General features: G+C 40.0%; 5 protein-coding genes and 1 non-coding gene across 12 annotated transcripts; 3 read left to right on the forward strand and 3 right to left on the reverse strand.

Moving 5' to 3' along the window:
- Window positions 1–598: 598 nt before the first annotated feature.
- myom1b (myomesin 1b) lies at window positions 599–30,524 on the reverse strand. 5 transcript variants are annotated; one of them, XM_006795020.3, is made up of 41 exons: window positions 30,361–30,524; window positions 29,784–29,997; window positions 27,939–28,073; window positions 27,646–27,820; window positions 25,894–26,051; window positions 25,651–25,743; window positions 23,957–24,045; window positions 23,678–23,719; window positions 22,464–22,478; window positions 21,829–21,990; window positions 21,538–21,699; window positions 20,013–20,154; window positions 19,583–19,782; window positions 19,143–19,196; window positions 18,691–18,815; window positions 18,383–18,566; window positions 17,993–18,167; window positions 17,794–17,915; window positions 14,362–14,379; window positions 12,618–12,814; window positions 12,402–12,528; window positions 11,703–11,887; window positions 11,492–11,606; window positions 11,255–11,411; window positions 11,064–11,170; window positions 10,921–10,965; window positions 10,689–10,825; window positions 10,455–10,599; window positions 9,052–9,111; window positions 8,711–8,778; window positions 8,507–8,620; window positions 7,660–7,747; window positions 7,533–7,571; window positions 7,338–7,443; window positions 6,985–7,148; window positions 6,711–6,747; window positions 6,520–6,542; window positions 4,271–4,326; window positions 3,915–4,130; window positions 1,123–1,264; window positions 599–1,020 (listed from the first exon to the last, which is right to left on the reverse strand). In XM_006795020.3, the coding sequence occupies exons 2-41, from the start codon at window positions 29,933–29,935 to the stop codon at window positions 788–790; spliced, it is 4,764 nt and encodes a 1,587-aa protein (XP_006795083.2). In that variant the 5' UTR covers window positions 29,936–29,997; window positions 30,361–30,524; the 3' UTR covers window positions 599–787. The 5 variants fall into 5 exon arrangements, with proteins under 5 accessions (XP_006795083.2, XP_006795084.2, XP_087702341.1 ...); XM_006795021.3 differs by having other exon boundaries at window positions 30,342–30,524; XM_087846215.1 differs by lacking the exon at window positions 29,784–29,997.
- trnar-ccg (transfer RNA arginine (anticodon CCG)) lies at window positions 28,493–28,565 on the forward strand. Its single transcript has one exon. It is a non-coding gene; the product is annotated as a tRNA-Arg (tRNA).
- Window positions 30,525–37,541: 7,017 nt separating the features above from the next.
- Window positions 37,542–41,000, forward strand: myl12.1 (myosin, light chain 12, genome duplicate 1). Its single transcript, XM_006795019.3, has 4 exons — window positions 37,542–37,647; window positions 39,173–39,372; window positions 40,165–40,326; window positions 40,455–41,000. Exons 2-4 carry the CDS (start codon window positions 39,189–39,191, stop codon window positions 40,625–40,627), a joined length of 519 nt encoding a protein of 172 aa, XP_006795082.1. The 5' UTR covers window positions 37,542–37,647; window positions 39,173–39,188; the 3' UTR covers window positions 40,628–41,000.
- A 1,207-nt stretch (window positions 41,001–42,207) lies between these two features.
- On the forward strand, window positions 42,208–46,061 carry fastkd3 (FASTK mitochondrial RNA regulator 3). 2 transcript variants are annotated; one of them, XM_006795017.3, is made up of 7 exons: window positions 42,208–42,299; window positions 42,800–44,268; window positions 44,365–44,450; window positions 45,183–45,357; window positions 45,451–45,520; window positions 45,599–45,713; window positions 45,802–46,061. In XM_006795017.3, the coding sequence occupies exons 2-7, from the start codon at window positions 42,834–42,836 to the stop codon at window positions 45,898–45,900; spliced, it is 1,980 nt and encodes a 659-aa protein (XP_006795080.2). In that variant the 5' UTR covers window positions 42,208–42,299; window positions 42,800–42,833; the 3' UTR covers window positions 45,901–46,061. The 2 variants fall into 2 exon arrangements, with proteins under 2 accessions (XP_006795080.2, XP_006795081.2); XM_006795018.3 differs by having other exon boundaries at window positions 42,255–42,299; window positions 42,808–44,268.
- Window positions 46,062–46,100: 39 nt separating this feature from the next.
- On the reverse strand, window positions 46,101–49,123 carry chmp5b (charged multivesicular body protein 5b). Its single transcript, XM_006795016.3, has 8 exons — window positions 48,940–49,123; window positions 47,978–48,082; window positions 47,773–47,819; window positions 47,590–47,683; window positions 47,434–47,505; window positions 46,920–47,028; window positions 46,540–46,652; window positions 46,101–46,430 (listed from the first exon to the last, which is right to left on the reverse strand). Exons 1-8 carry the CDS (start codon window positions 49,006–49,008, stop codon window positions 46,380–46,382), a joined length of 660 nt encoding a protein of 219 aa, XP_006795079.1. The 5' UTR covers window positions 49,009–49,123; the 3' UTR covers window positions 46,101–46,379.
- Window positions 49,124–50,694: 1,571 nt separating this feature from the next.
- Window positions 50,695–58,237, reverse strand: LOC102792686 (delta-type opioid receptor-like). Of its 2 annotated transcripts, XM_006795014.2 has the most exons (4): window positions 58,046–58,237; window positions 57,421–57,691; window positions 53,676–54,028; window positions 50,695–53,138 (listed from the first exon to the last, which is right to left on the reverse strand). In XM_006795014.2, the coding sequence occupies exons 2-4, from the start codon at window positions 57,666–57,668 to the stop codon at window positions 52,609–52,611; spliced, it is 1,131 nt and encodes a 376-aa protein (XP_006795077.1). In that variant the 5' UTR covers window positions 57,669–57,691; window positions 58,046–58,237; the 3' UTR covers window positions 50,695–52,608. The 2 variants fall into 2 exon arrangements, with proteins under 2 accessions (XP_006795077.1, XP_087702342.1); XM_087846216.1 differs by having other exon boundaries at window positions 57,421–58,237.
- Window positions 58,238–69,992: the final 11,755 nt, after the last annotated feature.

Raw genomic sequence — 69,992 nt, forward strand, 5'->3', positions numbered from 1 at the left:
CAATTTTCCATGATTTATGTTCTGGGGTCAGAGGTCACAACAGAGCAAAGATTTGCTCCAGGACACATCAGCAGGATACATGTCAAGCAACAAAAGTTGGACTGAATGTGAAGACTCATTTCAATGGCCCTGTGCCATCAGACTGTTCTATAAATGAATTTTAAGGAGGAACAAATTAAGTCTGGCATCCACTGGCTCGAGAAAAGGAAGTGGCAAGTTCCACTTCCCCATAAAACACCAGGCAGTTTACTTCACTTTTTACACAAGGATTTCCAGAACTGATGTGTCTGTTATGTAAAAGAGCTGCTTTACATTACCTGAAGGAAATTTGAATAAATAAGCCAAGTTAATTCCAACCTCAGTAAAAGTCCAGTTTTTAGAACATACATTTATAGTAGTGTCGTTCTGTTTGCGTTGTCATCATTAATCGACCTCTGCAAATTTTACTCTTGTTCATCTGGATCATTTCTGCTCTGTTTCACAACAAGAATTTCTCATGTTTGCTTTATTTGTCCGTACAAACTAGAGAGGCGGCTCTTTAAGCTGGAAAGCCTGCATCACTCTGTATATTCATAAGAGTACAATATGGAGTACAAAGAAGTATAACAGCTCCTTTATTCAGGCAGATACAGCAAAAAGATACACACAACATACTGAAAAACAGCATGTGGTTATTAAAATACTACCATCCCATTTCATTTAGTGTAAAGTGGAATATTGTTATTATTAATATGTTATGATAAGCCCACAGCAAAGTATATAATGGGTTTATATTCATTCAGTGATTTCAGGTTGTCTCAGCCACTGCTTCAGGCTTCTCTGCACTGTCTGCAGGTTGCTCAGAAGCTTCTGATTGGCCAACAGGCAGCGTTTGGTTGATCAAATCTACTTTTGCCTCTTTAGTTTGATCTGAATCTAAAGCAGGAACTTCAGCGGGGTCCCCCTCATTTTGTGCCTCGCTTTTTTTGCCCTGCTCTCTGTCTTCCACATTTTTCACAGTCGATGCCTTTGAAACAGATTCTGTAAGGAAATATTTATTAGTAAGCATTTCAGCCCGTCATGGGAAAATTGCACCATTCTGTCATTTTGCCAGCGTTTAAACAACAAACGAAAACTCCTCACCCTTTCGCTTCTGCATTTTAGTTCCAGTAAGTGTGGTTTTCATCTTTTCCTTTGGTGTGTTTGAGCCAAACACTACATTTCCCTCTTCATCAGTCCAATATGAAGTCACCCCCAAGTCAGGTGTCCCCTCTGTGACCTCCACCTGAGTTCATCCACAGTGAAGGGAGACATCGCAGTGTGGTAAAGCTCTACAATCATGAACTAATCACCATACAGTCATTCAGAAAGTGAAATCAACTACTTACCGATGAAGCTCAATGAGATCACACCTACCGCTGAAGGCTAAAACAGTATCATCTCATAGAGAAAATGATAAAAACTGTCATAACTAAGCTATTTAGGCTACTAACGTTTTTGCAAAATGTTAAATTTCAGCTTCACCTCAGTTTAATTTACATTAACACAAACGTATTTGTATTATTGCAACTTTCTAAAAGAAGAAAGAAGAGATTGTAATGAGAGATTCGCTGATGTATTGCAAAGAATTGTGACTTTAATTTGAAAAAATATTATTTAATCTTTTCTCTTTAAAATGCTCTCAAGCTGAAACGTTCAATGAGTCCAACTCTGATGCAAGTTGAACTGTGATCTCTTAGGATTTCTTAGTTATACAGTTACCCTTTGTTAAGTTTTTTATGGTTATGTGATATGATATGCACTCACTGGACGCTTCATTAGGTACGCTTGTTCAAATGTTCATCATCAAACTAAAGCTGTAGTTCACATGGGTTCACCAAAATTGACAGAACATTGAAAAAATGTTACCTCCATTTCTGCAGTAACATTTGGCTGGTAGGATCTGAATTTGATGTAAATAACATTAAACCATGCATTAATCCTTGATTGTATAGACAGTTCAGGCTGCTGCTACTGTTTCTGTAATGATGTGGGGGATATTTTTCTGGCACACTTTGATTTAGCACTAAATAAATTAGGCCCACACAGCCGACCCACGTATTGTTGCTGACCATTTCCATCCCTTTAGGACCACAATGTAACATCTTTGATGGTTCCTTGTAGCAGGATAACACGCCATATCACAAAGTTCAAATAGGTTTCTCAAACTGGTTTATTCATCATGACGATGACTTCACTGTAATCAAAGGACCTCTACAGTCACCAGATCTTAATCTAATAAGCGTCGTTGGGATGTGGTGGAACCGGAGATTCCTTCATAAATGTGCAGCTGACAAATCTGCAGCAGCTGTGTACCTAAAAAATTGACTGGTGAGTGCATATTAATGATTGTTAAACATACTTAACCATTTGGCATACAGCTCGTGACTTAATAGTGCCTATGTATATATATGGTAGAAATAGACTTGATTTAAACTTGTATAACTAATAGTTTTGTCACTTCAGGTGAGTATAAACGAGACGTGAAGCAAGAAGGATCTCATTACCAACTTAATAATGAGCTAACTTACTAAAAGTTATGTATTTATACATGCAGCAACTGATGCATAAGAAAAATATCTGGCCCCTAGGCTCTGAAATACACCATTATGTTCTGTTATTACATTACAGACTGAAGAACATAATAGTAAAAATGGCTTTTATCTAATTAGAAATGTTCTGGATATTTGTGCTCTATGACAAAAAGACAATACTTTTTCGTGTCCCTCTTTTGTGCTCATTGTAAAGAGAGTGTCACGTTATCCTGAGGACACAGCAGATGTCCTCAGGATAACAACAAATACAACAAATATCAGGATTACAGTGAAGGGGGTGAGTTGTGTCCATGCTGGTGGTGGATCTTCAGGTTGTCCAACTTCTACAGAAATAGTGATCGGGAGTGAAAACGGTACAACTCGACTGAAACAAGAGAGTTAAACGTAAAAGGTGAAGAATTGAAATCAAAGTGACACGACTCAGAAAGGAAAGACAGAAGGTGGAGGAGGTGGGGAAATACATGCTTTTTTATTAGTCTCATCAAAAAATGGGAAAAGGAAGAGAAACAATAACCACTATTGTTGGTATTAACAGTGACCTCACAGTTTTCACTGCATCAACATCCAGGATAATTACTAATTATGGGCTGGGGAAAATGGTGTGTTATATAAATAATAGTGAGTAGACAGTGAGCTGACTTGTACTGTTTCCTGCAGAAGATAACATTTAGAGTGAATGTGAATAAAGTGGAACACACATAAGTTTAAAATCTCACTGTAGTGCACATTTTTAACTGTTTTGCTACAAATTATATTTACTTCCAAAGCACACCATCGGAATAAACCCCGGCACGTCTGTCTTAAGTAGTTTATTTCTTGCAGGTTGAGCAAGATAGAATTGAAATTTGTGCTGTCTCTGTGAGATTTTTCCCACAATTTAATGACACGGTTTCAGTAAATCTGACAGCTGCACGCAGTCTGAAGTACTTGTCTTGTCAGGTTTGCTGGGAAATCCACATAATTTGTAGCAAATGTAAAAACATTTATGTTTTTACTAGACATTCCACACTAACCGTGACATTTTTTCATAGTGGCAGCCACAAATAAGCTTCAGATTTTCAGTGAGATTTGTAATTATTGGACCAAATGTTCACATACAGTATTAATCATAATCTTAAGCAACTCTTTTCTTTGTACTTTTTTTTTCGTGTTCAGTTTCATCACCTCGGGAGTTTATTTGACTGATTTCTACACAAACCATCAAACACCACCTCTTTTTTTAAAATCGTTTTTTCTTTTTAACTTTTTTCCAGTACGCATGATTTTTACATATTTACGACAAGATTTGGACCGCTTTTATTTTTTCTTGCCGCCCGCCTCTTCAGGGATGAACACACTTACGGTGAAGTCCCCGCTCTCTGTGCCGTACTTGTTCTTCACCAGGATGCTGTACTTGCCCGAGTCTGACGTGTTCACGCCGGTGATGGTGAAACTGGCGAACTTGCCCGACTCGAACTTCAGGATGCAGTGCTCATCAGACGTGATCTCTTTGTCGTTCTTCAGCCAGGTGACCTCTGGCACGGGGTTGCCCGAAATGTTGCAGGTGAGATTGAGAGCCTGAATGGAAAATAAGCCACAACTCAGTTACACTCAGGCCAGTCACTGTAAAGGTTAAGACTCTTAGTTGAAGACAGTGGGCCATGTCAAAGTTTGCTATATGATGTGCAAACCACATGAATTCAGCTAAAACTGTTTACCTTGCCCTCTTGTATGGTGACCACATCAGGGAGGCCTCCTGCTACTCGAGCACGATCTGAAAAGTAACCATATTAACTAATGAAAAATGATTTTCAAAAACAAAGCATGTTGCACACAGTGCACGCAAACTGTGTTTTTATCTAACATGAAAGACTTTATGTGGCTCAGAACAGTCTTCGGGTTAGTATTCATGTTCAGGGCTGTTGCTTGTTGTTTTTAACATATTCCAATTTTATTGCAATGGACTTAAATTTGCAATAAATATGGTAAACTGGCTTTTTAAATTATAATCTCTGATTTTTATTTTTTTTTTAAGTTTTTCTTAATGTTTTTAGAATAAACTATAGTACTAACTGGAGTTAATTTAAACTTCACAGAATAGAGCTCACTTTGACCCACTGAGGTTTATAGTCATGGTAAAAAGATAGTAGCTACACCCTCTCACCCACTCTCAGGTTTTATGTATCAGGACATAATAAAAACAGTCTGGTTCTTAGCAGGTCTTAAAATCCAACCTCAGATGAACACATGGTATATTCTACAGTGAGACTGTCAGGGACCCTGGATCTGAGCGATCCAGGGTCCCTGAGCATTTATGGACTTGTATTACATTATATGTGTTTTTGGTGTTGCTGTCCTTCGTTCTCCCTGCTTGCAGGTATGTGTTTGTGTGTGTGTGCGTGCCTGGGAGCACCTGTTTACAGGCGCCTTCAGGCCTGGTAGGTGTGGCCCTGCCACACCTGAAAACAATCACACAGCTGATGAAGCCCCGTCGGAGGAGCTACTTAAGAGTGTGGTGGAGCTCTCTCCGACGCTGGATCATTGCGTGACTTCACGTTAGTCTCTCGTCCAGTCAGTAAGGTTAGTCTGCCTGTTATTTCCCCAGGAGAAGCGTGGAGACGAGAGGGCAGTGAGCACGGGGTGCTCAGACACTGAGAAGCGGAGACAGGAACACTGGCACTGGGAAGAGGACATGTCACGGGAGTCGGTAACGCACTGAGTATTTATTGTTGTGTTTTCCATTTTCGCTGTAAATAAACGCACTGTTTGCATTCAAAGCTCTGTGCCTGGGTCCTCCTTTCTCACATCCCCACAGTTGGCCAGCGGCAACTGTGACAGAGACAGGTTATTCCCAAGCAGAAAACATTCAAGATTATTGCCAAATTCATTGTAAGGTCAGACCGTGCAATGCTCAGAGATATTCCAGAAAACTCAAGAGCTGCATCTCAGACTCTATAGGCTAAGACTATGGGTTGTTTTGAAGAGTTGCCAAGAGGAACATGGCACCACAGCTGAGCAAGTTTGATCTGAACAAATCACAAGACTTCCTTGGATAGACAAGACCGAAGTAGAATTGTTTGGTCATAATGCAAAGAGCCACATTTAGCAATAATCAAACACCTCATACCGACTGTCGGCACAGTGGTGGAGGGGTGATGATTTGAGTTTGCTTTCCACCCACAGGAACCAGGCATCTTGCAGTCAGTGAGTCCACCACTAACTCTTTGTATACCGAAGTATTCTAGAGTCAAATGTGAGGTCATCTGTCTGACAGCTAAAGTTTGGCTGAAATTGAATCGTGCAACACTACAATGATCCCAAGCACAGCAGCAAATCTACAACAGATCAGCTGAATAAGAAAAAAAATCAGTGTGCTGCAGTGGTCCAGTCCAAGTCCAACCTTAAGAGAGTTGTGCATATACTAGTATATAACCACAGCGATGTGATGCACTGATAAAGTCATAGACAAAAGAATTACTTTAATGGCATTAAGTAATATGTCATGTGTTGTTGTTCATCTAAAGTTGCATTTAACTCATTTTTAGACTTTTCTAAGGATTAGATGAGTTTTTAAAATTGACAGAGGGTGTTTCTTTGTATCATGTCAGCACGTGACTTATCCTTTGTTACTTCTATAACTCAGTTTAAGTAGTTGACACAACTCAAATACACAAATGACTCTAACTAGGAATGTAAAAATTGTTTGCTTTCTACAACATGTTATACTTTAAGTCAACGGAAGTGGAGGAAGAAAATAAATTGAGGAACTGAAATCATATTAATAGTCAAGTTACTGAGCCCTGGTTGTACTTTTAGTCACAGTAAAGTTATAGCTACACAATTTGAAACTCATTTAAAAGCAATATATTTGCAACCCGTCTTCATGAAGATTCAGCATCTTCATTATCAGATCTGAAAAGACAAAATATTAAAGAAGTGGAGCTATTGTAAACAGAGTACTACTTACTTCTCTCTGCAATAGCAGCAGCTCTGAGGAGAGAATGACAAATTAGGTCAAAGTTGAGAATGACAAGTGACAATTAAGACTTCTACTTCAACTTTTCTTTACATCATTTTTCCTTATATGAGAAAAGCTTTGCTGGGACTGTGGCTACACACAGAAAATAAATGTTAGTTATAGGCTGGTTAATGACTTACTTGAGTCTCTGGAATTCTGCAAAAGCATCATCAAATGCTGTAAAACAAAAGTTGTAAGAATCAGTTTTACAGGCCAAGACACATCTTTGTGTCGCACAGCATACAATAACTGCAAAACATCACGTTAAAGAAATCTAACTGATAACTGAGGTGATAATTCCTACAAAAGAAAAGCAAACTTTTCACATCATGTAAACATGTTGGAAGCTGGCAAGATGAAAAAAGTTTAAGATGTGAAATCAGCCCAGTTATAAAGTCACTTAGACACTCCCACCTTGACCAGAGAGGTCAACGGTCCTCCTGAGGCCACCTTTTCCATCGTAGAACTCGATGGCATATTTGCCCATGTCTTTCTCTGTGGGCTCTGTGATCTGAAGCCACAGCTGCTCCCCGACCACGCCGCTCTTTATGCGGTCAGAAAAGGCAATTGCTGAATCCCTGTCAGAGAGATAATATGAAAAACGTATATTTTAAAGGCCACTTTGTGACACAAAAGCACAGAAGCGTCTGATAAGATGAACACTTGGTTTAATCCTGACAACTCACAACTGAAAATTAAATATACATCAGGTATAGATTTGATTAAAAGTTGCTTGTTTTGTTCATGTCAACCAACCAAGAACCTACTTGTAGTGCCATGTGACTTGGAGCAAGTCGTTATAGTAGCTGACAAAGGTGTAGAGTCTAATGCCCTCATCTGTGCTTGTGATCTTCAGTGGAGTGGAGGAATTGGCTGCAAAGATAAACATCCTTATTTAATGTGTGTTGGGTTAAATATGTACTACATATGACATCATCTGTGGACTAAATATTTCTTCTTACCGATAACACTGAAAACTTCATTCATCAAGTCTTTGAAACCTTAAAAAAAGACACATTTCATCACCCTAAGTGGTTCGTTTGCTGCATTTGTTTCTGATTTCATTGTTGTACGGCCGTACAAAGTTACCTTGGTCTGTCAGATTCAGTGTGGAGGTGTCCTGTCCTCTGTCATCCTTCAGAATCACCTCATACACACCAGCGTCCTTCTTGGAAATCTGACAGCAAAAATGCAACAGCAAATTAACTCAGGAAGGTTTTGCAAAAGGAAATTAAGCGTATTCGTCTGAAAAAGGCAAGCGCTTCTCTTCAGCTAGGGGCGCTGCAGTGCACACGTATATGACGCAAAAGCAAAAATAAGAGGCGAACATCAGCTACGAAAAAAAAGAAAAGCATTCTCAGGCAAAAACGGGAAAACCAGAGGTGGCCGTTGGCCCACGGTCACAACAGATAAGTGATCCCAACTTTAAGTCTTCTCCAGATCGGGCTGTCGACAATGTCTGCTGTGTCTGCGGGGAGGTCGCGCTGCAATGGGACACATGTGACATCATGTTTATATGCTGAATTACCTGTGAGGAAAGCATGTCATAATTGGACAGACGTTTACAGACAAGACGACACGATGGGATGTGAGGGGTTCGTGAGTTATACAGTAGATAAGGGACAGAGATGGGTTAGATGAAAAGAGAAGACAGAGATTGTGACAGAGCAGTTCAAATGTCTGGCTTGTTTCCTGTTTTATTTTGAAAATATTTATTTTCTCTTGACTTTTTTTCACCTGTGCCCAGTCAGCCCTCCATGTATATAGTACATATTCCTGTCTCTGTTGGAAGGTAAGGACAGAAAGATCCACACAGAGGGAAACAGAGCAGCACATTTACAGCCATATATGCAAATGAATTCAAAGGTGGTTATACAGTACAGAAATATACACACATATATACGGATATTCACATTTCACTTTCTCACACTCTCACCTGAGCAATTTCCAGTTTCAGCACTCCCTCTGCAAAGCCGAGGTGCTCGTCCACTTTGATCTGTTGTCTGTCTTTTTGCCACAGTGCAGAGGTCTCCTTCTTCATGTTGCCCACCTGAAATCCAGCACAGCAGGATGATGTTTTCAGAGCTCAGTTACATTAAAAAAAAAATGTACAAGTAAAATCTCTAAAACACAGGCTCACCTTGCATTTGAGTACAACGCAGCATTCTGGTGTCACTTCCCAACTCAAGTACTCGATAAAGTGAGGGCCTGGAACAAACATCGCAGGTAAAATGATGACAATCGGGCAAATAATTCAAACTCAATTTTGTGAAAATTTTCATAGAGCTGTTAATCTGATTAATAAATCTTCATCACTTTTAAGCAAAAATTCCAAATTTGCTGGTTTCAGCATCTTCTGTGTGAGTTACTGTCAGCTTTTATATGTTTTGTTCTGTTTTAAATGTTGAAGAAAAAGATTCAGCCTCTGAGAATAACACAGATCCATCAGTCATAAAAATGCTCTTGTGCTCAGGCGTTTACCTTGTTTTCGGAAATACTCCTTTCTCTGGAACTCTGATTCCTTCTGCAGCTGCTTGAACACTGAAAAATACACGAATGACAGTTTTCATAAATTGTGGTTTAAAACAACACAGATACCATTAAGTGCAATTAAATGAAATTAGAATTTAGCTGGAGCTATTACAACATGATTTCTAAAATGTTTCAGTGCCCTCTAGTGTTCATATGTTGCAGATGTTGAGTTCTCACCAGACACTTTATGAGCTAAACCTGTTAAACTGCTCTATCAAAATATCAAATAATTGCAGCAACTCAATGGATTTAGGCATGCAGACATGGTTAAGAAAAACTCTTGTTCAAATCAAGCATCAGAATGGGAAATGATTTAAGTGACTTTGAATGTGGGGCTCAGTATTTTCAGAAGCTGGTGGGATTTTACCCAAACAACCATCTCTAGGATTTACAGAGAAACTGTCCAGTCAGCAGCATTTCTGTGAGATAATGCCACTTTGATTTCAGAGGTCGGAGGAGAAAAGCCACCCTGTAGCTCAGGAAGTAGAGCAGGTCATCTGCTAATCAGAAGATTGTGTGTTTGATCCCTGGCTCGTCTTCTGAACCTTGAGTTGCTCTCCGATGCATTTATTGGAGTGTGAATGTTAATTAGAAAACACTAGAAAAAAGTGCTTGCCTCAATGGACGAATAAGTATGTTATATAAATGTTTTTATATAGCACTTTTAATCCTCAACTATAATAGAAAAACACTATATAAGTCCTTTTACCAATAACTATTTGTTATGACCAAGGTACGCAAAAGAGCATCTCAGAACACACAACGCGTCCAGTCTTGAAGCAGATGGGCTACAGTAGAAGATGTGCCACTCCTCTCTGCTAAGAACAAGAAGCTAAGGCTACAGTTTGCACGGCCTCACCAAATCTGGACAACAGAAGATTGGAAAAACACTGTTGGTTTGTTATGTATCAATTTCTGGTGCAACATTCTGATGGTAGGGTCAGAATTTGGCAAGTGCTTCCTACTAAAAGCCACTTTAACCATATTTAAGTGATCATGCCAATGAGAAACATGAAGAGGACTAATTGGGATTCAATATCTGGCCAGTCGCAGACAGACTGGAAGGAGCAGGTATCAAACCATCCACCACCTGAGCCATAATGGCCTCTGGTACAGTCTGCTTTACTGCTGAAGGTAAAATCATTTTGGTTGTTTCACATGAGAGATATTATTTAATTTAATTTGTGGCATTGCCACTTTCTATCAAACCTAATCAAAATATACCCAGCGTGGCAGAGTATTAAATTATTTTAAATGGATAACGTTCTGAGCTTTTTATCCTTGACTGTACACATTCATTCACAATTAAAAGTCATGTTTTCTTTTTTCTTTTTTTTTTAAAATAAACATACCATCCCCTATCAGTACCAAGCTGGACTGGTTGGTAGCTTTTCCATCCTGCAGCTGGAAGGTGTACGTGCCCTCATCCGCCGGGGTCAGAGACTCCAAGGTCATCTCAATCACACCGGTGTTCTTGTCAAAGTTCATCTTATATTTCTACCACCCCAAATAAAGCAGCAAATATTTTACTTTAAAACACAGGTAGAGCACACAAGTAAAATATCTGAACGCAGATTCTCACTGACCTCCCCCTGAGAGACAACATTATTATTGAAAACATAATCGACTTTGCCGTTATTGGACATCTTCTCCGCCTGCAGCCAAAAGCGAACGCGGCCCTTTTCCAGCAGCTCCACAGCTAGATCTGACTTCAGAGGAATAACTGGTGTAAAGAAAGTGATGAAGAAATGGTTAGAAAATCAGTCCAGTTCATGACAAACCACTAAATAAAGCAGAAATACCATGTGAAGCACTCACTGGGGAATTTGTGGTCATGACTGACCTCCAGCAGCCTCTTTAACTCTGAAAAGAAAACAAGAAGAGATTCAGGATTCAAGATGAGAAAAGCAACACATCATGTAATATGAAAAATCTTCTTTTCTCTCAATTTTCAAACCCACCTTCCTCAGAGAGAGTGTAGCTGGATGACGCACCGTCAGTGTGAGTGACAAGACATGAGTAAACTCCAATGTCCTCCTCCCCGGGACGATTGAAAACAACTTTAGACCTGCAGAGGAAACACAGCATTCGTGACATGAGAAGTGAGAGGGACGCTCAAATAGTCTTAATGTTAAAAATGTTGCCATCTCACTTGGTTCCCTTGGTCTCTGTGGTCAGGCGGGAGGTGTCTGTGATGTCCTCGTAGTTTTTGGACCACACAAATTTGGAGTCGGGGGTCATGTTGCCACATTCAAAGTTCAGGGAGATGACGCCGTCGTCGTCGACATCTACGACTATCTCTTTCGTGCCTAAAAACACAAGAAGGTAAAAATCTCATCTGCTCAAATTTTGTAGTATCACCTTCACTTGTTCCATCATTTCATCCCACCTGGTTTGGTCAGAGCGGGAACCGGCTCTGTCACGTCCGAGACTTTTCCTACTCCAGCTTTATTCTGAGCACGCACACGGAACACATACTTCTCTCCCTCCTTAAGATCCTTAATCTGCAAAAAAAAAGAAAGAAAGAAATGTTGAAATATATTTGTGATATCCTGCTAAAACTTGGGAATCTCTCAGATAAATGCACTCCTGATTAGCACCTTTGTATATGTTTTTTCTAAGGCTTTGGTGTTGACTCCTCTCCACGCCTCTTCTGGTGCATCTGCTTCCTTGATGTCAACATAGAACCCGTTGACAGGATCGCGGCCCTGGTACACAGGTGGTTTCCATAGCAATACCAGAGAGTCGTTCCGCGCCTCTCTAATCTGCAGATCATGTGGAGGTCCTGCAGCCCAGAAAGATGACTGAGGCTAAATAACAAATCCTTTTTACTCAGTCACTTTCAAGGTTCTGTAAATCCCTAAAGTGATACTGTTGTCAGAAACCGTGTCTATAACATGTAAATATTCAGTTCACAATTCCAATAGAATAGAATAGAATAGCACTTTATTGTAATTATACATGTACAACAAAAATGTGGGTACAGCAGGAATAAATGGCAAACAGGAGAAATATGTACAATTAAGACATTTTCATGGATGATGAACATTTGTTTTGGTATTTTTCTTATATTTATAACATAAAGTGACTTTCTTCAATATTAAAAGTTACCAAATTATCTAATAATTCGTTTTTTTGTGTCATTTACCATATTTCTCTGATATAGTTGTATTTATGTGCAACATAGGTAGAAAAATAAAGCAGTGTGCATTGGAAGGTTTTTTTGTTTGTTTGTTGTTGTTCATCAAATGGTTCATTAAAATATTCTCTCAGTTGGTAAAACATGTGGCCCAACCAACCTGGGACAGCAATGGTCCATTCTTCACACAGGAAGGTATTACTGGGCAACGACGGGATGCCGACACCAGCCATGTTGGCTGCTCGCACCTGAAACTGGTACTTCTTATTCTCCTTCAGATCAGACACCTGGAAACAAAGACACAAAGACACTCGCCCCTTGCACATTCAGCAGATATAACTTCAGGCTCGGATCGTGTTTTTTCATATCAACCCACCCTGTAGGCCCTCTCGCTGACAGCCTTGATGTTGGCCTCGTGCCACTTTCCCGGCACGCCATCAATGACCTCACGGTAATCCACAAAGTAACCGGTGATGTCAGCGCCTCCGATGAAAGTTGGCTGCTTCCAGGCCAGCACCATGGAGTCGCGCACGCACTCCAGGACGGTGATGCCATAGGGTGGAGTGGGAGAGGCTGAGACGCAAATCGCAAATTAATATGGCAAAACCTCGGCGTGAAAACTGACGTAATGGGAAACTGAGGCGCCACAAAAGATTTGATACTTTTTAATTCCCACACCTCTTTTTTTACTGTGAAGAGCTTCAGTGTCCCATTATTGGAAACAGTTTACAGCAGGAACTGACCAGCAGTTACTCTCCTTACAATGTTAAAGATTACTGGATAGTGGGTTTAGAGACAGTTGTAGGTTAATACCTGCTGTAACAACATCTCGTCCAAACCAACACATTTGTAACCTTAATGCTCAGTGACATTGAGATTTTGGGAGTTAATTGTTATGTCTGCACTCTAACTATGAAGTCAGCAGCCGTAAGATTATTAAATTGTTTTTCTCTAGTTCCAGATTCAAAAGACAAATAAAGATTAGTATAATTTAGAAACCACTGTTTTATACATTGAGTGAGAAAGTGTGCAGTTACATGTTGCTTGTTACACTGTATTCCTGGTAACAAAGGGCACAGCGATTTCAGAGACCAGGTTAAAGGAATGACTGGGAGCCAAAGGTCTCCACAAAAGCAGGATCAAGTAACACTGTGATAATAAAGCAGCCTGTCGAGTACAAATAGTCACATGAACTTTATACCCTCTCCTGATTAGGAGTGAGAAGGTGGTCAAAGCATCTGGGAGGTGGGTGTCTGATTAAGTCCAGAGTGCACTCCCAAAAAGGTCTCAGGTCACAAGTGTTCTCTTGGTTGGATGACCCACTTTTCAAGTACAGGGTGTGATTAAGGGGCTCCTGCCATGAATTGCTTTGGTGTCTTTGTGTGTTAAAGTGCTCTGGGTAATCAGAGGAGTGGCAGGTCCTGAGGTGATTGACACTACACATATAAGTTAGGGTTTTGGTGGCGGCCAGAAAGCATGAGTTAAACCCAGGTTTGGTGGTGAATTGCATTGACTTACCTTCAAAAAGAGCCAAGTTACTATTTGTACCTACAAAACTGATGTGAAGTCAAGGCAGAATATATTTTTATGGCTCTTAAGTGGGTAAAAACTGTACTTTTCTTTGTGGTTTTATTTGGATTTGACAAAAGGTTTTCCTCGGTGCTCACCTGCTGACTCTCTCTGGGGCTTCGCTTTCTCCCGATTACCATCTACTGAGAACTTACATGCCTGCGAGGCATCAGGCTCATCAGCTGTCTCCACAGCCTGATCCTGAGCCTCAGCAGTTACTGGGTCACAGTGTGCAGCTGTGATTGTGTCAATGTGTGATTCAGAAATTGGGCCTGACACAGGCTCTGAGTGCATGTCTTTTGCCAGCTCAGGGGCCCGGGACCCATCGCCTCTCTTGCCCCACTTGTTTTTAGTCTCCCTGGGTTCAGGGTCTGTGAGGTCTGAGCTAGCAGCCCTGGCCCCTTCCCTGGCTTCACTGTCAGCTTGAGCTTTATTACGCTTTTGCATAGTGTTGGGAGGGAACTGGACAGTGTCATGCGTTCCCGTCCAGCGTGGCCTGTGCTCAATTAGTTGTCCCACGTTACCCCCCGGCCCCATCTTCGGCAACACACCGTGTAGGATGCCGCCCCCTACGGGTGTTAGCAGAGAAAAGCAGAAGAAGCTTTTTTAAAAACAGGCACAAATCCATCCACAGCTCATTTCTCAATCACACCACATTAAGAGAACAAAATAAGAAGAAACAAGCACAAAACATTAAAAATCAATATTTGCTGAACTGGCAGTCAAATACAGAACAATGTCTTCATCTGACTGGGAGTGGAAATGAAGACAAGATGACCAGCAGGTGACATCCATGTTAGCAGGCTTCAATTGGGATTATGAGAGCACGCAGGCACGTAACACAGAACAGCCGGCCAATAACGTGGGTGTGCGGCTTTGCTCTGGCCCTTAATGAAAAAACTCATGACTTTAGAAACAATGCCAACAGATTCCATCATCTCTTAGATTACAGCTCCAAAAGTGACGTAAGTTGTATATCGAGACCAAATGTAACAGCACACCATGATCTAATTCACAGGTGGTAGTGCTGTGTTTTAATTACTCTGAGTTTTCCTTCAGTTGCAAGTGAACTCAAAGGTTATTTCAGTGTTTTGGTGGCACATTGTAAAATTCCAGTACCAAAAAATGTAAATTAAAAGCAGAATGCAATGATTTACAAATCCCATAAATTTGTATTTTATACACAGTAGATCATAGAAAACATGTTCTACTGTGTGTCTTTATCCCGTCTTCCTTCTCTCACCCCAACCGGTCGTAGCAGACGGCCCCGCCCCTCCCTGAGCCTGGTTCTGCCGGAGGTTTCTTCCTGTTAAAAGGAAGTTTTTCCTTCCCATTGTCGCAAAGTACTTGCTCATAGGGGATCATATGATTGTTGGGTTTTTCTCTGTATGCATCATTGCAGGGTCTACCGCCTTGAGGCGACTGTTGTTGTGATTTGGCGCTATAAAAATAAAACTGAATTGGATTGAACTGAATTGAATGTCAAGTGTTTAAACTGAGAAAAAGCACCTTTTTAAGAAGAAATAAGGTCAATTTGAATTTGATTGTTGCAACACATCTCAAAAAATTGGAACAGGGCCATGCTGTCCCATTGATGTCTGATAAAGAACACTAGCTGATCAACAGTCCTGGGGCTTCTTTGCTGTATTTTTCATTTCATGATGTGTTGAAAATGTTTTGACTTGGTGAAAGGTCTGAACTGCAGCAGCACCTCGACCCTTCTCCTATGAAGCCATGCTGTTGTTCAGTAGATGCAGTGTGGGGTTTAGCATTGTCTTGCTGAAATACATGAGGGCTTCCCTGAAAAAGAATCTTGTTGGGAATACATGTTGCTCTACAACCTGTATATACCTTTCAACATCTATAGTGTCTTCCCAGATGGGCAAGCCGCTAATTCCATAGGCACTAATGGACCTCCATACCTTCACAGATGCAGGCTTTTGAACTGAGCACTGATAACAAGCTCGCTCTGCTTAGTGACCTGTATAACAGACGGTGATTTCAGTGAGGCCAACCCGCGACAGAATTATGTCTGTTTTTAATGCAGTGCCACTTGAGGGCCTGAAGATCGCACACATCCAGATTTCGCCACACATCTTTTGACTTCAAGTTGTACACCGATTTATCTTACAGATCTGACTGACTGAACCATCTCTATTTTTGAGAACCTCTAACTCTTTAAGATGATCTTTTTATACAGTCATACTACTTACCTGTTACCATCAAACTCAAAATGAACTAATATTTTTCATGAAATTAAATGTCTCACTTTAAACACTCATTTTTTATGTTCTATTGTGAATAAAATATGGTTTTATCAGATTTTAAAATCATTGCACCCTGTTTTTAATGGAAGTTTTACACAGCATTCCAGCTTTTTGGGAACTCGGGCTGTATAAATTTATAGGTTTGTCATATAAAAAACTGCTGATTGTTGTGCTGAAACAATCTATTTGCATTTGCTGCATCGGTCTGTGTGGTTTCAGTAACAGTTGTAAAATATCCCCCAAAAAGAATTTCCTTTGGAATCTCATCTTAGTTTTTTTGTTCTAAGAAAGTAAAACTATTCTGATTGGGAAAATGCCCAAATCTGATGTTTGTGCAAAAGTTCATGGTTTCCTTCAAAAACCAGCATAATCCTCCTCTTATGGGCACAATTTCATTAAGCAGCAAAGTCTCAGGCACTGTAAGGCATTTATTTGTTAAACTAAAGACTCTGTCTCCTTGCACATATGAGCATCACTACTCTTTCTGTTCTGGTTAGAGTGACTTTGTGCTGTTTTTTTGGCCATTTTAAGACTATAATCCAGTAACTCATCTAGCAAATTTATTGGTTTTTTAATCCGCACAACAATTTTCAGCTGTGTTAATATAATTGGAATCAGGTTTTTCCAATGATGAATCAGCCTTGAAGACTGTGTTGAAGTAACACATTATCCCAGCAGAAAAGGATGTGTCATCAACAACACATCTTTCTTCTTAAAATATATGAGCACTGGCATTCTTGCTAAGAGTGTTTCACAAGGGATAACGGAGCATGCTGCTCAGCGCAAAGCCAGCCAGTGAATGAGTGACATCCAAAGGCTGAAAGCTGTGTTAGTTTTAATGCAGAGAGATGTTACTGTTAGGGAACACGTGCAGGAATTTAGAAACAGCATCATTATTAAAACAGTAACACTGTTTCTGTTGCTGGCATGCAAAGTACGTGTTAGGGCTAGGTAACAAATCGTGCAGTTTATTGACTTTGAGTTGAATGAAATAATGTAAAAATATTGAGTTATAAAGAATCAGACCAACGGAACAATAACATTCTGGGGGTTCCGAATGGTGGTACCTTTAGCTCTAATGTGGGGTTGCCGACACATCCTGTGCCCGAGATAGGATAGGAGAGATGCGGGGAGGTGGTGGTGATAGTGGTGATGTGTGACACTGAGCTACTTTGTAACGACCGCTGAATTGGATCGCACTGACCCAAATTAGAGGAAGTCTACAAGTCCTGACCCCCAGCCCCGCCTCAGGCTGTGCAGGGAGGAGGAGGCGCTAGAGGAGATGTGGCCAGACAGGGTAGGAGGTAGGTAGAGCATACGACAGTGCAGAATAATGTGACAGGGTGACAGAGTGGAACAATGGTGGAGAAAGTGTGGGAGCTGAAGACATGTTTCAAGAGAACAGTAGTAGGCTACAACACAATTCATGGTAAAATATCAAGAAAAATCAGCTTGTTGCATTATTTCTTCCACATAGAGAGTCTGCTAATGATAGCAGTGATCAGTCTGTGGTGTTCAGTGCGTCCAAGAGGTGTGCCTTGTTGAAATTTCCAGCACAACTGGCTCAGAAATGCACAATATAACACCAACAGTGTAGTTTTTTTTAACATCTCTAAACAAATCTTAATCTAAATAGCAGTAAACTGGAATTATTAACGTCCTCTGATTACTACATTACTTTGTTGTATTTAGATGTGATGGATCCACTGTACTCACCAATAGCAGCCTTCACCTCCACAGCCTCTGACTCCTGGGAGAACTGGCTGATCCCTGCAGCGTTCACCGCCCTCACCCTGAACACGTACTTCTCTCCTGTGATCAGACCGTGGCAGATGAACCTGTAAATGCAGAAAGTGCAGTAGCCACGAATTTGTATCAGAAATCGCTGAAAGAAAGTGAGAGGGGTCATTTTTACCTGGTGACATTCACGGGCTTGTTGTTGCAGGGCTCCCACACGTTGCTCCCCACAATGCTGCCCTCGATGTAGTATCCCACTAACTCTTTGGCATCGCAAGATGCTTCCCAGGACACAACAACTGATGTGTCCGTGTTTCTGGTGGGAATAACCTTTCCTGGGGCAGATGGGATATCTGCACACAAGAATAGTTACATTTTGGGGCTGAGTCAGTGCTAACATAATATATTTGTACCGTGCAAATGTTCAGTTTCATCAGATCTGTGATGCAGGAGTCATGACTGCAAAACAGGTCTGGAACCAGTTTGCCTGATAGCACTGTGTGACAAATAAGACTTAATATCTAACAGAGCTAATCTTCTCTATGTTTATGTTTATCTCTCTTCTGACCAAGCTTGTCTCCAACTGTGGTGGCCTCAGTCGGGTCAGATGGCTCGCCAACACCGGCAGAATTGCAGCAGCGGACACGGAAGCGGTAGGCTTTTCCCTCTGCGAGATCAAACAGCGCAAAGCGAGGAGACTTTACTGGGATCTCCGTGTTCACCCTCTGCCAGCTGTCTGTATCGGAAACACACTGTTGGGCAAAGAGGAAAACGTCACACTGTCACTGAAATTCAGGCAATGTAAGAATCTCATATGCAAGAAAACAGAAACATTTAGTTAAAGTGCATCTGAGGAAAAGTGGAGGAATAATTTACCTTTTCCACATAGTACATGACACCCTCAAGGCCTTTCTCTCCGGGTGGCTTCCAGCTCAGCACCACATAGTTTTTGGTTGCCTCTGTCACCTGCAGATCACAGGGTTTGCTGGGAACAATGCCCTCTGATGGTCAAAAGGGAAAGAGTTAAGTCTCCAAAAAAGAAAGATTGACCCTTCAACACCAGATGGATGTATTAAGATCACATCCACCACTTATTGGAAAATGCATCTATTCAAGAAATGTTATCATTCCTTTCTTCTTTATTATTTTTTAATAATTACATTGATAATAAATAGAGCATAAATGAAAAAGCACAGGTGCTTCTTCTTCCCTGAATGTGGTTAATAAGCCTGAATCAGGTGGACTCAGAGTTGGAGAATTTTATAATCTACATCTACTTGAGTCACTCTCTGATATAAATCATCATGCAAAAGCATTTGACCTCCTACCTGCAGGCTCCTCCTCCGTGACAATGATTTGGCCAGTCCAGGGAGCAGAAGTACCTGCGAACATGTAGTAGATCAGTACAGACACATTGTCAGTCCTGCGATTTTCTGTGAGCTAAATGTTTTCTATATTTTGCTCCAGTCCTCACTATTTGTCACAGATCCATTTTCAAATCAAAAATCTTTGATAGTGGTTGTGAAAAAGTCTTTAAAAAAACGAATCCTTCTCAGTGGCAATAAAATCTTTTATTATTATATATAAAGGCAATTTCCACCTCATCAGAGTTTTATGGTGTGATTGTAAACAAACACATTGTGTAAAAGCTAATGCCAAAACTACATCTTTTATTCTTCAAAATCCTTAAATATGTTTAAGAGTGTTTGTGCATCAGATGCTTTGACCAGATTCACGATACAGTCAAATTCCTCTCTGTGTCAACTACCTCTCATGCGGGCGCGGTCAGCTGGGTCCATTGCAGCCACCGGCTCCGAGACTCTGGATGGGCGGCTTATGCCACTTTTGTTTACAGCGCGCACACGGAAGATATAAGAGCGCCCCTCGACCAAACCAGTGACGGGGAATCGGGCAAACTTCACCGGGGTGTCATTGCACTGAATCCAGTGGGTGGTTCCGACCTCACACCTGTGCGTAAACATTAAAATATTAGTATGTCACATTCAGACTTTTGATTTTATTTCAAACACCTAAAGACTACTTGTCAGTCATGTTATCACCAATATTGTGTTGCCTTATTCCTCTGACATTCACTTGAGAAAGAGTTTTATGTTTTGCATTGATAGCTCATTCTGTGGTGTTCATTCTGCAGTTTAGCTTTGGAGGTTAGAGTAGCAGGAAGCGACGCATTGACCAACCTGTCCACAAAGTAGCCCAAGATGGAGCTGCCACCATCAACAGCTGGCTGCTTCCATGCAACAATGATATAATCCTTGTTGGCATCCAAACAGCGCACATCCAGAGGGGCTGCAGGAGCTCCTTCGACCTCAGCATCAGCATCTAACAGATACAAGAAGAATATCATCAGGACAGTATGAGTGCGCTCTCTGAACGTGCACGTTCTATTGTTTTATTCAGCTCTTGCTCAGCTTTATTATTGCAATAAATTGACAGGATGTTTGATTTATAGCGAGTGGACCATGTGGGTGAACTGTGCAGCTGCAGGGTTCAATGCCAGGAATATTTCAGGTCAAGCAGGAGGACAGAATTAGCACAAGCCTGCGCTGAAGGGAAAAGGGATAAAAGAGGTGACTTTTAAATAAAGCAAACATGCCTGTCATCTGTAGGTAAAGTCAGGACACTAAGGAAAGAGACAAAGGTTTTAGAATAGAGAGACAGGTTTATTTTAAACTGGATATGTGGGGGTAAATAGTCTGGAATTTACAACCTTGTAGATTGTAAAATTAAATATTCACTTTGTGTTTGTTTTGTTTTATTTTGGTTGTTCACTGGCTCACACAGCTATCCAGAGAGCACTGAAATGAAACTGTTGTTCCTCCTTAAAGCAGATATTTACAGGATGTGTCTGAGCTCACAGCTTCCAGATTAGAGTTCTCTAAGAATAGTATGGCTGCAGCCATGATCGTATAGTGTTTTGTTGTGGAGACTGTACCTGGATTCTTCTTTACCAAATGACCCTGAACTATAACAGAAGAATGAGCAGGATATTTTTCAGCCTCCTCATACTTAGCATAGTTCCTATGTAGAAGCTGAAGCTTCAAAGGTCAGATTGTCTCTGAAGGCAGCAAAGATAAGCTCTGGTGACCTATTTTTCCATGCTATTTAAACAGATGCCAGAGAGTTGCCACTCAGTGGTGTATCTATTAGAGATATCCTATTTAAAACCATCACTAACATCCAAACACTTTGACTTTTAGATGCCATTGCATCATCGGGTGCCAGGGTTTAATCTGTTGTGACTTTGATCTAGATCTGATAGGCTTTAAAAACATTTTTTAAGGAAGTCCACTTGACTAATGTAAAAGAACTGCAGTAGAAAATATCTATGTGAACACATCTTAGATATATAACATTAGTTTTTATAATTTTTAAAGAGATACTAAATCTTGTGTGATGTATGAATGTTGGTCAGCTGAACCATGAATGAGTCAGAGCTTAGCTAGTTTAGACTCAAAACTCAAACCTGGATCTGAATTATTAAGGTTATTTGGACAAAACAGCTGAGATTAAAGCTGGAGGATATTTTTGCGCATGCTCTGTGAATCTGTGCATGTGTGCCAGATTCAGCTGGCAGCATAGGACCAAACAAATGGCATGTTTACAGATGAAGATAAAGCCTAATTTCTAAATCAGTCAAAGGATAATCTGAATAGAATAATTATGACTTAATGACAAGAAACCGTTCAGCGAGGATGTACCTACCTCTGACAAAGACGTAGGCTGAGTAGGTCTCATATCCAGACTTGGTGGTGACGCGCAGGGTGTAGAGGCCCTCGTCTTCTTTGTTCAGGTGCGTGAGTGTCAGGGTGGCTCGATCTCCGCTCCAGTGCATGTGAGTCCATTTGGAGGGAGACAGCAGAACGTCTGGAGTGCAGGCCAATAAGTATTAGCAAGGTAAGACGTAAACATATTACAGTACAGAGAACAACTGATTTAAATCTACAAGAACTGTACATTACGGGCATTGTTCAGTATCACAGTAAGTCTTCCTACCATCTCTATACCACTCCACCTCTGGCTGGTAGCGATGCAGGGCAGGGTAGATGATGACTGTACACCCCAGACTCATGGTCTCGCCCTCCCTTCCAAACGATACACCGAATTTATCAACAATGTGAGTCTGGAAGGTGATGCCGTACTCGGACACTGGGCCGACTATACAAAAGGATGTGACAACAAAGTCTGAGCTCTGGCTGGTATCATTATTAAACAGTTTACACACACACACACACACACACACACACACACACAAATATATATAAAGAATCTCACAAATTCAGACTACTGAGATTGAATTAAGTGGAACTACAGGTGTTGCACACATCAACTATCAAAGTTTTGCACCCAGATGGAAAACGGTGGAAAAGTGAGCGTGTATAAGATGTAAAAGGATAAAGGGCAAAAACACAAATACAGACCAAAAGAGGGACTTCACTGCAGCTCTCACAAAAACAACTGCTGAAATAATTCATGTTTTCATGCATTAAAAAATTAGTACATTTTTGCACACTTACTATCTGCAGTTTAATTAGACTATTATGAATGTTACTATGGATTTTTCTATTCAGACAAAAACGGCCATGCTTGGAGAAAATCGTTTTCAGACCACACTCCTGACACCCTGTTACCTTCAGTAATGGCCCCTGCATTGTCAAAAAAGCAACAACAAAAATGTTAATGCAATAGCGCCCATTGTTCTTCTCCGAACATCCCACCACCCTGCTCCCCACTGGGGTTAGTTAGATTTATAACACAGCTGTTTACTATGCTGTGCTTTTAAATCCATTTGGACTCACTGGACGAGTGTTCCATCAATCATGTTGCAGGCATCTGTTTCATTAGTAAAAAGCTGTATGGTACATGCCCAGTTACACACCATAGAAAAAAAATGGCAATCAGAAGGAAAAAATCTGCGTTTTCCCAGTGATTGCTTTGCTTTTCTTTTAATGTCAAAAACTGATTGCAAGTAGTTGTAGTGACCAACTGGACTCTGATTGTAATTAGCTGATGTGAATTTTTGTGTAAGTAGAAGGCAATAGATATACAAATTTCAAAGAACTTTTCTTCCACACTGTCTCCTCCCCCTCAGCCCTAACTGGTTGAGGCAGATGGCTCCCTGAGCCTCGGTTTGCTGGAGGTTTCTTCCTGTTGAAAGGGAGTTTTTCCTTCTCACTCTCGCCAAATGCTTGCTTATAGAGTAGTGTTTTCTGGTGGTTGGGATTTTCTCTTCATTATTGTAGGGCCTTTACCTTGCAATATAAAGAGCACTGAATCGACTGCTGTTGTGATTTGGCACTATATAAATAAAACTGAATTACACTCATTTGAAAAATGGTAACTAATTTGTGATTTTCGCTGATGTATCAGTTAATTTCTGTGTTATCAAAAGCAGATTGCATTCAAATACCAGCTTGATACTTGACTGCAGACTAATAGCAGACTGATTTTATCTTATTGCTGTTTGGATGCACCAACCTTGCTTTAAATACAACTGACCACGAGTGTTTTAACAGGCCTGATCGTCATGTTCATAACCACCATTTCAAAAGCAGCAAGATCACAAGTTCATTGCACATGATCCCAGTCATTTTGGCCGTGCCAAGATCTCCACCCACTGTTTTCTGTAGCGTAACTGTTGCATCATTTTTTTCCAAAGACTGGAGGAGACCAAAACACAGCTCCAATGAAAGGACTTTATAAAAGAAGATAAATGTTGTTCAGAATCCGCTTATTTGCTAGTATAGCAATTTGCTGTTTACGGTCTTTATTGGCATATTTTACTTTCCAGTGGCCTGAAAAAAGTTCATTCATGAATTAAAACTGGCAGTAAATTCCAACTTACGCCTGGGTGCTGGCAGGAACTCATCCATTTCACCTTTGAATCCTATGAAGAACAGCAGGAGGCACTTTTAATACATTTCACATTTACAGATTGTTGTATGACTTTATCACACTGATGGACAGAATATTTGTTTTAATTTCACACACATGCAAATTTAAGTTGTCACACACTAATTTTAAACAGTTAATTAGGAAAATATAATTACTCTTGAGTTTTTTTTATATGTTTTTGATGATCATGAGCATATTGGTATTAGCTGTGGAATTGGGTGAAACCTACTCTTGACAACAACGGAGGCAAATGCAGACAGCTCTCCCTGGGAGTTCATGGCAGAGACACGATACTGAGCTGTATCATCAAAATCACATCTGAAAGAGGAGAGCATCAGCTGATCAATGTCCATGATATGCACATGTTCGGTGTTCTGTGTTAAGGATTCACGTGCACGGTGCCCCTCCCCCCAGCTCAACCTAATTCCTTTCAGCCATGTAAATAATACCAACTATGTGAACCCAACTGTAAAACGTTCCATCACTCCTGGCCAGGAATACTCTGGCAAAAAATAGACACGCTGGTGATGTCACATGCATTAGGTGTTGTGGCTTTCTGTACATGAAGTGATCCGATGTGTGACGTGCCGACAGACTAGCAAGAAAGGTTAACTAATTTGATGGATAAGCAGTAGTTTAAAAAAGAATAAATAAAGTAAAGCAGTTTTACAACACTTATTCCCCCTGGATGTTTTAATTTAAGAAAATGCAATTTAAACAGCTCATCATAGGTTTTCTATGTGATAAAGAAATGCTGCTTTGGGATTAAATTGTAAGTGATAAATGCATAAAATTACAGAAAACACACAGATATATGCTGTCCTAAAAGTCCTCCAGTTTTGGTGATTTGGTGAGTGAAGTTTATACTATTTAATTATCCTGCACTAGAAAGTATTTGCGTATGTCTTCTACGCTAAAGTTTAAGAGTACAGCTTGCTCACTGAACCTGCTAGCATTAGCAGCATTTTTAGCTTGCGCCAAATGATGGAACAGCTAAAAGCATTATTAAACAGGCCATATTATTAGATAAACATTTTAACATTGTCCACTAAATGTAACAGATATCCGTTAAACTGAGTAGCAGCTTGTAGTAGTGGTTGAATTTATATTTTAAGCTGCATGTAATCTTAATGGTAGTGAATTGTTGCGCTACAAGTTATAAAACATGAAGTTCAGCTCAGAGATGGGGTGCATCTGATGAGAAGGGCTGTGAAATTGCGTAGACTATCTTCTACATAATACGTCTACATCTACTATCTTAGACTATCTATCTTTAGACCACCTCTTTGTTATCAGGGGAAAAGGATTTCTCAGTTATCTGGCTCCCAGGCCTCTACTGCGCTACACATCAAGACCCTGGGCCTGTAGATGAAGTCATTTACACATAGGTCCATATATGGCTGAATGCTGAATCCAGGGCAAGATGCCTACTTTAAAAAATAACACTCAGTTTAAAGAATCCTAAATTTCAAAGTAAATAATTTAATTTTAACAAAGTATTTTTAATACATATACTACAAACTGAGGCCCAAGGAACAGCAGTGTCAGCCTATCATATTTTGCCCCCAACAAACTTCTTTATTTCAACCCAATTTTGTGTCAGTCACTGGAAAACAGTGAAGATATTAAATAAACTTTATTTTCAGTATGTAATCATAACAAGTTCTTTGACTGTGATATTTTATCTTATGTCTAACATCTTAACTTCCATGATGTTTTGGTTACGTTTTTAAGTTAAACTTAATATACAGAGCTGTAGTATAGCACTATTTGGGAATCACAAGTTGCATGAAAATACCCTGCCTTCTTTCAAAGGGCTCACTGGAAAATCTTCAAGGTGATGATATGTATTGACATTAATTTATGGCATAAAATGTATGTGGATATCTACTTTAAGTACTGTGGATGGGAGAAACGACCCACTTGTTAATCTCCAGTGAGTGCACGCTGTATCTGCTCTCAATTTTGTACTTGCCAGGGTTGGCAAGCGGATCAAGCACCACATTGTTTTTGTACCTTGAAAGACAAAAAAAGTTTGAAAAGAATAAAACAAAATCAAGCGAGGAAACATTAAAAACGAGATGGATTTAGATGGAATGGATAAAGATAATTTTTTTGAAAAAAAAAACAGAGGAAAGTCATGAGATCATGTAGTTGGTGACCTACCAGACGACCCGTGGGTCGGGCCACCCACTGACAGTGCAGTGCAGCCGCACACACTGTTTCTCCCACACAGTGTGGGAGCGAGGTTTAATCACAAACTCTGGGGCGTGCATCAGGCTGTCTTCGTTCATACGCTTGAAGTGTTCCTCGTGTTCATGGATCTAAAGATAGAGCAAATCACTCAGGACAGTTTTTACCTTCTACCAACCACAAACTGCTCCACATTTACCATTTTCTTGTAGATACATTTAAATAAAACCAACCCATCTACTTTAGATATTATCTTCACACATTACAACTGTAAGGATGTGTTCTTCCTTAGTCCTGTGAAAAGATGAGGTGTCGAGGTCTTGTCTGTTTGTTCGCTATCCAGTATCTCAACACATAATACCACCAATGAGACACTGCTTCCCTCTGTCCGAAGAAACGTGATCTCCTGAAGAATTTGTCACCCAGTAGTAAGGCTGTGCGGCAGGGGAGGCAAATAAATGCAGTGAGGGGGTAAGTGTGGTTTTTCATGATGCTCATTGAATGGCTGGGTACCAATTCACATAATCATCCAGGCACATAAATAACTTTCTTGTGTAAGGGGTAGTAATAACAACCACTTAGCCACAGACACTTTACATTCCCAAGCACTGATGCAATCAACCATGGTCAGTTTTGATACAATAAATAAATATTGTTGTGCTTTGTGGCCTGATATTGGCATTAGAATATGGATTTATTGTGATATTATAATAGAGGAGGATCAACTATGATCCCACAAGTAATGAGCAATAAAAGCACAATATATAAGCACATGGTGCAGATGATTCATTTGGATTAAGCATACTTCACCTATGTTGACTTCAGGCCTCAGTTTTAGAGTTTCTTTGGAAAACCTTTTAACTAACAGCCAAAATCTTTTTTTTTCTTTTTATAAATCACATTATGTCAGTAAAATATAACTCAACACAATGAAAATGTTATACTTGTTACTTAGTAGTTTAAGGATTACTTCACCACTACCCCATGTTTCCTCTGTTATGCCAAGCAATGCGAAAAGAAGAATAATTAGAAGTTATTCAGTAGTTACTCATTACTCATTATTCACTAATATACTCCCCAGCGACTGAGATGGGTGTACTGTGATTACAAAAGTACAAAAGCAAATTTGGGATGTCCTAAAGTTTACTGTAACATCACAAATACATAATGCTCATTTGTGATATCAAAGCTAAAGCCGTGCTTATACTTGGACAGCTTCTTGGTGCATTCTAATGTAAATTCTCCAAAGATGTCAACGTGGTCACAAAAAGTGGGCAGGCATATAGACGTCCGCATAGACCCTTGCACTCACCATTTGATGATGAAATTTGCATCACTCTGACCAGAGTGGACCCGAGTGGGCCCTAGCAGACTAACAGAAAGTATAATCCGGGCTCAAGAAACATTTTTCTGGGCTTTTGCAAAAAATATGTGCCATTATAATGCCACACAGGCATTTCTTTGACCCACGATACACTTTATGACCCTGTTATGGACTATGATACGTGCCTTAAATATGAGAAGTGAGTCTGTAATGTCAAGAAGAAGACTGATTTACAAAAATGTAAGTATGCAGGTTTTTGCAAGTGCATACAAACAACCAAACAGACCATACCTAAGACCCGTTTCTGTGATGTAAAATTCTAAGCAGTTCTCCATGTTTGCTTTAAAACTTTAAAGAACAGCACAGCTGCCCTGTGTGATCTCAAAACAGTGAGAACTGACCCTTTTATTCAGAGTGATGCGCTCAGCCGACTCGCGCATGGTCTCCTTCCTGGAGATGAGCTCAGACCTCTCCATCTCCAGGCCACTGGTGAACAAATCCCTGCGGGCCATGTATGCAGCAGTGTCTCTCACTCTTGCTTCCTCTGTATCTGAAAGTCCTGTAGCAAACTCTTGACTAGGAGGCAGCAAAGCAGAGCCAGGGATGGATGTGAAAGCAAGGCATGTTGTTAAAACTTTAGGCTGTTGAAAAGCAATCTTGGATTTCCAGTTCTACATAGTGGGATAGTTATTACCTGCCCCTGAAGATAGGCACTACATAGCCGATGATTTGGTTGTCTTTATCCACAGCCAAGTAAGTTGGCTTGGCTCTCTTGGGTGAGGGGCTTACTCTGCTCTCCTCCAGGCCAGAGTGCGAAGACACGTTAAGTCTGAGACATACAGAATACCATCAGCCTGGCACACAGCCAGACAGTGCAACTAACAACAGAAAAACGTGGGGACAAAGCCAAGGTCAGGGGTGGATTAAAATTCAGTTGGAAAGTAGTGGAGATGGTTTAGTTGTAATTATTTTTTACAGCTTTGCACACCTCAGTTATTAAGTTTTCAACATCTATAACAACCATATGATGTGAAAGACAATACTGACACCGCTAACGACCACTAAAAGCAGCCAGTATTTGGTCATTGACAGATGAGTGTCCTTCATCTATGATGGTATCTCAGTGCCAAAATGTGAAACCCAACTGTCCTACTGACTTCCATACTACACATCATGTTTCTCTATGAAAGATTTAGGACAAGGTGAGAAATCCATCTTTAGTTTACGTAGAGTGTGCAATCAATCAGTGGCCCAGTGGCCTAATGGATAAGGCATCAGCCTCCGGAGCTGGGGATTGTGGGTTCAAGTCCCACCTGGGTCGTAACCCTGTTCTGTAATGTTTATGCTAGAATGATTTATTACTGACAAACTGCTTTAAAGTGTCTTTCAGGAAATGACTGTGGCTCATAGGGTGAAATATCCTGATATAGGTAAGGAAATCTGTCCAGTGTCAACACTATCTCCATCTTTGAATACATTTTGAGGATTCACGGAATGGCATAGCAAGAAGGGCAGTAGGACAGCTGCCCTCATTTTTCCTATGTCTGTCTGAGTCAGTGTCCCTTTACCTCTGACCATTTCCAAGATTTTAATTGGAAAATCTCATAGAACTTGAGAAGGTGTGATATGAAGATTATCCCATATTACAAGAAACTCCTATAACCACATAAATGCAATCCTATCTTTGTCATAAAAGCAATATCATAATCGCCCTGATTCTCACATCATAATGCTCCCTGCCTCCCCTCAGCACTGATCTGGGGTCTGGTGAGCTGCCTGAAGGGAAAGATGAGATAGTAAAATCTAAGCCCTCTGATGTGTTCACACTCTCCAGGCCAGAGTATTTAAGGATTTGCCAGATACCCTAACAGATAGGCTCACTATGGGAGCTTTGGTATTCCCTGGATAGAAAAGCTCAATATACTCCCAACTTTAAATGTCAGGAAATGTGAACTGATGACAAATCAGCAGCTCGTGAACAGCTATCCTTATGCCTCTTAAAAATAAAGAGAAGCTGCCAAGTTTCCCACACTCACTAATTAAAAAGATTCACGGCACAGTGGATGAGTTTTCAAACGGACAAGACTGATAAACTATCTCTTCTTATTTTCATCCTAGTATGATACACAGGTCAAGATGCTATTTCAGTCAATTTATATAGCATATAGCAGAAATTCCTGTAGCCCTTTTAGACACATTACTGTGTTAAAGGTAAGACTTGGTCAACATGCATGGAAACACAAAGGACATCTGTCAGGCTACATGCACAGGGCTTCATGCAGGACTCAAAGCTGTTTTCAATCCTCAGATGTGTTTGAGGGGCGATCAAGGTGAAAGAAAACTCATGGGGGAGTAAGATGGTTACTTGGTGTCAAGGAAAGACGATCCCAGAGTTGTGTCAGGGAGGTGATCTCACAACGGTGATGGAGGTGAACTTGATCAGCTGGGGTGGGGTAGGTGTTAGGGAGGTAGTAGGACTTTCCTGTCATAAAGAAAAAGGATTGATGAAGTTGATCCCCCTCCCTTTCCTTCTCCTTACCCCCTGCTCCTGGTGGCGGCAGAGGCGCTGCCGCTAGCACTGTATCTGCTGCTGGCCTGGTACTGACTCAATTTAGACTGAGTCTCCTTGCTACGGTAGCCGCGGTCATAGTGGAGATGGTGCTTCTGGTAGAACGGTATAGATCCAGACATGCTGCAGGCCGCTCCTCGCACGAGCCCTGAGTTTCCAAGTTTCTTCCTGTCTATCTGCTTGTCTGTCAGGTTAGTTAGTGGTCAAGAGCATGTGGATTCACTGTCAGTACAGGGTAGGTTCACAGCAAGCTTTTTGACTCTTTTTGCTGAACATAAATAGCTAATCTAATTGTCATAGTGGAAAAAATTAGACTGTACTAAGTGTACTAAAGGTATGATGGCCAAAAACTACAAATAGTTTCTTGATCAACAAAGACAGTTTAAGGGAACCATCATAAAACCTTTCAAATCAAACCTGCAACATCAGCTACAAAGACATGATATACAGTTTCAGGCAATCAGGCACTTTCTCGGCATGCTTACACAGACATATGCAACAACTACAACCTTGCATATCACATCTTACCCCCAAAGTAGTCACTTACTCTGGACAAACTCTCTCAATTCTAAGCTTTAAATGAAAAGATGGTCCAACTCCACACACTCTTAAGTTTGATATCCCAAGCAAACCCGCAGGTAGGCACGCACACGGCTGCGGTCTACACAACAAAAATAATGTTGGCCTTAGTCAGAGAGTCCAAGCAGCAGTCACAGCCTTTTATGGTGAGAGTGGAGATAAATATAGCTAGGAGCAGAGCTGGGGGGCAAGTCAACTCCCATAGTGCAAAACATTTATGGGTGCAGGTCTCTGCCAGTGGGCTTGATATGCAGGTAAATACAAGGCTATTGTTTGAAGTTTAAATTGCCAATTAATGTCAAGGTTAAATTGTTAATATCACTTTTAGTGTTGTATTAAATCTATATAATATTATTTTTTTTTACATGTTTTGTATTTATGAATGCTGCTTATTTATATTTGTCATTTTTTAATTTATTTATATATTTACTACCACTTTTTTTTAAAATTGAAATTGTGCCACACCGCCAAAGCACCTCATCAACCAGCTTTTCCTCGAGGCCAAGCTTCCCCAGAGGTTCCCAAGGTTTTTTAGTATTCTTTAGTCAGTGTCTGATATCTTCTAATTTTGTTTTAAGCCTGTTAAGACTGTGATGGCTCATAGCCAAAAGTGTGGCATTGCTGGTTGGCCTCCAGCAGCTTTTTATCTTGGCTTTTGACTGTAGCGGTCTCAGCTGTGACCGTTGCTAACTTTAGCAATGCTATTGTCATGCTCATTGCATACAACAAATGCCAGTTAATGTCTCTTTGTCACTCTCTCTTTCAGTGTCACTGTCATTTGGAGAAGTGCATGAGTGTCTCCTCTTGGTCACTCTGCTCATAAACAGCTACTAAGAAGGTCAAATAAATAAAACTCAGAATCCAGCGGCTAATATAGCACATAAACATAAACGAACATGTTTCTATTTACATGCAAATATAGTGAGCTTTACGTCATTTGGCCAGTGGAGATAATTTGAGCTCTATCTGTGTTTGGACTTTGTTCTGGAATTTGACTTCAGGTCAAACATCTGACAATTTCCATGGCAAAAATATCATGTCAGTGGGCACTTCAGGGGCTTTTGTTCTGACCATTCTTTCCTTTTTGGCTCTCACTCATCAGTGTTCAACATAATACGGTCAGCAATCAGCATGACAGCATACCTTAAACATTATGGCAGCAACATGAAGTGCGAGCCCATTAAAAGAGATAAGCCCACCTCTGTACACTGAGGGAGCTAATACAAGACATTAAGCAGGGTCACAGTACTTCATTCTGTCTAATGAAAATAGCTTACCCACTAAACAAGCCTCCAAGGTGATAACTGGTTGCATTAACTGAAAAACAAGGGAGTTGCAGAAATCATCAGATATACAGCGAGTTTGTCTGCGACTGGTTTCACGTGTGAACATCCAGCTCCAAATCAAATCATCAAATCAAACACAACTTTTCATTATGCATTAAATCAAAGTTCAAACTAATTAACATATTGTTTCAATTTGCCTAGTCTTAATCAGTTTATTACAACTTGTGTATACAAGTGTGAATGAATCTGCAGATTTTCTCTTTTCAGTCAAACTTGTCTTGTTTACTTTGTATCGAGGCCTCAGTTTCAATAGAAAACCTCTCAACAAGACAGATAAAATTACATTTCTTTTTTCATTTTAATGAACTGAGTGCTAATAACAAAGTAGATGGTTTCTCTCCTTTTTAGTCTAGATGATGTGATGTAATATGGATATAATTTGGCTTCTTTGCACGATAAAGTTTGATTCTGCATTTTAGGATGGCACGATCAACTGTGTGCACAGACACAGTTTTCTGGGCCAATGTTCAACACAGGTCTATAACTGAGCTAAGAGAATGATACAACCATTCACACCTGCAGTCAATTTAGAAGCTCTCGTAAACTCAACATACATGTCTTTGTACAGTTGGAAGAAGTGCGAGTACCTGAAGAGGAAAACGTGCAAAACCAGCATTTAAAGACCCGACCATGGCAGCAGATCCATACCCAGAACCTCCTTGCTAGGAGCTAACACAGTGCTAGCTGCTGCTCCACCATGCCACATATAAATTCATAGTTTATATTCATATATTCTTAAGTATTCAAACAGTATGAAAATCCCTCCATTGTTGGATTCATCTGCCTTGCACAGAACTGTTATAGTATTTTTTTTTCTAATTATCCTTTTACATTATATTCTACACACAGACCTTCAACATCCCCTCCATACTCACCAATGCTACATTTTAAAGCCGCTGTGTTACACCACGAGCTACAGTAAACTGCACAATTAGTGCGTATGACTGAGCATCAAAGAACAGCATGTAGCTGCTCAGTATCTCCTACCAAAAACATCCAATCTATCTATCAGGGCTATCTAAATAGCCCTGAAAATAAGCCCCATTCACCAAACAGCTGCCACCCACAGCTAATAAACTCTTCCTCAAAATACTAGCTTGTTTGAAAGTTTAAAGTTTGTATTGGCACAGTGATATCCCCATGGTATATGAAGAGTATAATAGGCCACATAAATATGTTTTACAGTATACAGTTGATTTTATCACCTTATTGAAATAGTTTGCACTTAGTTATTTTTACATGCCAAGAGATGTGGCCCCCACCATGGTGGAGGCAAAGGTAGGAAGAAACCAGCAGCCAACAGCTGCCCAGGGAGCTGCTCATTTGTAGTGATCCTCGGAGAGTGATTGGCCAACTGTGCCCAGACCAGCCAATAGACACATGCCAATCAACTTTGAACTGGCCAATAGGTGGAGGCTTGACACCTTAAAGATAAAAAGGACACCAAAAGCAAAGCCACATGTCTTGGCACGTAACAGTTATTATGACTGTAAGTAAAGCACAAAACTGGTAAATATAAAGCCTGTGAAGTCTTGTATTATTGACACGTTTGACCACAAAGGTGTAGGTGTATTCAACTCAAGGTTACAGTTTTGAGGTTATGGTTAGCTCTGGTGTAATGGTACATTATACTGAGAGGTTTTTCTAGTGTTGTGTGGGGTTCCCACTTCAAAAACAGAAATGGTTTGCTTAGCCACAACATTACTCTGACTCACTAAGATTTGAACAGAAAGACAGGTCACAGCAGATTAGCTGTCCAGGAAATTCGCACTGTATGGATATCAGGGGATCTGTTGAGGCTATTTTTATCTTCTGTGTTGTGCTGCATCAATGCTTTGAAGCTATATAAAGTTCGGAGATATGAACATATTCAGTTCACACGACGTGACACTCTAAGAAAGGTAAATAAATATCTCAAGAAGTGTTTAAATATGCATGAGAAGTTTCATGTGTAAGTAGCAGCCTCTAGTGGTTGAATGCAGCACTGCAATTCCAAGTAAAAAAATAAATAAATGCAAAACTTAAAATACAATTGTAAAATATTTTCCAACATTAATTTTCTCTTTTCATTTTGAGTGGCTCGGTTTTGTCTCTCCCATACACAGAGGAGGAGTAGAAACTAACAGTTTGGTATCTATATGTATAATTGTAAAAGTCTGGTTATTGTAAAATATATAAATATTCATGAGTCGTGACACTCATTTTGTTATCAGCTTTGAAAGTGCAGTGCTAAAGGTAAGTGAGCCATGCACAGTTTAAATTTGTTGTAGCTTTTTTATTAGATAATTATTTTGTAAATAAAAATAGTTTAACTACTAAAACTACAAATTAAGTGTGGCATACAACGAAAAAAATGATTTTACTGTTACTTATCTTCTGTAACCGGACCCACTCAATGAGCCACATTCCCCTTTTCAGGCATGCCTGGGCAATGCTCATGAGGCAGCAACACAACCATATGCGTCACCTCTTTGTATGTTTGAAGCTTTAAACTAGGCTTCTTCCACTGGCTTTGCTGCGAGTAAAACTTTTTCCTGTGTGAAGCTGTTTCCCTAACACTGAAAGTGATATGACAGGTGGACAACAAAGGCAGACGTGGCCTGTTTTAACTGTGAGTCAATAATTCCACGTGTTGCTTTTGAAGCCCTGCAGCAGTAATCCTCTGTTTACAGCAATGACTGTGGTACCAACTGTTGTCTGACCCATCGTCGGACAAGTCGGACTATAATTATCCTCTATGTCAACATTTCTCCATTTTGTTTTGGTTTAGTAGGCTATTTGACTTCTTTCAATATTTCATTATCTTTTTCTGTTCGATTTACCTATTCAAATCTTCAATGAGGATGTTCCCAGGAAGACATCATAACATATTCTAAAACAGGGGCGATTCTAGAATCAGAGCTTTGGGGGTGCTGAGCACCCAGAGAGCTGCCCAGCCAGGCAAGATAAACCTGTCTCTGTCAGTCCCTGCATCCTTAAATGTTGTCCCAAGTTCTCTCTGACTGTCACTTTGGTGCATTTAAACCCCTGTTCCTCCCTGTCCTCATCATCTGTTGTATTCATCTCCATTATCAGTCATCATAATTTTACCATCTCTGTGCAAGTCTGCAAATTTCTTTATTAAATCATAAGTTTCTTAAATTCATCAAGTCTCTCTGTGCCTGGGTCCTCGTCACAGAACATGACATCACTGTTTTGTACATTTTAACACAGTTCAATCCCACATTTGTGAAAGAAAAGCAAAACACTTTTTTGAAAAGTCTGTAACAAAACCATCAAATCTGATCAAGGTTATTTAAATGCTGCTAAAGAAGAATGGATTGGAATAAAAAAAAATACATATCCTTACCTTAATTACTGGGTGAGAATAATGAATGATGCTCATAGTGAGTAAGAAGTAAACTGAGTGCATTTTTTGGACAGAGATTCACTTTTAATGTGTATGTATAATATAATACAGATACATAAAATACACTCCCGAAACAGAATAAATTGTTACAAATAAATTATTACATAATATTAATAAAAACTACAAAAATGGAGGCAACTTTGCCTGTGGTAGAATGTATACAATATGTACAATGTATGCAGATACCAATTTTACTAATTTAATAATACTAATTTTCTGTTGTAAGATTTATGAGTTTCATGCTTTCACAGTGGTACTTAGGAGAGCTTGACATTTTATCAGGTGGTCCACACTGTAAAAAGTTTGAGAAACACTGAGAAGTGTATGTGTGCTTTTGGAAAACATTTAAAGCTGCTGTACAGAATCTTTGAGACAAGCTTAAAACATTTTTAGAATATAAGCAGAGCACTCTGCTTCTCTTTACAGCTCCTCACTCCACCAGGGCTGTTTGGCACTTTCTGACAGTGTGCAAATGTGACGTACGTACTGCGGCAGTCATACAGACAACTGGACGGTCCAAAAGCTGGCCTACCTATTACTGGCTGAGGTTTTAGAAGAGTTGTGGCTGAACCACATAAAAATATATCATTAATTTTAATCTCCCCAATCAATTATAATGTTATGTTGGAATGTTGTTAAAGAGGGTCAAAATGTTTCAACCCAGTTTGTTTTGCAGATTCTGTTTAGCAGCTTTAATATAGGGAGGACACAACTTCCAGATGGTGTGAGTTTCTGTTGTGCCTGTCACTGTTCCCTGTTTGTTTTCTTACCTGGTTCTTCCTGACCTTGCCCTTTCTCCTCACGTTCCCCTCTTTCCTCTCTCCCTCTTTGGACTGACAATCATACACAAATAGATTGTATTAAATTAGATGAAAATTAAATTAATATGAAGAAAATACTATTAAGATCACTAATAAAAAAGTCCTCTCTCAGTGTACTTTCAACCAAAAGGCAAATAACCAAACCACATGAACATCTAATAAAAGATATAAATATTGAAACACTGATCCAACATTATTCTTGTTTGACGGATCATTTGATTTTACACACCTGAATGTGGCTCCTTTTTTTTGAAAAAACTTCCTCATATCCATTATGAACCTGGCTGTTTCTCTGTACGCGCACACACACACACACACACACAACAGGAGTTATAAGGTTAATGGGCATTCAGTCAGTTAGCTAGTTAGTATCCATTTAAAACAGGACAGTGGTAACAACTTTAGGCTACGGAAAATTTAAAGTTTTAGATTTTTAAATAGGCTGTATACATTTCAATGGGAGGAACAGGACGGTGAAATGTCGCTGAATTTACTACAGAGCAGGACGGATTGTAGGGTAGCAAACATTGTCGGAAAACACGTTTTCAACACTGCAGGTTACCTGGTGTAATGTTCTTCAGTTAAAAAGAAACATGGTCTGACTCCTATCTAACTATATAAAGAGTAACTGAAGGTTAAATGCAGCTAATATGTCCTGTTTTAAGCCAGGCACTTACACCTCCGCTCTGCTGTGTCTCAGCCACCATCGCTCTGGCAGCAAGAGCGCTAGAGCCAGAGCAGGAGAGATCTGGAACAAACCATTTTGGGAGAGGGGGGGGTGTTATCTATACTTTTGTTGTTAAAATGTTACGTCTCAAACAAGTACAGTACTGTATGCTTTTTATATTTTTAGTAGTGTGTCACACAAACAGCAAATATTGTCAAAAAAAAGTAAGAAATCTTTGGGGGTGCTTTGATTCATTTTGGGGGTGCTGAAGCACCCCCAAAAATGGGCTAAAATCGCCCCTGTTCTAAAACAATAAATAATACGTAAACAACATTAAAAGCCCAATGATAATGCAACAAAGGAGAATCATAAATAACAAATGATCAGTGTCAACGTAGCTTAGTTATGAGGATGACCCAAATATGACTAAATTTCTATTTTTCCATTAAAGGAATGAATGAAATCAGCTGTTATAATCATATGTTTAAAAAAATACAAAAAAGATAAATTTATGTGTTGAATAGTTTAGAAAATAAGAGAAACGTTAGAATAAATAAAATATGGAATTTAAAAACTTCCATCTTCCCACAGGGATCGTTGAAACTACACACCTTTCCTTAATTGCTCATCGCAGGGAGGATGTATGTCTCTATTTCCTTAAAAGGACATATCCATGAACGTCAACGCAGGCAGAGAGTGGAAGTTACAATTACTCCAAAGAGGGGGGTGTTAAAAATTATTTTGTATTTTCTTGCTAATAATGCTAGAATTATTTAGATATGTTTTCAAACGGAGTTTTAAACAAGATATTTAAGAATTACAATTAGACTGAAACATGCAATTAATTCCAAATGAGAAATAATGGCTTCATTCTTGACCGGCACCCCCATATTCTTCATTGGTTTGGTCTGGTGTTCTGTACGCAACCCAGCAATATTATGAGGAAGTGAAGGGCGGTGGTTGAGTAAAAGAACGGCACAGGGTTAGCTGACGGTTTTCTGGAAGTTGACAGGTAAGTCTGTGTTTATGTCTTATTTTAAGAGCTATTTAGTTGCATTGAACACACTCTGATATATACAAAACACGGGTTTAATCCCGCTGCTAAAACTTCATATCTTCAAAGAAAACGTAATATGTTGCTCGCCCGGTTGGTAGCCTTGAAAACACGGCTAACAGTTAGCCGCGTAGCTAAAGGCTCTGTTACGAAATTGGTCGTAAATAAAGAAATATTTTCAGCTAGTAAATCCCGAGGTTAGCTTCGTGAGTTGAAAATGTGTTTGTGAATTGGGTTATCGCCAGTGACTGTTGGGTATTTCATATAAATTATGATGTTGGTTAATATAGGCCGCAAACCAGGAGAGTGTACAGGTACGGTCAGCTTTTTAAATCATATAAATATCGTGTTTAACTTTTTGGCTTATTCGAAGTTAATTAATGTCAATTGTGCATTTGTATGAACGTTGGGGAAGAAAACATTTCATTAAAAACGCGTAAATATAATATATGCGTTTTAACCTTGGTCAATTCCAGCAGCTCTCTCAAAAAAATAAACACGTTCAATAATGGGTAAAACTTGTTTTTTATTTTAAAGTTGTACAGATATCCAATAAAAGGAAATAGCAAGGATTCGTCATGTATATTGGTAAATAAGCTTTAGTTGTTAGTCAGTCGACACAGTTAACCAACAATCTCCAGCTGTCTTCAGTCAGCTTTTCAGATTCATTCTCAGTAGGCATAACATTTGTCATTTTACTCTATTTTTTTTAATTTAATAAGTTATAGGGTAAGACGTTGCTCATATTTTCTTTCCTTTTTTGTTGCACTTGTCAGTGTTTCAGATAATATAAGCCCGCATCACTGTTTTTACAGGGCATCACATGCATAGCGAGATAATACTTGCTGCCTGAGCTGGTTGGATCCATTTTCCATGAGCGCAGAGCAGCAAAACCCAAAGTGTCTGTCAACATAAATCTGTTAACGTGGAGATAGTTCAACTCTTTTATTCAAGACTTTGCCTGATAAGGGCATCTGTCCTCACATCGGTAGTTTTCCTACCCTCTTTGAAAGCAGTGAGCTGATCAACCTAGAAAGATGAGGAACATTTCCATTTATAGCTCAGTGAGGGACACCTCACTGGGGATTCGCTGCCAGAGAATTATATTACCCTGCTACTCATGTGTGGATGTGACTGACAAACTCTTATTTTGAATAATGGCATCATCTACTTTGATCTAAATGCTGAATTGTGCTGCCAACTTTTGTCTGTCTTGTGGTGTTTTCTTCCACATTGTGCCTTGGCAAATGATGCTGTTTCCTGTAAATGGGGAATAAGTTGGCATTCATCCCTATAACATTGCATCCTGATTGGAATTCTTGAAGTCTTTTCAATCAAATGAAAAGTCTTTTAGTTTAGTCTTATCAGATGTAGAAATCAACCCAACCTAAATCAGTGTCCAGTTTTTGTGTTTCTCAGTAGTTAATCAAATGGAGCTGTAATTCAAAAAGATGTGTAACCTGATGTCTGTTAATTTCCACAGAAACAAAACATTCACAATGTCTAGCAAAAGGGCTAAGGGAAAGACCACGAAGAAGCGCCCTCAGCGCGCCACCTCCAATGTCTTCGCCATGTTTGACCAGTCCCAGATTCAGGAGTTCAAGGAGGCCTTCAACATGATCGACCAGAACCGAGATGGGTTTGTCGACAAAGAGGACCTCCACGACATGCTTGCCTCGCTGGGTGAGTAAAATTCTCAGACGTCTTAAGGAGGTCTAATGTTTCATGCTCTGTTCGTATTCATTTGGGTGTGTACTGATGTTAGCTGTGCTTACACTGTTCTACAGGCACACATATTTAAATGTGCTTTAAGCTGTTAATAAAAATGATGATTGCCTCTATCATTTGAGCCTTTCAGGTTTATGAGTAGAGAAAAGGTGCTCTTCATATATATACTGGTTCATTAGAAGAAGAAGAAAATGGTGCAGTAACCGCATAGCTGTGTGACCTGTTCCTGCCAATGCTGCTGCTATGCAGGGTTTCCACCCATGTATTTCAAGCTCCTAAACGGAGCCGCCTACCCAGACTAATGTCTGAAAACAGCTGGTAATTTTAAGCTTGGCTTTAGGATGAGAAGTACAGCTGCTGTTGTTTAATACCTTTTTATTTTAACACATTCAGTAAACTGTGAAAGGGTTAGAACTACTAAACAAAAGACCCAGGCAAATGTTACAACTTATTACTCTTTTACTCTTGGTCTTATAACTTGTCTGGCAGAAACCCTACACTTAAAAGGCTTCACTCTGCTTCTTTGATAGGAAGCACAATGAAAATAATAATAATGGTTTGAAGCTGGGATTAGCTGGCTAAAGTTGCTTTATAGAGAAATAAACACAGGGCTCTCAGTACAGAGAACATTGAAGGCAGTAAGATGTTTGCCCAATTTCGTTTTGTTCCTATTAGGATAAGAAGATGTTTGAAAATAGAAAGGTCTCCTCTGAATTCAGTTTGCATCACATATGTTTATCTACACAGGCAAAAATCCCAATGATGACTACCTGGAGGCCATGATGAATGAAGCACCTGGGCCCATCAACTTCACCATGTTCCTCACCATGTTTGGAGAGAAGCTCAATGGCACAGACCCCGAGGATGTGATCAGGAATGCATTTGCTTGCTTTGATGAGGAGGGGACAGGTAACTTCCTGTTGGTGACCCACAGTGTCATGGTTTTTTTTTTTTTTTTTTGTTTGGTTTTTTTTTTTTTAATTTGAAGAGGGAACTGTTGCAGTTTCTTATCTGATTTTGACCATTATCCACTTCAGGTTTCATCCAGGAAGATTACCTCAGAGAGCTGCTCACAACAATGGGTGACCGGTTTACAGATGAGGAGGTGGATGAGCTCTTCAGGGAGGCCCCCATTGACAAGAAGAATAATTTCAACTATGTGGAGTTCACACGCATCCTAAAGCACGGAGCCAAGGATAAGGACGATTAAGGAGCTACACCAGCGTTCTCTCCGTGCCCTCCACCTCCCTGTCGTCAGCTAGATCACCATGCTGCATGTCTCAACTCTCCAGTTTAAACCCTATTTTAAACAAACCAAAGCAATAACTATCAACACGGTTTGCTGTGAACTTCCAGTATTGCCAAACTTACACATCTTAGAAGAAAATCTGAATAGTGTTGTGTTTTGTCATGTAAAGATGTGAAGTGGCAGCACTTGGAAAGCTCTAAGGAAATGCATCTTTGCAATTCATGTGATTGGGTTTAGCTGAATTTTTACATTTTCTAATATAAACTTTTTAAATAAAAGCCCTCTATCAAGTTGTATTTTGCTGTTTCCATTCCATAAATGACAACTGAAATAAGTGTTGCATTATTTTGTCTTTATTGCCTCGGGTGAAACAAAATTCTTAAGCAATAGATTTTTTTTTTTCTCCTATTGGGATTTTTGTCAAGTCTCTACAAGCCTGCTCTTCCTCCGATCCAATTCAATCAGCATGTGCAGGCTAGCACTAGGTGATGTTTGTGCAAAGTTCAGTGCACACAGTAAAATCTGACCTTTATAAAAATGAAAGGAAAACGGCTCACTCAGTATATACCTGCATGCTGTCTGATTCATATCAGGGAGTGGTCTAGTATAATAAAAATGCTTATCTATGAGATACAAAAGGATGCTAAACTACCAGACGAGAAGGACGGGCTTAAATCCATCCTGGAACTAGATTTTCTTCGGTTTTTGGCAGAACTACATTTACAGTGTTCATTTCCCAAAATCTTGTTTGAGCGATGACGCTAAATCCGTCTGCACTTTACAGCTGCACCCTCTTTAAATGACAGTCCAGGCTTTAGAATGGCAGGTTAAAATACAAAATTATTTTTGGCGCAGAAAGACCACTTAACCCTCCTGTTATGTTGCGGGTCAGATTGACCCAGACAGAAGAGATGTCACATGTCATCTGCATCACTACAGAAAACGAAAAAAAAAATCAAAATTGTAAAATAATCAATGCCAGTCTTTCTGACACTTTTGGATGAGTAAATTTGCCCCGGGTCAAATTAACCCAGGAGCATAATTGGTGTTCCTGGAAACCAACATAACAGGAGGGTTAAGCTATGATAACAACCAGCCGCAAACGCAAAACGTTATTTTGAATAGGCTTGTGCAGTGATAATGTCGCCCTCTAGTGTCTGAGTGGAAGTTTCAAACCACATGACGCTCCCTTCACTGCTGCCTCGATTATTGGACATACAAAACCTATGAAGGTCAGAAGACGATTAAAACGAGTTATCTGAAATGAACATTTATTGCGAGGAGACAAAGAGAAGTGAAGGTTACAGTGAAAATATGGATTTCAGACACTGCTTCTTTCGTCTGCTCCCTTAAGGGGTTTCATACAAATTTAATAATAAAAGAAAGAAATATATATCTTCTTCTACACCACGAATTTCAGATGTGTGAAGAGTTATGCTAATCTACAGCAATTCTCTTGTTATATGCTAATTTAAGAATTACTTCTTGATTTGGAACATCAAGACGCTTGTGAAATTAAAAAGAACAGACTTTGAGGGTGCCTTGAACGTCTCGTGCTCCTTACGGAGTCACGTTTGGTAGCATCTCCGGTGTCAGCGGTTATTTGACCCTTTCCCGCTGTTGGAAGGTCCAGGTATGAACTTTTTCTGTCTGTCGTTACATTGTTGTTTTTATTTATCATTCCGAAGTGTCAGCCCTATGAAAAGTTAATACAAAGAGCAGTGCGGCTCTGCTAGGTTACACATGAGGCTAGCACCTATGCTAACGTTAGCTAACAGCAACCTTCAAGGTTGGTTCGCTAAAAGAAACTAAGACAGACGTTTCCCTGTATTTAAAACATTTTGGTGAATACCAGAGACATTTTAGTTTTCTATCAACATATATATTTAAATTTTGTAAGTAAGGTGACATTTACGCAAGGATAATATTGCCTATTAAATGGCCAAAAATAACAGATATTATCTTTGCCTTGAATTATTTGCATACCAGTTGAGCGTCTTTGAAAAAGCCACCCATGAACTGCTCATTTTAAACAGGAAAACGCTTGGAAGGAGTCTCTGACTCTTAGTGTTTTTTTCTCTCTCACTTATTTAAAAATAGTCTTAATATTTTTGTGTTTTTATTTCGTTTTAGCTGAGCAGGGACCGGTGAGTCCCGGACCAGGGTCATGGCTCTGAAGCTGATTCAGAGGATTCCGTTCAGGATCCGATGTTACCCTGCTGGATCCGTCAGGCCTCTGAGTACCAGCAGCCAGGCCTTATGTGTAACTTGCCTGTGTACATTAGCCGGCCGGTGTATCAGGATATGGGGCTGCCGGAAGCTACTACAGGACAGCGTGTCGAGGAGTCTGACCACCATCGTCAGGGAGCCTGCCTTCATCACTAGCAGCTCAGTGGGAATCCACAGAGATTCGGTCCCGCGGTTTTGTCTGACCCAGCTGCACCGACCCACATCTATAGAGGAGCAAAGTTTCCTGCACCGTCTGGAGACCTGCTCCTCCTCCAGGCAGGTTTTCAGACTGTTGCGCTCAGTGGAAATCATGTCTGACACCATGGCCGCAGCAGCCCTTCACCGTGTGGCCGACCTGGAGCAGGAGGATGGTGCTCTGACCAACCCCACTGTGTTGGAGGAGGCCACTATCAGGGCCCTGTGCTTCCAGCTGGAGCATGACTCTGGACGGTTGACTAATGCTGGACTGGTTTCGGCTCTCTTGGCTTGCACACGGCTTTACTTGGATCCCTGGAGCACACTGATGGTGAGGCTCATGTCTGAGAGCCAGGCAAGGCTTGACAGGGGGGAGATGACCATAGGGGAACTGTGTACTCTGGGGCAGGCGATGCTGGCCATAGAGGGTCCAGGCAGTGTGATGTTGGAGCAGTTGATGGAGCAAATCCAGAGGCAGGAGCTTTCCAATTGGAGCCTAGCAGACCTTGTTGCTGTTTATAGACTTCTGCAAGGTGGTGTGGGTGTAGATGGAAAATACAGGGACCTCCTGAATGCCATGCACAGCCACGCTGTGACTGTTACTTCCCGTATGGATCCTGCTGCTGTCAGCGGGGTGCTCGGCGCTCTCGTAACCCTGAATCAGATGCAGGCCATGCCTCTTGTGATCAATCTGTGTAAGCAGGCTGTGCGGCATGTGCCTCACTTCACCGATGAGGAGCTCACCCATGTACTTGGGGCACTAATGCACTTTGGTCACAGTGATTATTACTTTATGGAGGCGATGGAGAAATATGTTCCTACAGTGGCCTTCACCTCCCACCCAGAGACAATTACTAAAGTGATGCAGTTCTTTGGACGCAGGAACATCCTTTCCCCGCCCGTCTTTGATGCCATCGCTGAGAGCTTTGTGTACCGAGCAGATGACTACAGCACCAGCCAGGTGGCCAGGCAGATCATGGCTTTTGGGAAGCTGGGATACCTCCCACCCAATGCGGGCCAGGTGTTCGGGAAAGTAGAAACTATCCTACACACGCGTTTCTCACACTTCCAGCCTCGAACGCTGCTCAACCTGCTCCATGCCTGCATCCTGGTGGAGAGGTTCCCTGTTAATTTTGTCTCCAAAGTTTTCAGCAGTTACTTCCTCCAGCAGCTGCAAGGTAAATCGTAATGCCAACACACCTGCTGTGTCATGAGTGCATGATTTAACAAAATATTGCTGACGTCATTTCCTGCTGTGTGTTTTTGTCTTGTAGAGCAAAGTATGGGAATTGACCGGGCTGCTCTGGCACAACTGACTCAGCTCTACATGACTGTAAAGTTGGAGTGTCCATTCTATGAGGTAAAGAATTTAGAACAATGTGATGGGTTAGACACTTGGAAAGCTGAATGACACAGGAACAATGCAAAACCTGAATACACACCCACATGCTTAACTCATCATCGGTGTGTGAGCTTCAGTGCATTTTAGTTATGTGGCAAAAAATGTACCTCAGTATTTCAGTGTGGTCACACAATCAACAGAAAGCATATTCCACTGTGTTTAGTTTGTTTGTGTTTTGTTTTTCCTCAAACCATGATGACTGTAATTAACGGAATTATAACCAATCAAGTTTTTTCTTCTTGTAATAGCCCCTCTGTGTGATGGCTTTACTCGTCATTTTGTCAGCATTTTACATTAGGAGCAAATTATTTATCAATTTACTTATCTGGGTTACTTTGAAGGGTCACTTTATTGTTTCTACAGTGTTCTGTTGTATTTTATTTAAATTTGACTTACAAACCTCCAATTCCATTCTTTTATCTAGTTTTCATTTTTTGAGATCCAAAAACACGAACTAACAAATGTGTACACGTTCTGTGAGCCTTTATAAAAACAGGATGTGTTTTTATTGTGTGTTTTTCTCATTTCAAATGGATAGAAAACACACGTAAAGGTAAACAAAAAGAAGTGAATACTAATAACATTTATACTGTGTTTTGTTTTCATATAAATGAAAATCTGTAAGTCACACGTCATAGCAGGCTATGTGAACACTTTCCTGTGTCAACCTTTCTGTTTTTCTTTAATCAGGGTCCCAAACTCCTTCCAAAATACCGCGTCAAGTCTTTCCTCATGTCTGGACGCTCTCTGGAGACACCAGTGGATCCACATCTGTACAACTCTGTGAAAACTGGATTGGTAGATTTGCTCGGGGATCGTTCATACTTTGGATCAAAAGTTCTGACGCCGTACTGCTACACACTCGGTAACGCACACACACTGGTTTGAGCCAGTGGTTTACTTCATAAATGTTTCCTGTAGCTTATCTACTGAAGGCTTCATTCTTTTCTTGTTGCAGATGTTGAAATAAAACTTGATGAAGAGGGATATGTGCTGCCTGCCAGCCAAACTGATGATGTATACAAAAGGTAAACCAGTTTCATGTTTTCAATGTCAAAGCAGTGAAAGTAAAGCTCGTATTTGAGAGCTGTATGGTGACGTTGCAGGATTGCTCTGTGTATCGATGGACAAAAGAGGTTCACGTCAAACTTGAGGCAGCTTCTTGGAAAAGAGGCCATCAAGCAGCGGCATCTGCGCCTTCTGGGATATGAAGTTGTTCAGGTTAGATCCTCAACAGTTCTTAGATTTGTGTAGATCAGTAAATCCTAAAATTCAAATGAAATAGCCGGATTTGTGTTTTTCTTTCTAGATTCCTTACTTTGAGTTTGAAAAGCTGCAAAGCAAGACCAGCATGGTGGAGTATCTACACCAAAAGATCTTCCCTCACACCTACAGGCTCAGCTGGTGACCGAGAAACAGTCTCGCTGTGGTTGGAACTTCAGGGCTTTTAAAAAGAAAAACTCCATATTTATTTTTGCTAACAGTCATTGCCAAGTTAATGTGTTTTAAGTTATCACCTGCACATGCACAAATTTAACTGGACAATAAACTGTCTTTTGTACAAAAAAATGACTTGATGGAATGATTTCTATATCACACAAGGATGAGTATTGTTTGAAAAATATAATTTATTTTGTTTTTTTGCAACATGGTGCCGCAAAAACTGTACAAAGATAATAGAAACCTAATTCCAGCAATCACAAGCTTGGTTATAAAGAGTCATAAGCACAACCTTTAATTAAAGATGCCCGATTTTTACCTTACAGTTTCTACCATTCACAAGATGCTTTGGTTTTTATTGCTGCCTTTTTCAGCCAGGAGTGTCAGTTGGATAAATAGAAAAAAAGGGGCTATGATACATGTAAAACTAGCATGATGTATTTTCCTTTAAGAAGCTGGGATCTGAGGAAGGCCAAACTCGTCTACCAGGACACCATCCTGAAAGAAAAAGAAGGAATTCCCATGAATAATGAAAGTATAACAAACCAAGAAGCTATAAACTAAATAAAAATTTCACAGGAAAGTGTAAAAATCATGTGATCAGTACCCTGTTTGACTTGTCACCAGGCAGGCCCTCTGGGATGGAAGGAGCAGATGAGGCCTCATCGAGGTAGGAGCTGTCGTCATCCATCAGCAGCTCGTCTCCCAGAGCGTCCAGCTCTGTGGACAGAACAGCATTTAAAGATCAGGAGCTCTATCACTTTAGATCTGTGTTTAAACTGTCTACACACGTGAATCCTTAAAAAGTCCTGTGTGTGCACAGGGATGTCAGTGGAAAAACTAGAAGCCTTTTTATGAAATCCACACACTGGTCACATATGCTGCAAAGATAAGTCTTGACCAGAACTGCTGCAGCTTTGTACACTGTAATGTTTTCTTTTTTAATTCTGTATATGTGAAATCCAGGCATATTGGTGTTTTCCCGACCTGCTTCCAAGTCGTCCTCGTCAATGTCAGGTGTGCCATAGCTTCTGCTCATCGCTTCCTGGATCTCGTTGGCATCCTCCATCATGTCCTCCAGCTGGTCTTGGAGATCCTGAATATTTTAAAAAAAGGTCGAAGCATTACATTTGTGTCAGCAGCATCTTTGGTAATTTGATAACCAGCACACTCTGCTCATATTTAATCTGGGCTGTTATTAATCGCTGCTGGCCAATCACCATTAAGGATCTTTCCTGTACAGGACTTATCTAACGTGTGTATTTGACAACCAATACAATAGTTTCTGGGTTTTTCTGGATGTAGCTGCACAGGCAGAGACCACCCTCACTAATTTGTGATGCACAGCGACTCATTTTATTCTATCAGCAAACCTTCAAGGGTTAAAGAGTTAGCACCTAAGACAGGTAACTGAATTTCAATAATAATAATTAATTAGTTAATTATTAACTAACAGCCAAATAGCTACATTAACTGCTGTTAAAATAACCTGAAAGCATACCTCAATTTTATCAATCTTCACATTCTTGTAAGCCTTCTTCATGTCTTTGAGGCCAACTTTCATGGCATCAACCTAAAAGAAAAAAAAACAAAACATGTTAGCACACATAATATTTTCTTCTGTAACTAAGATCTGGTCCAGTTCCTGTTCTCTTACTGTAGTTTTAGTGTCTTTCAGGTTTTGGATCGCGTAGTTTGTTTGCTCCATGTTGAATGACTGCTGCATAAGATTGTCTCTCTGGCCTTCATACCTTGGAGCCGTGAAGAAATAAAGTTATGAGAGCAATCAAGGCAGCAGATGAAATAACTTACCCTTTCTTTAGGAAGTAAAAGTACTCACATTCTCTTCTGCTTGAGCACTCTCATCGCCTTTTGCTTGACCATGTTCTAGTGGGGGAGAAAAAGGACAAACTTGTGGAAAACCCCCTCACAAACTGTAGGAATTATTTTAGAGAGGTTTATTTTGATCTTGAGATGTCGTACTGAAAGTTTTTAAGAGACACCAGCCTCTTTGTCTTACAGTACAACCGGACAACAAGACTCACCTTTGAAGGCCCATCTCTCATCTTTTTCATCTGATCTTTGTACTTCACAAGTTCAGCATCTAGTCTGGCGATTTTCTTATCAATGGACTCCGCCCGAGAATCCACCTGAAAGTAGAAACATGACATCAATTTTAGTTGATCTCTGACAGTAGGACCATATTATTATTGGAGCTCTTTTTAAAGAACAACACAGTAATGAATTCGGTTTTTCCTGGTTCAGAATAGGCCACTAAATGGTCCTACAGATGTTGAAGGGCATCTACAGACTATGCTGCCTATGTTTTATACCTCCGTGGTAGCAATAGTGGTCTTGTATGCGACAGTGTGCTGGGGCAGCTGGGTGAAGGCAGTTGATGGCAACAGGGATTTCCCTTGGGATCTATTTTATCTCATCTTATCAGAAACTAAACATTTTCCTGTTATTTCTGGTCATTTGGTGGACACTGTAAATGTATTTTATGTTACAGTAAATTAAAAACAAAATATTTTTCTATCACAGCCGTGGTAATTTTTCTGCGGTGGGCGCTAAAACTCATCATCATTAAACACGTCTGACAACCAGTTTAACTGGTTCATGTCTGCTTATTCTCTTTGTTTTACTCGGAGAACAACATGGTTTGAGCTCAATCACAGTCAAATGGCCTAAATTCCTGCCCAACGTTACACAATGATGACCCATTACCCACACTAAGAACTGATTGTTTGCTTTGAGAACCTTATTTACCAACTGACACTGTCAACTCAAGGCGTTAGGTTTTAAGTCTACGAGACATTAAAAACATAAAAAAATAAAATACGATTAATCTAGAAAATAATGTATATTTCCAAAAATTATATCTCCAATTAAATATGTGAACCCGTGGCCTGTTTGGTCCCCAGAAACTTGGCTAACACTTAGCTAACTGTCTTTGTTTACTTCGTTTAAAGATCCTTCCGAAAAGTTATTTCCGCCTCATACTTACGCTTCCGATGCAGTCCGTTAGGTTCGGTGGCGGACCTTTAGCTTTTCCTTTGCCAAATAAGCGATTCATTTCGGCAAAAATAAGGTGAAAAGTGTAAAAGAAGAGCTACGTTTGTTTGCCTGTCAAGAGTTCAGTGTCCAACTAAACACCCGGAAAAGCCCTTCCCATGACGTAAGGGGAGTCACATGGTCTTGACTCACCCGGCCACGCCCTCCTCAGATTACTCCTGTGCTTTTGTATGTGTGCTTAATTATTGGCCTGCCTCGTCTTTATATGGCGCAATTAAGTTCCTCAACTAATTCTTTTTCTCTCTTTTTTTTTTTTAGATAGCACTAATTCTAAAAATTAAACACAACTACACAAAATTTGTACAAAATTCAGGGTCCGAAATTAACTTCATATGATATATATGAAATATTCTATCATTTTATATATTATGTCTATTACCTACAGCAAGCTCAAGTATTCCAGTTACCCACACCATAGCTTGTAACTAAAAGCTTTATGCCCCCCACTCCGCCCACACACTCTGATAATATTAAAATTAGGTACATCTTTGTAGACATAGCCTTGCCAGCCTGTTTAGTTCATTTTCTTTTATTTTCATTATGCTTGCTGCCTTCAAACAAACATGCTGTTAAAAGCATAAATAAATGCGGCCATCTGCTTTTTCCATAAAAGCACTTATTATTTGTAGAGCCCTTTTCAAAAGACAAGTCATTTATGAAGGAGAATACAACAGAACATGTAAATTAGGAAAAAAGTGTTAGTGGCTCAGAACCTGAATGTTTCCTTGTTTTACTTCACTGATAAAAAGTTTAGAAGAGTTTGTCCTTATACAAACAGAAATTTCACATGGATTGTTTAAAGCAAAATGACGCATATTTTCAGTATCAGACTACCGACTACAGACTCGGTACTGTGTATGTAAATAAAATTCATTTGACCTGAACTTAGAACATGAAGCTACATGAATCTAGTCTGTCTGTTCTCATTATGGCTTATTTCTACACATACAGAAATAGTCCAAAAACACTAAGTGCTGGAATTTGCCTACAGTAATTCAGTAATTCATACACTGCCATGGTAAGTCAAATCAATTTAGTAATGTTGAAATATAAATGCTATGAACAAATCAAAAATGAGGTTACTACTACTACTACTACTAATAATAATAATAATAAACGATTACGATTTTGTATCAGGTGCATTAATGGTGAATAATGATCAAATGATCTGGAGGTCTTGAATATTGAGGGACTTGTGGATGTATTATAATGAACATAATAAAAGAAGTCTGAGTCAGAAGCGTGTAATGTGGGAGAAATCATCAATCATCACCTGTTGTATCTTCTTATCCCGTGGTCTTGCAGAGGTGGCACAATTGAGATCCAGTATGTGAACACTAATATGGACTGCTATACGGAAGCTTCTGTTTATGCCAAGTTATATGAAGGCAGCTATTAATCATTGCAGTTTCCTTAAAATAAAAACCAAAACAAAGACCCCACATTGCATCCTCTTTCCTTTAGGGGGAGCTGATGGCTTACAGTAAAAAACTCTTAAACTGTAGAAGTCTGCAGAGTCACTGCCTCTAATAAGAATCTCTTCAAGGCTTCAACATCTATTAAAACAAGTCACCAAAAAGGAGAGAGATTTGTTTTCCTTAAAACAAACAAACAATGAGTATCCGCTATCCCCGAGCTTGTCACACTCCAAGGAAAGAATCATTGTGTATTTGTTAAACTTGTTTTATTAAGCTCTTCACAGACAAGAATGACGACAGGAGAAGCCAATGTACAGCATTAAACTGTGAGCACAGAGATGAAAAACAAATAAATAAAAACTACAACGATGCCTCGATCACAGTGTTGATTCTTAGAACAACGTCTCTTATTTTTAGAACATCTGTGCTTTATCTATTTTTGTGTCCGTATACATGTGTCAGCAAGAGATTTATCAACAAGTATTAGCTAAAGATGCTTTTTTTTAATGAGATAGATGACTTTCATGTAGTATTTGCAGTACATTCAAAATAACAGCACAGTCCATGAAGCCTATTGCTGCTGATGTTGTCTTTACTATCATAGCAGTGATGATTAACATGCTACAAATACAGTATATTTTTATAAAGTCTGTGCAAAGATTTTCTTTTTGCAGTCTATACAAAATAAGTCTTTGTATAGAGACTGAGATACTGTACAGTTGTTAGAATATTCTGTATTTTTACTTGTTGAAAGAGCTAATCGGCTTATCAGACTGCACAACAATAACAGCATGACAGTTCAGCAGGACTACAGTATGTGTATCATGGTAAAAGCCATACACAAAGCACATGTCATTATTAGTTATATACCATAAAGTTAACAACTTATCAGTCTGGACACAAAGCCAGGGTCAAAGCTGATAGAGAGCCCTCTGTCAAATTTTAAATGCACATTCAAGTCCAGGATCTTCCCTCCACATTCTCTCATTGATTAACTTGCTTTGATGCAGCTGAATGTTGCTTTTTGTTTTTTTCTTTGACTTTTACACAACTTCAAAGTCCAACATGAGTCAGTGAGTGCTCTCACACTGCGGTCAATCAGCACCATTCAGGCTCTGCACAGATGTGAAAATGTTTTTGGCACGTCTGCTGTCAGCGATTCATGCAAATATCACCGGCATGTCAAATGCATTGAATAAAAATAGCAAACATTATAATATGAAGTGCTGTTTGACCCCATCTAGTAATCATTCCTGAAGTAATTTTTCTGCACATTTTTTCCTGGACTTTTAAAGGCACATTTGGCAAATGAAAAATGATAGGAGGAAATTTTGGGAATAAACAGCATTTGAGAGACAAATGAATCAAAACTGATGAAACTTGATATGGGCCAAGTGATTTTAATCAGTCTCCTGCTCATTTACCCTATAATCGTCAGTTCTCCTGAGATATCTTAACATAACTATTTCATGACTGTGTGTGCAATATTGTGTAATGATGATTTTATGAAAGAATAATCTGCTGATTATTTTGCCAGTAAGCTCAATACCTATCCATCCATCTCCTACTTATTCAATTCACTGTTATAGAGGTGATGTAACATATCTCAGCTGTCAGTACACCCTGGAAAGGGTTGGCAGTCTAAATTAAACTTATGGCTAAATAAATCATCATTAAAACAGTAAGCAATCATAAATTTGTTTTAAAAATGTTTAATTAACTGTCATTTATGAAATCAAAATCCCATTTAGGATGCTGGATGGTGCGAATGTTTAATTTTTCCTAAAAAAAACCCCTCCCTGAACAATTACTTAATCAACTAATTGTTGGACCTCCATCAACAGTAATCCATATTAATTATAAGCAGCACTTTCTTCTTTGACCTACTTAAACAGAAACAGTGTTTGGTTTACATCCACCTGCCAGGTTAAACCATAAATGCACAATCTTTGTCTCGACCTACAATCACAGGCTGCTGTGAAGGAAAGTGTCAGAAGTCAGAGGACACTAGGATGGATTGATCTGGATTTATGGACAACCACATCAATGATTATACCCTGGGTGATAATGAAAATGAAGTGAATCCAAAACCCAGTCTACATTACTGTTGTGATGTGGGTTAAGCCCAGGTATTGTGAGTCTTCTTTTCCAGTGTGGGAGATTGAAGACAGTTCCACTGCTAGTCATGTCGGCTTACCAGTCCCATCTGGGTTCTCCAGGGGAACAGCGGCCTCTCGCACAGTGCTGGGGGCCTTTTTGCTCCCTGACACCTTCTCCCCCTTCAGTCTGGCTGACAGGCAGAAGTCTTTGAAGCAGCGTTTGAAGTTCTCATCCAGAAAGGCGTAGAGGACAGGATTGAGGCTGCTGTTGGTGTAACCCAGAGCCACGCAGAAGAAGTAGGCGGCCATGATGGCGGTGGTTTCCGGCACGGTGACGAGAGCTTTGACCAGGATGAAGATGTGAATGGGCGTCCAGCAGACCACAAACACGGCCACCACGACCACCACCAACCGCGTGATGCGGCGCAAGTTGCGATCCTTCTCCCTCGAGCCGGACAACATTCGGACGCTCTTCAGCCTCAGGACCATGAGGGAGTAGCACACGGTGATAATGAGCACAGGCACGACGAAGGCAAAGACAAACACTAAAATCTTCATCAGTGTGTCCCACTTTGTGTAGGGATCGGGGAACTGCAGCGCGCACTCTGTTATGTCTGTGGAAGAACAGTGGAGAGAAAATAAAGTCCAAAGTGGCAATTTTATTTATATGACATGTTTTATAAAACTCAATGTAATTAACACTGAAAATAAAAACAGAAACACCTGTAGGTTTGATTATGTCTTAAGTGAGTGAAAACTTAAAAAAAAAAAAGGCATTCACCCACAGCTACCAAGTGTGAACAAAAAGGTTTAGAGTCTATTTTTGAAGTGCACTTTATGATAAATGAAATTCCACTTCACAATTTTCTGCAATCAAATTAGCCAAGTTGCTGTAGAATAGCTAATCTGCACTCAACAAGGGAACATTTTACTCTAAACGCTTTTTTTTTTTTACGTCATCTATATTCAGGAAGGATGTGCTCAATTTGTAGCTAATGAAAAACTCTTCAGTGACAGATGGATTTGATATATTGAATATATTTCTGTTCTTAACATTTTATTAGTACATGCTTTGAGAGTATTTGCTATGCATAGAAAGTGGACAGAGACTCTTAAACTTTTTGTTAGACATTGGGGAAAGACTTCCTCACCGCTATTCGTCTGAGTACCGCCCAGCACAAAAGCCGGTATCCCTGCAGCCGAGGACAAGATCCAGATGCACACGTTTATCATCTTGGCCTTGAGGGGAGTGCGGAAATCCAGGGCTTTCACGGGGTGGCACACGGCCACGTAGCGGTCCACACTCATCATGGTGAGGGTGAAGATACTGGTGAACATGTTGTAGTAGTCGATGGAGATGAAGACCTTGCATACCACCTCGCCGAAGGGCCACGTATTCAGAAGGTAGTCAGTGCTCTGGAATGGCATCGTGGTGGTGACGAGGGCGTCGGCGAGTGCCAGGTTGAAAATATAAATATTGGTGGCCGTCTTCATCTTCGTGTACCTGTTAAATATGCACAACATAAAGTTGTCCTGTGAGGAGAGATACGGCACTGTCTCGGCAGCCGTTATTGCTTCGCGACTCCGTGGAAGACCTTTGTTCTGGGCTCATTATGAATTAAACATTGTCCATTAGTCCACAGTGCTTTCTTGAATTTGTAATGCAATCTTTCAGGCTCACACTTCATTGTTATGTGTAAAGTGGTGCTGATAGGAAACCATATCCAAAGAGCTTTATACAATTGTGTATTTGCAGATTTTTACTTGTGGTAGCACCCATGCAAAATAGGATACATGCAGAATTTTGGGGTTTGGGAAGAAATTTTAAAAAGTTGATTATTTCTGCGCAATTTACTTGCTATAGTATGATCTGCAAGAACCTAGAAAATTCACCTAAAAGAATGAACTTCTGTTCAAGATTACAGCAAAATTATCATAAAGAGCATCGGTGTTTCACAATCAAATTTTGGTTAGAATAAACTGCATTTGTGTCATGTTGGAGTAATCAGAAAAATTTGTTTCCAACTGGAAAAATTAATTTGAACTCCCCTCCATTTGAGATCATCCTGAAAATAGGCGTTATTTTGCACAATTTGCAGAGTTGCAGGTATTATATACCACAATATAGTGGGCTAAAGTAATTCAACTACTACTTATAAATGGTCTACTATTCACAAGCAGTAATCCAGAAAAAGAGACAGGTTAAACAATATTTCTTTATAATACAGCCCTCTGAAACCAGATATCATCCAGTTGCTTAAACAATGTACTTTTTAATTTAAGGAACCTATTAGCAACCAGCTACTTTAGCTAATCATGAAGACAAAAAACCCAAGAAAATAGTTGTGACCAGAAAAAAGAAGTTCAGTCTACCAGAAGTTCACTATTGAACACACTGCATGTCTTTTATTTTGATTAACCCAAAATGTAGAAGCAGTAAATTAAATTTCAAGCTAACTAGCTGCTAGCTTCAGCTTTATATTCATAAATAAAGCTCAGTCCTCTGAGCAAAAGAGAAATTTATTTGTCATGATATCAAAGTTTTTTCAAGTTTACTTTTAGCCACTTGGGTTTAGTTCAGCAGGCACTGACCTTGATATGTGGATTAATATCATAGCAAGCAGCTATTGTGTTTTTTATACACATATAGCAGAGAATAAGCAATGTTATATTCACTGGGAGTTGTAAATACATTCAGTGGCTTTACTTCAGTATGTAACGTGTTCAAGTGCAGTTGTATACCAAATATCTAATCAGCCAATCACATGGCAGTAACTCAGCGGATCTAGACATTGTAGTGGATCTAGTTCAGTCTGAGAATAAGTCTGGAGAAAAATGTGATTTAAGTACCATTTTTGTGTCAGATGGGGTAGTCTGAGTATTTCAGAATCTGCTGATCTACAAAGGACAACCAGTATAGGATTTAACAAAAAGAGAAACTATCCAAATCAACAGTTCACTGATTGAAAATATTTTGTTGATACAAGAAGCCAGAGCATAACCCTGACTTTTTCAAACTGACAGGTGAGTAACAGTAATTCAAGTATCCACTCATTGCGAACAAAGTATGCAGAAGAGTGTCTTTGAATGGATAACATATCAAACCTTGAGGCAAATGGGCTACAGCAGCAGAAGACCACAACGGCTGCCACTTCTGTCAGATAAGAACAGGAAACTGAGGCTACATTTCACATAGACTCATCAAAAGTGAAAAATAGATTGGAAAAACCTTGCCTGGTTTGATGAGTAAGTGTTACTGCTTCTCCAACTTTTGCATGGTAGGGTCAGAACATGAAAACCATTATCCACCTTGCCTTGTATCAACTGGCTGGTGATGTATAATGGTGTAGGGCATATTGTCTTGTCCCCCTTTGAACTCCTCTGAGCACTGCAGCCTACCTGAGTATTGTTGCTGACCATCCCTTTACGACCATAATGTAGCCATCTCCTGATGGCTTCTTCCAGCAGGATAATGCACAAAGTTCAAATCATCTCATACTGGTTTCCTGAACATGACAATGAGTTCACTGTACTCAAATGGCCATTTAGAGGCCAGGGGGTGAAATGGTAGATTCACATCATGGATGTGCAGCTGAAAAATCTGCAGTAACTGTGTGACGCTATCATGGCAAAAAAGACCAAAATCTCTGAGGAGCTTATGTCAGATTGTTGAATCTGACATAAGGAATAAGAGCACATCTAAAAGCGAAAGATGGTAAAACGGGCAGAGTTTGGCCATATAAAACATGGCATTTCTGAAAATCAGACAAGTGGCCTAAACATCTATTTTGTGACCCAAATTGACTTTATTACATTTGAATAATTGCATATATTTCTTCCCAATAAATCAGCATTAAGCATCTTCTTCCTTCAGCTGTTCTCTGTGGAGAAACATTAAAATGTACACTCTTGTCTGTAAAGTGACGTGAAAAAGCTCGCTCCTGCAGACAGGCGAAGCCATCAACCTGATTTGAGGTAATTGTTGTCGAGGAATTGAAGCATTCTGGATGGCACTGCAGCAGTTCACGTTACATCAGATAAGATTTGTTGCTCACACAGACCATAAATAAAGCCCAATGAGGTGTAAGCATGTTATTGGGTTGACAAAGTACCACTGGTTTCAGACGTAATTAATTTTATGCCTGCCAGGCCAAACTTGATGAGAAATGTATAGAAACCCATTATATATCCGGGAGGTCTTGCTGGAGAGTTGCCATTCATAAAGTTGGCAGGTTTCATTTTCTGGAGGAGGTAGAATTAACTCTCTGTCACCAAGCTTTTGAACATTTAATGTCAGATTAGAAATGACAACATTCCCTTTCTTTGCCAAAATGACGTCTTGTTTTCTTTTTTGAGACTTGGGGGTTTAAAAAAGATCGTTCTCTATCTGAATGCTGTCTCATACCATTTTAAATGCCCATTTTGTCAACTCTTTCATGAGCTTAGAGCATCACACCTTTTTTTCAGTGTCTCTGAAGCACATCCAAAAATAAAATGCAGGCAAAAACAAGAACTGTGACTAACACCAGATGGCCTGGAGGTCACTGTGAAAGCCCAAGTGCTTGTTACTTACTATGTTATTCCAAAGCAATAACATTTGCAAAGACAGAGAAGAAAAACATTCCTCTGGCTGGATCTTGATTTCTTTAAAAAAATATGACACAATAGCATCTTTTCTCTTTTCTTTTCTCCATAGAAACAGAGGAGTGATTTCTGGCACACCATGCGGATTTATTATTTATACTTTATGGTAAATGGTAAATGGCCTGTATTTGTATAGCGCTTTACTAGTCCCTAAGGACCCCAAAGCGCTTTACACATTCAGTCATCCACCCATTCACACACACATTCACACACTTTATGATGTTATACAAAGTGGGGGAGAAAAATCCTTACCTGATAATCACATACATAACGAGGCAGTTGCCCAGCAAGCCGACCACAAACACCACGGAGTACACTGCGGTGATGATGGGGATGATGGGAGACATGCTCTCCTGCTCCCAGCTATCATCATCGTGGGTCACATTACGGCTGTCAGAGTATCCGGATACCCAAGCAGTTGAATTCGCCGGACAGTCTTCCAGCAGCGAGGAGAGGCACTTGGTGTCTTCTTTGTAAATTTCAATCGGAGTGCTTTCCATTTTGACACCTGTTTGTTGTTGGGCTTGGAGGAAAAAAATCCTTTCAGGTTAAGACTTTTAAAATCGAGTTACTGATAAATTCTGCGCGTTGAATTCAGAGATGTAACATACGGCAGGTAAAAAAAAGATATGGTGATATCGGAGCAACTGAGCTGCAAAAAAAGCATCTAGAACATCTTTACTCAGTTATAAAAATGAAAAAAGTTTGCACGATCAATTAATTCAGTTAATGCAGAAACATCACACCTACACAAACTTCACTTTGGTTGTGGAGACGCGCGCAGATCTGGCAAAACACGTCCGGTAAAATACGCGCTGTGCTGCGAATCGTTGAGGGGAAAACGCGCACTGTAATGTGAAGCTTGCAGTTTACTCACCTTAATCACTCAGAAAAAGAGAGAGGGGGGAGAAAGAGACGACGCTGTTTTTATTTTTTAATATATCCTCGCAGGTATAATTCAGCCCGGCTTGTTTTGTTGCCCTGGTGAAGGTTACGGCTCATCAAAGTTTGGGGATGGTACTGCGCGCCCGGAGAGGAGCAGCGACAGCTTTGCGGACCCTCGTGCACACGCACTGATGGAGAAGTGGCGCGCAATCAGGCTAGACCCACCACACACACACACACACACACACACACACACACACACACACACACACACACACACACACACACACGCCTACAACATTCACCCAAAATATGAGATGACAGAGCGATGACAATAACCTGCAGGCACAGCTTCCCACAATCACCATGTCACAGCCGAGTAAAAACTGTTGAGCATAATGAAGTAAGATTTGTGCATTAGAAGCACTGGAAAGGTTTAGACGAGATTAAAATTGCATCTATGTTGCAGTTTATTAAAAAAATGGTCCTCTAACGATGTACAGGGGCTCGAGGAAATTCTCCGTGGGCAAAGAAAACACGTTTTTCCTTTTAAATTGTGAATGTAGGCGAGGGTGCAACAAATACAGCCTCGCTGATGTTCAGGTGTGTGTGTGTGTGTGTGTGTTCAGTGATGGAGGTCATAAACACTTTAACTGGACACAGCACTGCGCATTTCGGGCCATTTCTGCTTTGGTGGACAGAGGAGCCTCAACCCGGGGACAGAAAAGGGGGGATGATATATGACCAAGGTCCAGCACAGCCAGCACTCAGACCACTCCAACAAACAACCAGAATGACCCATCATTTCACCCTCAGTGAAAGGAAAAGCCATTGGCACTGGATCTCATTTTGCTTCCCAGCATTTCAAATGTTCTTGATTCAAAGTCTAATTTTGATCATTTTTAGAATCCATATTTGTTTTTGTTTTTTTTAAAAGATGTTTTAAAAAAAAAAACATCAGTTGTAGTGTACACTGTTGTTTTAGACCTCTCTCAGTCTGATGCATTGTGCTTAGCTCTGTTTTTATAAAGGATCTCCTTCACTGCGAGTGCCAAAAACAGCTCTCTTGGCTCTATGGCTCCTGACACTACAGGCTGTCGGTAGAATAACTGTGATGAGAGAAGAGTGTTAAATGGCAGATTTGTGCAACTCTCTTCTTTAATCCTTTAGAAAAAAGATAAAACCTGCTCAGAGTTGCTTTATGAACTGGATACTGAATGATTATGACAGTAACTTGTATACAATAAACCGAAGTTTAAACCGAAAGAAAATTGCTTCTGTTTGTCTACAGAAAAATCAGAGAAATCACTGAACATAAAGGGATTTCATCCCATCTGTTGGTGTGGTTGATCATAGCCCCTTTTAACAGAGCGTTGTTATTCCAGAATAGACTATTTAGCATATTATTCATTGCTTATCAGTTGATGATGACTCATGGGCAGTGTTGGGGAGTAACGGAATACATTTACCGCCGTTACGTATTTAAAATACAAAATATGAGTAACTGTATTCCGTTACAGTTACCGTTTAAAAAGGTGGTATTTAGAATACAGTTACTTTGTTGAAATAAATGGATTACACGGCGGTACTTTCCTGTTTCATATTGTGGCGGGTCAGGCCTGTTTGGGTTTTGTTTGACAGCTACGTTCTGTTGTTCCAGGTGGCAGCGTTACGGTTGCCATGGTTACAGGGGTGACCTCTCTCGCTGCGCATTTCCTGGGTGAGAGAGCGCCTTTTTGTTGTTGTGCTAAGCTAATAGGCAGAATGCTACAGGTATAGCTCTAAGACTCGACTGTACGCTGTGTTCCTGTTTTCCTCCGAAACAATAAGTCTCGTTGGAGCAGCCTTTCAACGCCTCTCTCTGTCTGTTGCTAGCAAAGTTGACCCAGACAACAAGTAAAGCTAGTTTTCGGCTACGAGCCCAACACCGAAGCCACTGTATTAGCCAGAGGTCCCTTTACTACGGTTCAGAGCCGCGGACCTTCAGTAACAGTAATAAATCACAGCAATAGTACATTCATGTAGTTGTAAACAGCATGATAATATATTAAGTAATCCAAAGTATTCAGAATACGTTACTCTCCTCGAGTAACGTAATGGAATACGTTACAGAATACATTTTGGGGCATGTATTTTGTAATCTGTAATGGAATACATTTTAAAAGTAACCTTCCCAACACTACTCATGGGTTAATAATAGGTGTTTGAACTATAAAACTGCTTGAGACTAATGCACAGCAAGCTAGATTAGAAAAACATTAACTGGATAATAGGTAGTGGATAAACAGTCAAATATGGATATAATTAAATGAATTTCATTTTAATGGTTTGCCTTCCAATGAAAACAAAAACCTGGCTACAAGGTCTAACATGGGGATAATATAGTGTGCATTTGCTAAGAGAAAAATACAGTTTAGCCAGGTTTAGGCAGCAAATCTACTTACTGTAGTTAATTTGGGGAATTAACTTTGCTTTGCTTTGCTTTGTAGATTAGATTCTCATTTTTGCAACCTTAAGTATGTGAAAGTGTGAACTTGCATCTAAAGGGTGCTTACTGGATTGTAATATCTGCTTGCACAAATTACCTCTCGAGTCATTTTCTGGGAGAACAGAGTGTAATTATGTCACTTTCGTCTGCTGCAGTTTGTGTTCAAGTGAAAAATTACCAACACTGTCATTTTCAAAAGCACGATAATAAAAAAATCTCTTTTCTTGTTATTCTTTTTTGCACATACTGCAGTGGGTCTATGCAATCCCAACATTAAAGAATAAAAACATAAACAGATGCTTCACTCTCATCTTTTTTACTTATTGCAAATAAGCATCTTATTAATTTATTCACTCGGGCTGAGGTTTGCACTGCTCCATTGCAACTCCTTGATTTTACTTCTTTTTCAGCCATTCTATTATAGATTTGCTGCTGCAACTCAGTCTAGGCCAAGACAGACTATTTGACTGGAATACTTTGTTATACAGAGGGGTTCATGGTCAACTTAATGACTGCAGACGTCCCAGGTTCTTTGGCTGCAAAACAAGCCTAAATTATCACGTGTCCACCACCATGTTCCACAGTTGGCGTGTTTGTGCTGATATGCTGTGTTTGGTACATTATGGCCAAACATCTTCACTTTGGTCTCATCTGTCCAGACGTCTTGTAGTTTGTTCAGATGCAATTCTGCCATGCTGCCATTGTTGTTTTTAGTGAGAAGAGACTTTCTCCTGTAAACACTTTTAAATCATTATTTTTCAGTCACTTTCTAATTTTACTGTCATGAACTTTAACATTTAACATGCTAACTGAGGCCTGTAGAGTCTGAGATGTAGCTCTTGAGCTTTTCTTTGGGGCAAATTTGCTAGGATGCCCACTTGTAGGAAGATTGGTAACTTGCCAGTAAACTGCCAAAACGTCAGCTTTTATTGAGGTGCTCACGTTTGGTGATGCTCGATGAATCCATTTGTTTTCAATGAGCAACATCTGGCTGCTACTTAGCCTCCTGTAAAGTCGATGCTAGAAGCAGAGGCTCCGTGTTTGAGGCTTGTTACTGTGCTCGAGGGGATCAAGTTTTGTGGATTTGGACTTGAGCTTTTTGGTTTGTTTCTCAGAAATGAGCCATTTTTGTGGTGTGGTGTGGGGCACACTGTCCCATTCTGAAAGACCATGACTGTGGGGAAGTGCTGCCGACATGGGGGGATGTGCTTTGTCCACAGTAATATTTACATGGGTGGTACATGTCAAAGCAATATTCAGTTAATTGCCAGGCTCCCCAGCAAAATCTTCTTTTGTAAGCTGATTATAAGCAATTTTTAACTACCTTAATAGTATCAATCGGTGCTTAATGTTATAGCTGATCAACAGTAAACCTCATTACCAGGCTGCACTGACTCAAGTATTAAACAATCAGAAATGCAGAGCTAAATTTTAACATTAGAGGCTTTGTGTGATCATAATATAAAGTTTCACGATGGATCATAATGCGAATCATCCTAAGCATGTCATCTACGGTGCAGCTACGCAATGTCCCAGGCCCTCAGGAAACTGAGCTTCTGTAAGCTTCATTAATTATCGCAAACTTGAGGACTAAGATAATATAAAAGTCAAGAGTCATTAAATAATTTAAGCTGTTTTGCAGCTAATCCAAACAATAACAAATGAACTCATTTCTGCTACGTGTATCCTTTCATTACATTTCTAGTTTAGTCTGAAATTTCTCCACATAGGAAAGAGGTCGAGTTAGTCATCTGCTTTTTATAGTTTCTTATCTACTCGCAATAACTTTTATTTACTTTGTAGTGCATTTTTCTTATTAGATCCCATAAAATGCACTGCTAAGAAAGTTTTTAAGTATTTTTAATCAGTTCACATGAATAGTGAGCTTTAATTGTGAGGCACTTAACAAAGTGATTACTCCATTTGTCATCCATGGAGGAGATCATTTTATGTGCATTCTGGGGAAGGCTATAGCACTGAGAAAGGTATAGAAAATCAATGAATGAAAAAAAGAAGAAATCCAGCAAGGACAGTGAAAATGGCTTTTGTGAAGAGGAAAGAAACAGTTACATCATATTAGAGTCACTCTTGGTGTGAAGTGATTTGGTTTTTATAAGTTTATAACGGTGCTAGACAAACATGAGACCATACATAGAAGATTATTTAAGACTTAGATTCACGAGATTGCACTCTGTCATCCGCAAAAAACATTGAACTAAGAAGATTGATCGCTGTGTCTCCAGAACTTCAGTAGAGAAAAACAGAGCTTGAACAGAGCCTGTGCTGCACATTTGTGCAGGAAAAAGTGTTGCATGTATGATAACCTAGCAAATGATGAGAAACTACTTGAAATCTGTTAAGTATATTAATCTGAATTCAATAAATACGTGTAACTTTTTGCACTGAATAACAACAAGTGAAAGGGAAAAGTAAGAAGATCCTTAAAGTAATTAGGATTCATCCTCTGGGAGCTATACGAGTGTCCACAAAAATCAACCTGTAATCATCTGACAGAAGCTACAGACCGATTGCTATTGTATCTCTCTGCAGCTACCAACCCCTCAGTGGAAGTGGAATTTGCCTACATTGGTGGCGATTATGTAACAGATGAGCATGTGATTGTCATTTTTAAATCTTGCACAGAGTTGCCAAAGAGCCAGACCTTTGCTTTAATCTGCTGGAGATCCCTGCTGTAATCATCTGCACACATCTGTTCTGAGCCAAGACCAGTGCGGAGAGACATGAATGCGGCTCACGTGGCTTTGTTAAACACCAGGTGCTCTTGAGCAAATCACCAGACCTTTTCTAGCATTCCTTCTCTAACTGGTCCTGACCTCTGACCCCAACTGTAGATGAGCAAGCTCAGGAGAATTCCCCTTCAGGAGTCCATACAATGCATTAATATTCCAGATCTGCCCTGGCCTTCCTGCACACCAACCTGTACTCTGCTGAGCTCAAGGAAAAAAAAATGCTCACGTACGTGTGACCGAACACAACTCAACCAGTGTTCGCGAACCGCAGCGAGGGATTAAAAGGACTTAGAAAAAGATTACATTGTAAAGTCTGTGTCTGTGCTCAGAAGTAAACAGCGTCAGATGTGACTATTCAAAGAGCAAAAAATAAAAAAAATATAGTTTTTTTTCTCTGTTTTTTGGGGTCAGTGATGGAACCGAAAAAAGTAAACTTCCACTCCAAACATGATCTCAAAGCAGGCTCACAGTGCAGCAGAGATTATTGCTGACCGGCCCGATCTGCTAATGACTGCGCTCAGCAGTTGCAGCTTGGTATTTTTAACTTTGACTCCGTGGTGTGAAAACTTATTGATCTGCCTCTGACAGGAGCCGTGATTGATCTCGCCGTTTACAAGTGTACAACTCCGAAGATGACATTCACAGTTTGCTGATAATTTGCAGCTTTTGTGAAGATGTGTGGGAGGTCGGCAGAGCATCTTTCACAGCTTCGCCTGAACTCGCAGGCACGAAAGGACAGATGGGTGCCGTCGTCGCGTGTTTCGTTTGCTGGCGCGGAGACGCGAGTGGGTCAGAGAGGAATAGTGGATCTGATTTAACCTCTTAAGCCCCAACGCCCCCTGATATGGGGGCAAAAAGCAGTAGATCAGGTAGGCTTGGGGCTTAAGAGGTTAAGTTCAGATTATATAAGCACAGTCGTGAATTTAAAGCCTAGATTTTCTCAGGATCTCTCAGACAGGCCAGTTAAAGTATGCAAGAATCAAATTCAAATTTCAAATGAGAAAATTGTAATTACTGTTGTTTTTAAAATGTCAGAATCTCTCAGAGGCTGTCAAAGGTTTATTGTTCTGAAGTCCTTCTGAATTACTGCAACACTCCCACCCGTCTTTATTTTGGTTTAATCAAACCTCACCCTGCTGGTCTTTCTCCCATAATCTGAACAAAAAGAGCAGAGCTGTGGTCATTATGTGTCGTGAATCACTTTTCCTGCCTGATTTACAAACTCCACGGGCATCAAAACCCATTTTCCAACCAGCAGAGATTCGCTCTCCTTTTTGTTTTTCTTTTCATAAATCATCTCACCAGAAACGCACAGTAATAGAGGTCATCGGCGTGATGCCTGGTAATAAATCGGCTCTTCGTATTTGTGTGTTGTAAGTGTTTACCTTTAGTGTTTTCACTCGATAACATGAAGCAGAGATGGAAAATGTGTAGGTTCAGATGTGAGAGCTGCTATTTCTGGCTCGAGGTTTTCCCTGCTGGATTCGTACAATAAATGTGGGAAACTGAACGCGTTGTTCTGTTGTGAGAATTATGAGACTTTCACCCAACACAGAAAGTCATTTTGGCATCGCTGGAAAAAACACAAAGTGCGGCAATAATCTCCCATCTCTGAGGTCAAAGGGATAAATTGTTTCTCCAAACTGTATCAGTCTGAGCTGCTGAGTCAAAGGCTGCTTTGTCACGATGCGGACTAAATCAACCCGTGTTGCTGCCAACCTTCTGTTGTTTTAGATATGTAATGGAAAGTAATAAGACAAAAGACCTCCTTTGATTCGAATTCTTAAACAAGCAATGTGTTGTACTTTGTGTTTAATCCTCAAACATTTCAACTGGTCCAAAATCTGCCAAGTACTGACCATTTATAGTTAATGATCAACTTTCAGATTGAACCAGTAAATCAATTTCAAATAACACGCAGCGTTCTTCCCTTTGTTGCACACAGCTGCACATGAATACAATGCAAGGGGGTAGACAGCGTGCACACAACATTTTTGAAGTTGTGTTTATTGTCATGTCGTGAATGAATGTTTTTTTGTTGTTGTTATTTTTGCTTACTTTTGGTCTCCTCCAGCTCCTGAGAGAAAGATTTGTCTCATTCAGGTTATAAATCTTCAGAAGTTCTCCTAATATTTTCATCCAAACTTTGACCTTTCACTGGATGTAACCAAGTCCCCTTTGTGCTTAAAGTGATCTGTAACTACATTACTGTCACATCAACAAAAACAAGAACAAATATTTTCTCTATATATTTAATTTGTTTTGTTTTATGAAAAAAATTGTACTTTAAGAGGTTTGCAGTGCAGTAAACATCAGTGCAAAGTGAAGAGTTTTGTGACTTTCCCCACAAAAACACATTTTGAGTGCCATTTATCTGGCTGTTGTACATTTCATTTCCTTCATTTTTCATAGCCTAGTAAAATTCTTTTCACCACCATATTTTCAGTAATTCTTTTCTTGCAAACATGCGGTAAGTGTGATGCAGATTCTAAGATTTTTGACACATATGCCCACTGACACCACCGAAGGAAGCTGTGCAATAAAACTCGAAGATCTCGGCCTGCATGCTCTGCATTATCCCGGCAATTTGCATGTGTTCAGGTGTTAATGGAGAAAATCCAAAGTATGTATTAAGGCTTGGTTTGTTTTACACTGCTGGTACTGCAGCTGAGGAAGCACAGGTTAGAATATTCAGCCAGTAAAATCAGTTTTGCTTTGCTTTGGGCAAAGACTGTGATTATGAGGTTCTCTTCTTTAGGTGATACAGCATCACAGCTGTATGCACTACTTGAGAGTCATGTTTAAATGTATACGTTTCAGAGCTCTAATGTGCAGCTATCACTGAGAGCACACCCAGCAATAAAATTCACGCAAGATTAGTTTTCTGCAGCACTGGTCTCTTGTCTTATTTTAGCAACCCCTGTTTGCCATTTTGCCTTCATATTTTTCCTATTCTTCATATCCCCCCCCCCCAGCCCTCTGATAATATTCTGTCTGACTTAAGTAGGTGGCACTAAGACACTTCCTTTTATGTGACCAAAGAGCCTGAAGCAGAAAGCCGGAGTTAACAAAGAAAGCCAATAAGTACTGTGCTGATACCCGTTATCTCCATCTGGGGTCTTAGGTTTAGTTTGGTCCTGCCAGTTAGTGACAAAAAAGCCAAGCTATGTTGAACTCACTTCAAAGTAAATCCTCCTGATAGAGGCATCAAGTCAAACATGCTTCTTATTACATGAAATTCATATTCTTCTTCTTCTTTTTTTAAATTCAGAGAAACTGATTGTCCTTGTTTGGAAAAAAGTGGACCCAAGGAGCAGATCCGAGCAATAGTTGGGTGAGGAAAGTGTTTGTTGATAGAGGGTGAACAGCTTTCAGGTAGTAGGTTGGAGGTGCAACACTGCTGGTTCACACACAGAAGCTCTGCCAGTAGATAATAAGTTAGAGTCCAAATAGAGAGTACTGTTTGCAGAGAGGAACTTGATTGTTTGTGACAGTTCTGCTTCAGTTGTTAAAGAGCAAAGACTTAATGCACCAATAAACCTTCCACGTTGCATCGTGCCCCGCCATAATATCATGACGCAGTCATTTCTATTTATGCCTGCCTTTAAAGCACAGGAAGCTGCTGCAGTATTCTCCTGAATGATTGGTGTCACCGCTTGAGATGTTTTCCACAAAGTCTTAAGTTTTCAAACAGTTGCAACATCTTCCTCTGTATAATCTGTGTATCTCTGAGCTGGAACATCATTAAAATTGCAGTAAAATACGAGACAGTTGTACTGTTGTGTAGCTGGTTACAAAAATCCAGAGGTGCATGACTGGCTGAAGTGCCACAAATACAGTTGTGCATGCCATAACATGTGACGTCAAACTCGGATGTGCACGATGTTAGCAGCTCGGGGTAACAAATATGCTGGTGGAGGTGACAGGCAGAGTAAGTCCTTTCTTTGGCAGGTGATAAAGCAAATAAATTAGGGTGGATGATTCCACAGGAAACAGGTGAATGTGTTTTGAAGGTGGTGATGTTTCAAAGGGAGCATGGAGCAGGCAACTAGAAGAGGCAAAGAGAGTCTCCATTAATATGGAGGGAAGATTGCAAGCAACAGATAACAGAAGTAGCCTAATGGTCACCACAATGGCACAAAAATATGGCAGAGAACTGTTGCGACTTCCAGGCTTAATAGATATTATACTTAATTATCACATGTAGAGCAGATTCATGATAGAACAGCATGGTACCAAAAAGTAACCTTTGGTATTTTTGGAGCAACCTGCATGTGCAAAAAAAAAAAAATCCAGGTTCAATTATTATTGCAAGAAATATAAAATCATCGTTCTGTATTTCTAATGATCTGACCTGGGTAATATACTAGGAAGGAAATGATGCTGCATTGTGTGATGAAAATGAAAATGATCAACCTACAGAGAGCCGAATTCAAAGAGACCTTGAAAATCAAAGTGATCAAATGATGCAGCAGGCTTGTCCACTTTGCCTAAATTTCATTGCAGTGACTCAAAATATTACTCAGTAGTTTGTATTGCTACCATGTGCTGATATTTATGCCTGATAACATCTTGCTCTGATTGAGACGACAGGCCTGGTCCTGGAGGGTCTCCCAGATATGGACCAGAGCATCAATGCACTCCTGGACAGTCTGAGGTGCAACCTGGCAAACCAGAAAGATGATGTCCCAGCGGTGCTCTATTGGGTTTAGCAAGCATGGGCACCAATGGTATCAATTCTTTCACCCTTCAGGAACTACCTGCATGCACAAGGAGGAACCCAGGGCCCACCTCACCAGCATAGGGTCTGACATTGGGTCCAAGGTGTCATTGCCTAGCGTGTAGAGGCCCTCCATGTATGTGCCTCCCCATCGCTGACTTACCACCAAACTGGTCTTGCTGAATGATGTTGCAGGCAGCACAATGTTCTCCATAGATACTCCGGGGGCTTTCGCGTCTGCCACATGTGCTCAGGGTGAACCTGCTCTCATCTGTGAAAAGAATATTGCAGGTAATGGACCTGCCAATTCTGTTATTCTATGGCAAATGCCAGTCGGCTCCATGGTGCTGGGCATCAAGCACGGTGCCAAACAGAGGATGTTGAAACTCTAGTTGGCCACACATATGCAGTCATTGTTGTTGGGGTTACTGATTGTTTGGTCAGAGACATTCACACCAGTGCCCTGCTGGAGGATATTTTATAGCAATAGCAGTGCTCATCCTGTTCTTTCTTGCACAAAGGAGCAGATACCAGTCCTGCTCATGGGTTAAGGACCTTCTACTGCCCTGTCCAGCTCGCCTAAAATAACAGCTTGTCTCCATGCTACTGAGACAGCAAACCTTCTGGCAATGGCACGTATTCATGTGATTCCCTCTGCAACAACTGTGAGGTTCAGGTATCACCTCGAGATATCAGTAGTGACTCTGACCCAATCCAAATACATTATACAATACATTACATAATTTCCTTAGGGATTAATAAAGTATTCTGATTCTGATTCTGAAATACAAAACTAGTGAGAAAGCAGTCAGAAAAGATGAGAAGGGTCCTCCGCCTGTAAAACCATTCCTTTGGGGGAAGGGGTAATTTTCGTTGTAACACTATAAATATGATAATGGTGTCTTCAATAGTATTTGGCCCCAAAGAAACCACACACACTCCTTTTTGATTCTATTCTATCTATTTAAATTCTTTGTATTATATTCCTCTTTTCAGCACTTTGGGCAACACTTGATGTCTTTTAAATGTGCTATATAAATAAAGATGACTTGACTTGATTCATAAAGATTGCGTGGGTGATCGATGTGGCCAACACTTAGAAGAAAGAGAAAAAAAATTGTAGGTAATACAGAAAAAAGATAATCAATTTTTGTGTGAATGATAATGTGTAAAGTTAATTGGCCCAGCTTCATTATCAATTTCCCACACAAGCAAATATGGGATCATAACAAATAATCCCCCTGAAGCTGCTTCGTATTGCAGATGTTTGCATGATTCACTTTGAGGTGTGGAGCCAGAAGGGCTCACTGTTTTTGATCTATGACTCAGGGGAACAGCTGATCATCTTCAGAAATGCTGAATGTGCACTGTGAGTGAGCGGGACATTTACAATCAATGGCCGGGGGATTGGAAGGCACGCTGGCGGTCCTCTACATCAAGGTAGGAGAGAAAAAGATGGGGGCAAAGTTGGAAAATTTAGGTGATGATGAAGTGAAAATGTTGGACAAAGAGGCAAAAGTGATGGAAGATTTCGACAGAAGCTAAAAATGATGAGATGGGTGAGGACTTTTACTCAGTAAATCCTTATGTACAGTATAATAACTTAGTATAATCCATAATAACTTCACTTAAATGAGACAGTTGCTATTTAACCACAAAACACTGTAAATATGATCAACTCAAATGCTTTTAGATTTAAACCTGTCGTCACAGAAAATGCATCTTTGCATTAAATGATGAAAAGCATCATGTTTGTGTAATTCAGCATAACTGCAGATTGAAAAGACGGATGCAAAGAAGTGATGATGCTGATTTCAAAAGTTTCTGCAGATTGATACACTCTCCCATCAGGTTTGCACTTGAGATCTGCTTTCCATATATAAATCTTAACATATTAGAAATTAAAATGGACATAGAACTACAAAATAAAAGCAAAATGACAAATAAACAAAACAAATCAATTAAGCAGCCCCTGAGAAAC

Source organism: Neolamprologus brichardi, chromosome 9, assembly GCF_056152115.1.
Source record: "Neolamprologus brichardi isolate AB-2024 chromosome 9, ASM5615211v1, whole genome shotgun sequence".
Classification (NCBI taxonomy): Eukaryota; Metazoa; Chordata; class Actinopteri; order Cichliformes; family Cichlidae; genus Neolamprologus; species Neolamprologus brichardi.

Excerpts from the sequence above, each read along its gene's own strand:
- myom1b (XM_006795020.3), bottom strand. The coding sequence starts at position 29,935 with ATGTCTGGATCTATACCGTTCTACCAGAAGCACCATCTCCACTATGAC. Across the intron at positions 8,779-9,051 it reads GGAGTATTTCCGAAAACAAG|GCCCTCACTTTATCGAGTAC; the intron begins GTAAACGCCTGA and ends TGTTTGTTCCAG. Across the intron at positions 7,444-7,532 it reads TGAAGTTTTCAGTGTTATCG|CCAATTCCTCCACTCCACTG; the intron begins GTAAGAAGAAAT and ends TTATCTTTGCAG.
- myl12.1 (XM_006795019.3), top strand. The coding sequence starts at position 39,189 with ATGTCTAGCAAAAGGGCTAAGGGAAAGACCACGAAGAAGCGCCCTCAG. Across the intron at positions 39,373-40,164 it reads CGACATGCTTGCCTCGCTGG|GCAAAAATCCCAATGATGAC; the intron begins GTGAGTAAAATT and ends TTATCTACACAG. Across the intron at positions 40,327-40,454 it reads CTTTGATGAGGAGGGGACAG|GTTTCATCCAGGAAGATTAC; the intron begins GTAACTTCCTGT and ends TATCCACTTCAG.
- fastkd3 (XM_006795017.3), top strand. The coding sequence starts at position 42,834 with ATGGCTCTGAAGCTGATTCAGAGGATTCCGTTCAGGATCCGATGTTAC. Across the intron at positions 45,358-45,450 it reads GCCGTACTGCTACACACTCG|ATGTTGAAATAAAACTTGAT; the intron begins GTAACGCACACA and ends TTCTTGTTGCAG. Across the intron at positions 45,521-45,598 it reads ACTGATGATGTATACAAAAG|GATTGCTCTGTGTATCGATG; the intron begins GTAAACCAGTTT and ends GTGACGTTGCAG.
- chmp5b (XM_006795016.3), bottom strand. The coding sequence starts at position 49,008 with ATGAATCGCTTATTTGGCAAAGGAAAAGCTAAAGGTCCGCCACCGAAC. Across the intron at positions 47,820-47,977 it reads TGAGAGATGGGCCTTCAAAG|AACATGGTCAAGCAAAAGGC; the intron begins GTGAGTCTTGTT and ends CTCCCCCACTAG. Across the intron at positions 47,029-47,433 it reads TGAAGATTGATAAAATTGAG|GATCTCCAAGACCAGCTGGA; the intron begins GTATGCTTTCAG and ends TAAAATATTCAG.
- LOC102792686 (XM_006795014.2), bottom strand. The coding sequence starts at position 57,668 with ATGGAAAGCACTCCGATTGAAATTTACAAAGAAGACACCAAGTGCCTC. Across the intron at positions 54,029-57,420 it reads GTTATGTATGTGATTATCAG|GTACACGAAGATGAAGACGG; the intron begins GTAAGGATTTTT and ends CATATTTAACAG. Across the intron at positions 53,139-53,675 it reads CGGTACTCAGACGAATAGCG|ACATAACAGAGTGCGCGCTG; the intron begins GTGAGGAAGTCT and ends GTTCTTCCACAG.